At 38.7% G+C, this 72,089-nt stretch overlaps 3 protein-coding genes across 3 annotated transcripts; 1 reads left to right on the forward strand and 2 right to left on the reverse strand.

The window, feature by feature from the left end:
- Nucleotides 1-14,704: 14,704 nt before the first annotated feature.
- LOC311289321 (uncharacterized protein) lies at nucleotides 14,705-49,430 on the reverse strand. Its single transcript, XM_084407191.1, has 3 exons — nucleotides 49,364-49,430; nucleotides 21,767-21,851; nucleotides 14,705-16,810 (listed from the first exon to the last, which is right to left on the reverse strand). Exons 2-3 carry the CDS (start codon nucleotides 21,849-21,851, stop codon nucleotides 15,867-15,869), a joined length of 1,029 nt encoding a protein of 342 aa, XP_084263317.1. The 5' UTR covers nucleotides 49,364-49,430; the 3' UTR covers nucleotides 14,705-15,866.
- Nucleotides 49,431-54,880: 5,450 nt separating this feature from the next.
- Nucleotides 54,881-55,399, reverse strand: LOC311289841 (epidermal differentiation-specific protein-like; the record flags this gene model as incomplete). Its single annotated transcript, XM_084408087.1, has 1 exon — nucleotides 54,881-55,399. The coding sequence occupies one exon, from the start codon at nucleotides 55,397-55,399 to the stop codon at nucleotides 54,881-54,883; it is 519 nt and encodes a 172-aa protein (XP_084264213.1).
- Nucleotides 55,400-68,015: 12,616 nt separating this feature from the next.
- LOC311289089 (uncharacterized protein) lies at nucleotides 68,016-69,414 on the forward strand (the record flags this gene model as incomplete). Its single annotated transcript, XM_084406847.1, has 7 exons — nucleotides 68,016-68,060; nucleotides 68,116-68,250; nucleotides 68,329-68,412; nucleotides 68,491-68,579; nucleotides 68,665-68,767; nucleotides 68,845-68,981; nucleotides 69,196-69,414. The coding sequence occupies 7 exons, from the start codon at nucleotides 68,016-68,018 to the stop codon at nucleotides 69,215-69,217; spliced, it is 615 nt and encodes a 204-aa protein (XP_084262973.1). The 3' UTR covers nucleotides 69,218-69,414.
- Nucleotides 69,415-72,089: the final 2,675 nt, after the last annotated feature.

Below are 72,089 nucleotides of genomic sequence, written 5' to 3' on the forward strand. Positions count from 1 at the left end.
AATGCTAGCTTGCGGCTAGTAAGACAATAATGCTAACTAGCGGCTAATAAGATAAAAACACTAACGAATGCCAAGGCTAATACGTTCAAATGTTAGCTAGTGCTAGTAAGCTCATAACGCTAGCTAGCAGCTAATAAGTTAATGTCGCTAACGAAAGTCAGTACTAGTAAGTTCAAATGTTAGCTAGCGGCTACTAACGCTAACGAAAGCCAAGGCTATAGTAATGGCCCGTTTTAACCGCAGAAACTTTACCCAGGAACTAGGGACTTTTGGGTGGTTCAAATGCAGGGATGCAAACACATGTATGGTCAAAAAAGAGAGAGATATCCAGATACTTACATAATTGTGATGAATTTAATCCTTTGTAAGTGATCATTTTGCAGTGTAAGATTACAGTTAACAACTTTAAATATGACATAAATGTATTATTATGTATTTTTATTAAACTTAGTGAGTGTATAAATCAGCAATCAAAAGTAATTCTTGAAAAATCTGCACAGTAATCTCTGGGAACTGGGCGCGCGCTCTCAGATACACGCTGCTCTTGTAAGAATTTTCTCTGGGCTCGCTCAGAGAATATGCCTGCACTTAAAACATGTTCAGTGCAATCGCGAATCTCTCCTCTTCGCTTAAAGTAAGCGTGTATGTGCTTAGACTGTGTCCCGTGCGTTCGCGCATGCCTAAGTACTCTTCTCTTCGATTTCTTTCTCTTTGTTCTTGGCATAAACGCTGTCAAAACGGCAACAACCAATCAGAAATAGGCTTCAACGACTGACCAATGAAACCGCGATATCGTACATGGAATCTTGTTAACAATAACAGTATCAAATTAACAATAAAGTTTTTAGCAATAAATAGTACTACCTAACACTGATTATATGTTTATTTATTTATTTTCATGATATTTAGTGGTGGATTGATTGACTTGCTGATGACTCTTAAAACATATGTTTTCATTGCAGTCTTTTCCTGTAGCCACTACTGCTGGATTGTCCTCGGCAGAAGCCAGCACTAGCACTAATAAATCAAACAATTAGGTATCAAATGAACAATACTGCCAGACCACTACTACCTACCCAGCATATAGAGTTCTTTAATCATTAAAGCTGAAGTGTGTGTGGTTTTTTTTGTGTGTTTTTTTGCACCACTGTATGAACATACAGACAAACTCAAACTCATTTGTTGTGTGCAGATGGACAGGTCACTTAAAACAAATATAGCAATAATAATATTTATTTAGCAATAAAGAGACAATGTGTACAGTTAGCACAGAAATCAGCTAATGAATTTCATATTTATAGTTTCTACATATGACAATGTGAGTATATGAGTATTTTAACATAGAAAATAATATGCACTTTAGCTTAAGTGATATGTAGTTTTTTTTTTTTTTTTGTGGTAATTTGTTTTCTTGGCTGATTGCATTATTGTATTTTTAGGCTGCCTGTCCACTGTGTCTAAATAATTTTCCAATGGATTATTTAGAAATTCATGCCAGCTTTTGCGGTCTTGATTGAACTTAAGTGAACTTATTCCATGTGCGGTTCAATATCAACCAATAAGATTCCATGTACAATGTCGCGTTTTCATTGGCCAGTCGTTGAAGCCTATTTCTGATTGGTTGTTGCCGTTTTGACAGCGTTTATGCCAAGAACAAAGAGAAAGAAATCGAAGAGAAGAGTACTTAGGCATGCGCGAACACACGGGACACAGTCTAAGCACATACACGCTTACTTTAAGCGAAGAGGAGAGATTCGCGATTGCACTGAACACGTTTTAAGTGCAGGCATATTCTCTGAGCGAGCCCAGAGAAAATTCTTACAAGAGCAGCGTGTATCTGAGAGCGCGAGCAGAGAGATTCGCGCTCGGCACATTATATTCCGCGCGCTCGCAGAGAGATTCGCTCTCGCGCATTATATTAATGTACTTTCGCGCTACAATAATGCGCTCTCGACATTTGACAGGAAAATAACGCCATAATCTACTTCCTTTAACAAAATACGGAAGTTACTGCAAATGTTTTTTCACAAACGTGTCATTCGGTAAATTACCTTATATTCAATATTCCAAATGAGTAGAGATTATTCCCGCGTAGACATTTTTCCCTCGTGGAAGCTTCCGACCTCCAATTATCCTGTAAGCGTCATGATATCCAACGTCGTCATCACGACACTTCACATCACTTCAAAAGACTGTACTGTATGCTGTGTGTAGTTGTCTTGGGACTGACCCACGTGACAAACAAGCATGCCTTTCATTGGCTTATAGTGTGTGTAAGTGTGTGAGAGTGCACTACCATTAAGCGAGTTAAGGGAGCAGTACTGAGCAAAATCTTAGCACACTTAAACACATTTATTAATTTTTTTCTCATCACTTGTGGGCCAAACTCAGATTTTTGCACTAGACATATCAGCAAAGTGTTTTCTATTCATTCCAGTGATAATCCTTGTGGGGTCCAGCAAAATGGCCCCACACTCTCACTCGCATACACGCATACACTCTCTCACACACACACACACAAACACTCTCACTCACACTCACACTCACTCACACACACACACAAACACGTGGGAGCTGGAGCTGTCCTTCAGCAATCTGATGTGGACAGAATAGACCAGTGGTCTAAAAAAAAAACGTAACTTCTGTGAGTTGAGGCGGTCGCGGGCAGACGGCATACATAATATAAATTGAACTATAAAAAAGATTAATTATGGCTGATGATGCAGGTCATGCAAAAAAGAAGAAGACTTATTATTTTAACGAGGAGTGGGAGACAGAATTCCTCTTCACTAATGTTAAAGATAAAGCTGTATGCCTCATCTGTGGAGCTAGCATTGCGGTTGCCAAGAGACACAATGCGGAGAGACATTTCATCACAACCCACAAGACCTTCAATGTTCGTTATCCACCAGGTACATCACTTAGAAAAGAAAAAGTTAGTGAGATGAAAACAACATTAAGCAGGCAGCAATCATTTTTTACAAGACCCGCTAAAAAGTCACAGGCTGCAACAAAAAGCTTCATTTAAAGTTGCTAATATTTTAACGAAACACAAAAAAACTTTCTCTGATGGTGAAATTGTCAAGGGAGCAATGACTGTGATAACCAACACTCTGTTTAAAGATCACAAGAATGGAAATGAAAAAATGTCCTCAGTCTCCGATGTTCAACTCGGGGCTAACACTATTGCGAGACGAGTCTCGGCTATGTCAGCGAACGTAACGGAGCAGCTGGAGAAAGACTTGGGTTCGTGCAAATGGTTCTCCATCCAGTGTGATGAATCTGTGGATTCTAGTAGTACAGTGCAGCTCATGGTTTTCATCAGAATGGTATTCAGCGATTTGTCAGTGAAAGAGGAATTTCTAACATTACTGCCCCTCAAGACAACAACGAGGGGTGTTGATATTTATGATGCGGTGAAGAAGTGCTTCATGGAAAAGAACGTGCCATTTGAAAAGTTGGTATCGGTAACAACTGATGGAGCCCCTGCAATGACTGGCCAGCACGCAAGCTTCGTTGCGCTATGCAGAGGAGACTCAGATTGCGCCAAAGTGATGGGATTTGATCACGTCATGACTCCAGTCGTTAAAATCATTAACAGCATCCGGTCCAAAGCGAAACAGCACAGGTCATTCAAGGTACTTCTGGAGGAGCTGTCAGCTGAATATGGTGACCTATTGCTTCACACTGAAATTCGATGGCTGAGCAGAGGAAGGATTTTGCAATGTTTTTTATCACTTTTGTGTGAAATCAAAGTGTTCATGGAATCCAGAGGGGAGGACACCTCCATGCTTCAGGACACTGAGTGGCTACTGGACCTTGCCTTCCTAACTGACATTACTGTGAAACTGAATAATTTGAACTGTGAACTGCAAGGCAAAGGTAAGACATGATCAGTGCTGTAAATGCTTTCAAACCCAAGATCAGCCTTTTCTCCACGTACTTGCAGAGGAAGAAATTGCATCACTTTCCATCCATGCAGTCGATGCTAAGTAACAATGATTCTGCATCTGACGTCTTTGACAGAGCATTACACAATTACTTTGAACTCCTGAAAAGGCTTGGACAAGAATTTGAGGACAGATTCAATGACTTTCACAGTCTGGAACCATGCGTGTCACTCATTGCAAATCCTTTCATGCAAGTGGACATTTAGCACATTTCTGAAAAACTAAGTGATGCGTTTAACCTGGTTTCTAGTGAGGTTGAGATGGAGATTCTCACTCTGCAAAGTGACGTTAACCTCAAAGCCCAACAGGGGGCAACAGACTTTTGGAAACTTGTTGACCCAGAGAAATACATTAACATTTCCACAGCAGCGATGAAAGTTTGCCTGTCTTTTTGGCTCAACTTACCTGTGTGAATCTGCATTTTCAGATATGAATTTTATTAAGAACAAACACAGAACACGCCTTACTGATGGACATTTGGAGGACTCAATTAGAGTTACAGTGTCGGGTTATACTCCCGATTATAGGGCACTTGTGGACGTTATGCAATGCCAAGCTTCCCATTAAAAGGTAGGTTTTTTTTGCCCATAAAAGCAGGCTGATTTGGCCTATTTATTGTTGTAAGTGTGACAAATGACTCTTGAAATTTTGTATTAAAATTATGTTCAAATGTGTAAATGTGTTCAGTTTAATTGGATCTACAGAGAGAAAATTATAAATACGATTATAAATGTACATTTCTTTATATAAATTCCTATAAATAGGATTGATTGTTGAATAAAAATAATTTAATAATTAATAATAATTTAAAATGCTTGTGAGAAATGATTTACATTTATTAAGCCATGATGTCAATATTCATTTCATTACTTAGACATATTTTGGTGATTAAAAGTAAAGTGAAAAAAGTGCCACAGTGTTTGTTTATTTTATGACATATTTAAAAAAAAAAAAAAAAATTATTTTTATATATAAAATAATTGCATTTCTTTCTTTTTGCTCTATCGAAAACGTACCGAACCGTGTCACCACTGTATCGTATTGAACCGAACCGTGAATTTAGTTTATAACCTAATTATAAATTAAATTGTCATAATATTTAACAATATTACTGTTTGTTGTATTTTTCAAAACTTGAAACTTGTGTGTGTGTGTGTGTGTGTGTATGAGTAGCCTATATCAAACAAGTAGCCCTCTAGTCTATTTTATCCCTTCAGGGAGCCCTCACTCACAAAAGGTTGGAGACCCCTGGAATAGACCATCCAGTTTGTTTCTTTTGGAGAAAGTTGAACTCATACCAGCGTAATTGTTCTGTTGTCGAAAAGGAAGCGTTTGCCCTTATTTGGGCCTTGCAGCATTTTGTAGCAACTCCAGTGCACCTATTGTGATATACGGATCATAATCCATTAACGTGTCATTCCCTTTGGTGTTTTTGGGAGCTGTCTTTTGGTCCTGAACCTGTGTTTATCCTATGACTGTTTATTGAGTTTTGTTATGTTTTGTTACAGGGATCACTTACCCCTTTTCCACCAACAAGAACCGGGTGCTGGTTCAGAGCTAGAGCTATTGCCAGTTCGGAGTTGGTTCGACTGACGAGCTTACTAAGAACCGGTTTGCGTTTCCACCGGCCAGAGAGCCACAACAGAGCTATATATTACGTCACTGCATACGTATCATGTTGCCCAGCAACGCTAGTGCGGCAGCGCCAAACACAAACACACCAGACTTGTTCGAGATGCATCGGCTTCTCGCAGAACGACCAGCACATGAAATCAAAGCACTGCGAAAGCGATCAAAAAGCACAAGGAGTCGTATGATCTCCAAACACTCCCGAATCTCTGATCGGTCCACGCTGCTCCGATGCATCTCGAACAAGGCATCAACAATGATAGACGTTGCGTTACTATGGATGCTCATGGGTTTGCGAAAATAAATCGGCATCCAAACACGGCGAATCCAACGCGTTCGTGCAGCTCGCCGTAACTTACATAGACGGATATTATAATCGAGCTGCTATTAGCGCGACTAGCTGCTATTTAAAAATGGCGGTCACAAGTTTCCCTTCAGTCTTGTTGGCCACGGTAACCCCGCCCTCAGCCTCTGACGAAAGCGGTTCTTTCTTGGCTCTGTTCTAGACCCTGCAATGATTTGGTGCTACTTAAGAACCAGTTTTTCTGGTTCAGAGCTGGTGCTTTGGCGGTGGAAAAACAAAGAACCGATTTGAAACTAGGCTCTGGCTCCGAACCAGCACCAGCTCTGCCTTGGTGGAAAAGGGGTATTTGTGGGAGTCCCTGTCTTATGGGGAGGGGTGTGACGACCTCTGCTGTTGGTTTTGGGAATTGCTGTTCGGTACCTTTGCCCAGAAATGATCTAAATTAGCAGTAAAATGGAAACACCTGTGACTGTGCCTCAGACGCTTCTTAAAGGAGATCGCCAACTGAGCCAGAGGGAGGACTTCAGTTTTGGACTTTGCTTGTGTTGTATTTGTTACCTTCTGCTTTTACATTTCAACATTGTATTACACTTTCAACCATGCACCTTGCTTTACACACTGATGTTGCTGATGGATACAGAAACACTGTTATTTTCTTGAATTGTATTAATTGTATTATTTAGTGTTGCCTTATTTTGTTATTAAACATTACTTTTGAGCTTATAATTTGGTTTACGTGTGTCCCTTGTTTTTGCTGCTTCCCTTGAGCCAAGGGTCGTAACACACTCACTCACTCTCTCTCTCTCACACACACTCACTGGTTTTTGTGGTATAGAAGGTGGTGGTATAAGGGGACACACTTTTCTCAATGCCCTACAGTGTTTTAATCTGAAAGTGAAAGTGAAAGTGAAAGTGACACGTGACGGCCAAGTATGGTAACCCATACTTGGAATTTGACCTCTGCATTTAACCATCCAAGTTAATGCACACACATTAGGAGCAGAGTAGTGAGTAGTTAACACACACACACTGCAAACGTGGATACACACACCCAGAGCAGCGGGCAGCCTTTGTGTGGCGCCCGGGGAGCGATTAGGGGTTAGGTGCCTTGCTCAAGGGCACCTCAGTCATTTCCCACCGGTTCTGGAATCGAACCAGCAACCTTTGGGTTACCAGTCCAACTCCCTAACCACTAGTCCTTGACTGCCCCACACTGATCAAACAAGTAGCCCTCTAGTCTATTTTATCCCTTCAGGGAGCCCTCACTCACAAAAGGTTGGAGACCCCTGGAATAGACCATCCAGTTTGTTTCTTTTGGAGAAAGTTGAACTCATACCAGCGTAATTGTTCTGTTGTCGAAAAGGAAGCGTTTGCCCTTATTTGGGCCTTGCAGCATTTTGTAGCAACTCCAGTGCACCTATTGTGATATACGGATCATAATCCATTAACGTGTCATTACCTTTGGTGTTTTTGGGAGCTGTCTTTTGGTCCTGAACTTGTGTTTATCCTATGACTGTTCATTGAGTTTTGTTATGTTTTGTTACAGGGATCTTTGTGGGAGTCCCTGTCTTATGGGGAGGGGTGTGACGACCTCTGCTGTTGGTTTTGGGAATTGCTGTTCGGTACCTTTGCCCACAAATGATCTAAATTAGCACTCACTCTCACTCTCTCTCTCTCACACACACTCACTGGTTTTTGTGGTATAGGTTTTTGTTTGAGGCACTTAGTGGAGACAAAAAGACGCCATTGTTGTTATACGTGCACGAACAGATCAATGACTTACTGCTTGTTTCCTTCTCCTTCTTTGATTTTCTATGCTGACTGACTTGTTGCACGCCGGTCTGTTGTTGTGGGGACATTTCCACGCCCCGAAACGTGACGCTGAACGAAACGAACTGCAATTGGTTGTTTGACATGTCGGTCAAACGGCCTTATGGGCGGGCCTTGGCCAAAGAAAGCTGCTATGAATTCCAGACCTTCAGCCGTCAGTCTGAAGGTCTGGCTACGCGAGACTAGACGACACACAGCTCTACTTAGCCCTATCGCCTAACGACTACAGCCCCATTGACTCCCTGTGCCAATGCACTGATGAAGTCAACAGTTGGATGTGTCAAAACTTTCTTCAGTTAAACAAAGACAAAACTGAAGTCATTGCGTTTGGAAACAAAGATGAAGTTCTCAAGGTGAACGCATACCTTCATTGTGTATGAAATGTGCTATATAAATAAACTTGCCTTGCCTAACGCTTTTCACACCACAGATTGCTTCAAAACAGCTTTACAGTGATAACAGGAAAATTATTCCACAAAGTTTGTTTCGGCTGTACAGCAGCTCTAGAAGAGTATAGTGTCATTGTTCAGCTGAAGTCAGTTCAGTGTTGATTCAGTTACGTAGTAAAAATCATCAGTTATTAATTTAGATAGTTTCATCTACACAGCAGATGATCGGGAGGAAACGGTCATGTCATCGTCCAGCTCAGTTCAGTCACATACAATAATGTCAATGCAGTCAGATCAATAATAACGTTGAATATTAAGATGTTATTGTGACAAACTATTGCTTTAAAAAACAGTTCAACTTCTAGATGTATAGAGTGAGGTCTTAGTATGTACTGCTGCCATACTACATAAGTTTAGCTATAGAATGAAACTAACAAAACCAACAACCAAAACAATAATCGAACGGCATCAAAAGAGACACATGATGTAACATCACTTATTTTAGGCTTTCCTTTTCAAGCTAATTCCTCGATTTCTTACAAAATCTCTGATGTTTTTGTAACTGGTCTGTTGTCTGCATTGTGAAGAAAGGGACAGCAGTCGGCAGTTTCGCTGATCTTTTATTCCTCTCTAATAAATCTGATATAAAACAAATTTAAGCAGCCTCTTAGTGTGAGAGTCACCCTTGTTTTATCTATAAATGCACTTTCCCAAAACAGGATCCTCAGCGGTCTTACACTGCTGGCATTCAGTCAGTGTGGTCAGTTTTCCTTTGGTTATATGTGCCTTAAAATGTTTCATTACAGCTGTAACTTTAGCATTTAACCAACACACTTTTTGTCCTTTCTGTAAGGTTTTGAATTCCTGCCTCGCTGTCATTCTCTTTACAGAAGAATACATGCTTTAGTAAGCTCTAACTATATGAGAGCTCATGTACTTACAATGATGGTCATATTCTGATTTAAACCTCAGGTACCTTGAGAAACTTCAGTGGTTTTCTCAATGGGCATCTTCTGAACACCTGTAGGAAATCAGTTATAGACTGATCAGAAACTCAGATGCAACTCAAACCTGTTTCTAGAACTTAAAACTGGTTATACACCATATATATAAAAATAACATTTCAAATGACATTCAAAATATTATCAGCCTGTTAACCCTCTGGGGTCTGAGGTGATTTCTCCACCTGAAAGTCCCTCCATCTGCCCTTACGAGACCCTCCATCACTCCGCCAGCCCTTACGAGACCCTCCATCACTCCACCTGCCCTTACGAGTCCCTCCATCACTCCGCCTGCCCTTACGAGACCCTCCATCACTCCGCCTGCCCTTACGAGACCCTCCATCACTCCGCCTGCCCTTACGAGACCCTCCATCACTCCGCCTGCCCTTACGAGACCCTCCATCACTCCGCCTGCCCTTACGAGACCCTCCATCACTCCGCCTGCCCTTACGAGACCCTCCATCACTCCACCTGCCCTTACGAGTCCCTCCATCACTCCACCTGCCCTTACGAGTCCCTCCATCACTCCACCTGCCCTTACGAGTCCCTCCATCACTCCACCTGCCCTTACGAGACCCTCCATCACTCCTCCTGCCCTTACGAGACCCTCCATCACTCCGCCTGCCCTTACGAGACCCTCCATCACTCCACCTGTTCTTACGAGACCCTCCATCACTCCTCCTGCCCTCACGAGACCCTCCATCACTCCGCCTGCCCTCACGAGACCCTCCTTCACTCCGCCTGTCCTTACGAGACCCTCCATCACTCCGCCTGCCCTTACGAGACCCTCCATCACTCCTCCTGCCCTTACGAGACCCTCCATCACTCCACCTGTTCTTACGAGACCCTCCATCACTCCTCCTGCCCTTACGAGACCCTCCATCACTCCGCCTGCCCTTACGAGACCCTCCATCACTCCTCCTGCCCTTACGAGACCCTCCATCACTCCACCTGTTCTTACGAGACCCTCCATCACTCCTCCTGCCCTTACGAGACCCTCCATCACTCCACCTGTTCTTACGAGACCCTCCATCACTCCACTCGCCGAGTCACAGCAGTGCACAGATCGCGATGCGCGTCTCTCTATATGAAGTAAATGGGAGCGGGAATTCACCGCATTATGAACTCGTCACTTGAGGGAGTTAACACTGTACGCAATACCCCCAACCTCACACCAAATGTCAGGCCCTGTAGATAGGCTAGCCTATATAAAGATCAGTTAGTAAGTGGAAATGTGAAATTAGGTAATGTACCAGAGAGACAAAAGGTGTTTAATGTTAACATTAGTTTAACTTTATGCACACACACTCTCTCTCTCTCTCTCTCAACACACACACACACACACACACACACACACACACAGTCAACATACAACATACACTATTCACCTCTTGCTGTCTATCTGGTGTCCTTCTTTATTTGTTATATTACTCTCTCATCAATTGCTGTTGTTTCTCTCTCTCTCATCACTTGCTGTTGTTTCTCTCTCTCTCTCTCTCTCATCACTTGCTGTTGTCTTTCTCATCCCTTGCTGGGTATCATTAAAGGGTATTTTCTTGGTTTGAGCATTGCGAATCTGTCCATGACACTGTTATGGTCTGTGACACACACACACACACACACACACACACAATTCCCCTCTCGATGGACATCACTGATAGGTAATTGAGCCTCTGCTGACCCTTGGTTCTTCTCAACCATGTGTGTAGGCGACGCAGAGCACTGAATGATCTTTCGCAACTGCAGCTGCTGACAGGAATCGTTAGTGCTGCTTGAAAGACTGATCTCAGGCTTGGGAACATGTCAGGGGAACTATATCTGAAATGACACCTTCATCTCTTCTTTCGATCAGGAACTGTCTAGCCAACCTGCAACCTCTTCTTTACTGACCTTCATGTTATAGTGTTTAGCAATCAGCTCTAGTGATTCTTCACACAGGAAGTCATTTTCTGCTGGATGGCAAGCTTTGATGCCTTTCATCAGCTCTGCACCAACACCACAAAATCTCCCCTCCAGCTCACTCACCATTCTGTCAAGGCATGGGTAAAATATGTGATTTCTTATCTCATCCCCAGCGCTCACATAAGCCCTTGTGCCAGTGGTGGACTCTACCACATAGTCATCTAATCGCCTCTGCTTGTGTCTGTGAGAACCTCCTGAAGCTGGGGTCTCTGAGAGATGGTTGGCCTCAAGAATTTCTTTGGCCTGATTATGGAATTTCTAAAATCTTGAAGTGGGACCGCATCTTTATACCATGTAGCTTGCGCTAAGTCCACATCCTCTTTTTGAAGGTACTTGTGAAGTCCCTCTGTAGTGGACAGAAAAGCTTTGAACATTACAAGCATATAGACATTTGAAAGTCTTGTTTGGAAAGCAGTCCAATTGCTGTGGTAGTAGTAGTCATTTCTGTGAGGCACTTCAACAATGTTGGCAGATTGCAGACTTTCAGAGCTGGCAAGCTCACTCTTCTCTAATCCCAAGGCTTTTTGCATGTCAGAGAAAGACTGATAATTAACTAAAGACACACTGAAGAAACAGTACACACTCTCCAGTGTAAAATCTATGGCTTCTGGCACAGCCCTACAAGTGTGACAAAGCACCAAATTCAGTTTGTGTGCATAGCAGTGCACATACACTGCTTCTGGATGCTTCACACGGAATTGAGCCTGAACACCCCGAACAGCGCCGCTCATGACGGATGGCCCATCGTAAGCCTGAGCAACACATCGCAGGTCTTGGAGGCCTTTGGATTTGAGAACAACTTCAATGGCCTCTGTGATGGAAGGCGCATCGAAAGACTTCAGACTTGTAAGTTCCAGAAAACTTTCTTTGATAGTGTTCTCATATCCCACATAACGAACACACACAGCAAGCTGTTCCACATGACCATCTCGAGCCTCATCAGCCATCACTGCATATCATTTCATTCTGTGAGCCTGAAGAGAGATATGTGGAATGGGCGGGAGGTGTGTAGCTTTGGAGAAAGGGGTCAAATTCCTCCCAAAATTTCTCTAAGAAATGTCCCGGATTGTCAGAGGACTCTTTCTCATCATGGCCACGGAATGTGAGGCCTTGCTTTCCCAAAAAGCTGATGACAGCAATGATACGACGGAGGTATTCTCTTCTTTCAATTATCTGATCAACATTGGCCACATGCATTCTCTCAACAACACTGCCTTGTGATAAGCAAGCATTGAAGCTTTGTGTCCTGAACTAGTATCGTGCTCTCTAAAGCTGTCCAAAGCTCATTTCCAGTTTGAAAATCCAACAGAGCTGGTTATCATATCTTTGTTTACTCGAGACACTTGTTTCCCAAAGAGCCTGCATGAGAAGCAGAAGGCTGCATTTCGGCTAGCAGAGTACTCTAACCACTCAAAATGTCTCAAACCATTTTAGCTGGAAGGCCCTTCTCTGTAGTCCAAAGCTGGTGAGAGGTTTTATTCTTTGAGTTTTGCACTGGCTGGACCTGTTTCTACAGTTCCTAAATCTTCCACTATAGGACTATCCTCAACGAACTCGTCCTCTCTCCTCCCTGAATCATCTGTGATGCAAAAGAACAGATACAGCACATAACTTATTGCAAATCAGCTTCAAACAACTAATTCATCAAGTGCTGCATATTTCAAATTGTAGACCAATACCATTGAAGAAAATGTATTGGGAAGAACAGATCAGTGGGATTGCTTTAAGATCTATCATGATTCTTCAATGTTCATGTACATTACCATAAAGTCATCACAAAAGAGTTATATTATAGTGAGGTAAAAAAATATTTAATATAAATAATTTATATTTTTTGAGATAGTCAAAATGATGTATAATATCCTAAGTTAAAGCAATACATGAATGACTTTAGTCTAAGTTCATTGACACACCATGGCATCGAACTGTATATAATTCTCAGTGCTCATCAGTCAAAATCCTTTCATTAGGATCATTAGGAGCATTGGGATAAACAATGTTTCACTTTTAACTTTCTCTAAAGTAAAGTGACTGATTAATTGTTAGCAGTTTCCATGCCTGATTCTGGCACAGCTGCCGCTGCCGGCTCCTCCTCAGTCTGCAGCTCATCTTTGCTACCCTCTACAAAACCATTTAATCAAATCAAAGTGTATAAACGCTATGGAAAACCATTCTAGGTAGGGCTGTCGAGTTACTGATGTTGTGAGGTGTAGGTGTTAAGCCACTTTTGCTTGTGGGTGAAAAATTGTGGATAAAATAAAGAAATTAACAACATATTCAAGAGATGAAGATCTTGGGTTTTTGTAATAAAAATAATATCGTTTAGGATAAAACATTAGTCACATTAGTAGGGTTTAAAATATAACAACTTAAATCCACCCTAAATGTATTCACAAAATAAATCAGCAGCTGTTTCTTCAACAAGACACTAAATGAGCACATTTCTTCAATATCAAGATATTTACAGAGAGATGAGTTAAACCTGTTGCTCATATCTTTTAAGTTGTTGCGCTTGTGATAACGTCGTAGGTCACATGATAACGTCAACATGGCGGATGATGTACGGCTCGCATTCATACTAATCAAGATCAGGCTATAAAGTACCTACTCTTTTAGTGCTCGTTAAGAAAGTACTTATTGAAATGAAGTACCTACTCAGTGAGTATGCGGTTTCGAACGCTGCCCCTGCTTTCCTTTCACAAAACTAACAACTTTTCTCCTCTTACCTGGCTATATACAAGACAAGAGAAGGAATGCAACATAGAGCCCCCTAGTGCATGGTAGTGGCATTACCCTAAAAAACTCAGTTTAAAAATCTGAAAACCTGTCAGTATCTGGTGTGACCACCATTTGCCTCACACAGTGCAACACATCTCCTTCACATGCTCAACGGGTGACATGTCCGGTGACAATGCTGGCCGTGCAAAAACTGGGATGTTTTCACCTGTGCAATATGCATACTGTCCATACTCAGCATCTTGATATGCCACACCTGTGAGGCAAAGGAGAAGTGCTCACTAACACAGATTTAGACAGATTTGTGAACAATATTTGAGAGAAATAGGCCTTTTGTGTACATAGAAAAAGTCTTAGATCTTTGAGTTCAGCTCATGAAAAATGGGGGCAAAAACAAAAGTGTTGCATTTATAATTTTGGTCAGTGTAGTTATAGGACGCCTGCATTTCCCCCATAAAGTACGTTTTGTAAAGTAAAATTATTCTTATTTGAATTATTATATTCTTAAATACTGTCTTTTTATGTTTAATAATAAAATTATGTTATTATTATAGCAATAAATATTTTTTAAATGTTTTAAATATTTGAACATTTTAAATATATACCAAATATTTGAGCCAAATTGTGCAGCCCTGCAAGTAGTCACAACAAACCGGTTTTTTTTTTTTTTTGTGAATATTAAATTGTAAATGGCAATTTTAACCAGAAATATTGCAATTTTGATTGTTCCACTAAATTGAGCAGCCCTAGTTGCTCCTGATAGTCCTGCTGACTCAAACTTTCGCACAAGTCTCTTCAAACTGTTTTTCTCTGATGACATGGTAAATGACAGGTATGTTGAACAGGAACTGTTTCAGGAATGCAGACTGGAATAATAATAACCACACCATGTTTCTTCATTTAGCCAGACTTGCCTCCTGACAATTTTATTTTTTTTACATTGTGTTATTTCACAGCAAGACATAAGTTTATGTAATTAAAGTAATATTGTAATTTTGAGGTGTTAAACTGACTGAAATATAAGAGGATGCTTCTAAACAACCTTATAAATTAGAGGGTGTCTCCCACAACCGCTCAATATTTGAAACTTTAGCAAAGGAGATGGTCAGGTATGGTCACATACATGACAAAGGCAAATAAAAGCCTCAAGGCAACGTGACAGATGCAAATAAATGACATGGTGGAGTGTAGGAGCATCAACTGTTCAGATGAGTATCTGACATGGGACACATGTAGAAAGTCATGTAAACAGTCAAACCTTTCGTTTGATTGGGCTATTTTTTTAGCAGAAAATCAGATTTGACCCACAATAAGCTCAGGTGTGAACATAACCTTTATTTGACTCGCATACAGTCTTGTGCCATTTTAAATGGTCTCACATCTGCATGGTTTTTTCACTTATCTGTAAGTGTGATGGCAAATGAAATTGAATTACACTGATCCCAGTTTAAAAAACAACAACTTGCCAGTCACCGCCAAACATTTGTGAACATTTTTGATCATTTTAACAAAAGTTTCATGGCCCCCAGAATATTTTGTTGTATGAATATCTGAACATGCATGCAATATATCAAAAGGAGGAACAGAGCATGTGCTTTTAAACAAAAAATGTTTTGTTCTATGCCTTCCTTTTTTATCGACACTTCAATGTGGGCAAGTCTCATAAAAAAAAGCACAATTTTTGGCAAAAAGCTGAGAAAAATTTAGTTTTTGTCGAAGACTACATCCAGATCGGTTTCAAAACGATGACCAAAACATAGATGGAGTAGATCGAGTCCATCAACATCCACAAAGCTTCACAGTCCCATAGCTCGTCCTGGGTCGACATTTCATCCAGTAACATCATCTTGATTTATATGCTGTTTAATGTTGATAGTGTTATTTTACATAAGCACCTGCTTTCATTTACTGTCACTTGTAAATGTGTTTTGATCAGGAGATTCAGTACTTGTTCAGAAGATGTCATAGCGCCCCCTACAGTATAACAGTGAAAACACGGAAAGCTGGACATTTTCCGTCAGGAGTTAAATTGCCTTCTTCCAGAGTGGATGCACAAATGACTTTTCTAAACTTCTTGCCAGATTGAGGAACACTCAATTCCAGAATGAGTTTGCAAATGACGCTTCAGGTCCCTTTGATATGTGAAACACATTTGACACTGAAGACATGCGTAAGGCCTCTCTCCAGTGTGAACTCTTATATGCGTCTGAAGGTTTCCTTTGAACCTGAAGCTCTTTCCGCACTGAGGGCAGGTGAAAGGCTTCTCTCCGGTGTGAACTCTCATGTGAACCTCAAGGTTTGTCTTGTTTGAGAAAGTCTTTGCACAGTGATGGCACATGAAAGGCTTCTCTCCGGTGTGGGTTATGATGTGCGCCGTAAGATGATTTCTCTCCGTGAAACTCACTCCACACTGATGACATATACAACAGTCTTCTCTTGAGTGAGTCCTCAGGTGCTTTTTAAGGGTTATTTTGTGTCTGAAACTCTTTCCACACTGTTCACATGCGAACGGCTTCTCTCCAGTGTGACTGTTCATGTGATACCTTAGGTTGAGTTCTGTTGTAAAACTCTTATCACACAGTTTGCAGATGTAAGGCTTCTCTCCAGTGTGAATTCTCATGTGCCTGTTAAAGCTTCCTTTCTGAGTGAAACCGTTTCCACACTGAGGGCAGGTGAACGGCTTCTCTTTGGTGTGAACCATCATGTGGCCTTTAAGGATTCCTTTCGTGGTGAAACTCTTCCCACACTGTTGACAGGTGAACGGCTTCTCTCCAGTGTGAATGTTCATGTGGGCTTTAAAACTTCCTTTTTTAGTGAAACTCTTTCCACACTGAGGGCAGATGAAATAACGTATAGTTTCTGTCTGTTGAGCTCTTTTTTGTGAGGAAGATTTCTCAGTCTGTGAGCAACTAAACCGTTTTTCTCCAGTTGTGGGATCATGTTTCTCATATTGATCTCTCTCCTCCATTTCATTCAGTACTTCACTATCCTCTTTCAGCGGCATCAGGTCTAAGGAGAAAAGAGACAAATACAAGTTAACACCAGTTTAATGACACAAAGCAACAGACATCAAAACCTTTAGACATGCTGAATCCTACACCCACTAAGCTACTGAAAGAGTTGTTACCTGTAACCTCAGAACCTCTTGCCAATATTTCTTATTTTTTTAGGACACGTCCTAAATACTTTCAAGCTGGTAAGACCCCCTTACCAAAAACCCAGTATAATTGTCTCAAACGACAATTATGTCTAAAATAGAAAACATAATATTGGCCTCTCGGCTCAGTTTTGCAGAGAAAGGGTATTTGTGAACAATATCAGTCAGGATTTAAGCCTCATTGGTTGTTTTAAAGTTATAAACTAATGACCTGTTTTTGGCATCTAGTCATGTCTATATCTTCCTTCAAGTGCTATAAGATCTTTCTGCAACAAAGGCTAACACTTTCTTTTGGATCGCTTAATAATTATGTTGGCATTTGTGGACAAGCATTAGCATGGTTTATGGTTATGGTTTCATCTAATTGATCGCTGCTACTTTGCTTGTGTTTCGGCTTAATCGCGTCCATTGTTTTTAGCTGCTATGTCAAAAATGGCGGTCACAAGTTTCTGTTCGTCTTGTTGGTCACGGTAACCCCGCCCCTGACTCAAGCGGTTCTTACTTCTAGACCAGCACTCTATTGGTCCTACTTATGAACCACTTCTCCTGGCTCAGAGCTGGTGCTTTGGGTGTCGAGAGACAAAGAACTGATTTGAAACTAGGCTCTGGCTCTGAACCAGCACTCAAACTGCCTTGGAGGAAAAGGGGTATATTAGGTCCTCTGCTTTTCTCCTTGTTCATGCTTTCCCTGGGAGTCATTATCATTAAATTTCACTCTTATGTCATGAAAGAAAGTTTACATGTACTGTTACATTGTTTTCTACAATTAAGAACCATGGGTGTTGCGTCCTTTGATAATGACATTTCAGTAGCACTTCAGGAGACGGCAGTGTGATTTCATATACCAGTTAACATCAGCATTAAAGACACATTAAAGAAATCATTTTAGCTCAAAACTCACTTTTTCAGACAGCATGGGATCACAGTGTTTGTGATCCGATGTAGTTCCTGATCACTGTATTAGGCAGAAATTAGGGATGCACAATATATCGCCACCATATCGGTATCAGCCGATAAACGGTAATATTTATTGTTATCGTTATTGGTCCGATAAGCTTGAAATATGATTGTAATTACTTCGCAAAGGAAAATACAGTTAAGTGCAGAGTCTGCTTGTGCATTCGCAGCCTTTTGAGCCATTCTAAGTTGTAATATGTTTATTTTGTGTAAATATATATGATTAATCTCATATAGGATGCGTTTGGTTAATTAACGATGCAGCAAAGCGCTACATTGTCTTTAGCTTTAACGCGCGCAGCTCAAACAGCAATGCACAACATTAATAACTTCTGGGCCTGTCATAACATTATAATGAGAACACTATTGTAATAAAACCTTGTGAATTATCTGAGTGTAGTTGCTGTTTCAGCACGTTATTGTGGGAACAAACGCATCCACTACAGGAGTTACACTTTCCGACCAGAACAGTCAAGTTCGCTTCGGCATTCGCGTCATTTTGTGCAGAAACAAGTCGTAATATTAAGTCTATGTAAAATAAATATCTGATTGATCTTATATAGGATGCGTTTTGTAGAGTTAATTAACCTTCTAGCAAAGCGCTTCAGTTTAACGTTCATTCTCTTCAGCTTCAGCGCACAATGCTCAAACTGCAATAATGTTATTTGAAAGGGTAATGTTAAATTACCATTACTGTAATATTAAAAAATATATATTTTTAAATTCTCCAAAAAACATTGATGCATTATTATGAATAACTACCTTTATTGTTCTCGTATTCTTTTGGTTTTTTATTTATCCGTGGCACATGCATTTTGATTCTTTATATGTAGCCTAAGTAATGTTGTCCAATAACTTGTTTGCATTATTTATTTTATTTATTTATTTATTGTTAGACAATAAGGTCTCATTTGTTAATGCATTAACTAACAGAGCAATAACCTTTGTTAATGTTAGTTAATAAAATATGTGTTTTTGTTAGTTCACAGTGCATTAACTAATGTTAACAGATACAACAAATGTCTTAGAAAATGTTAAGATTAATATTAGATTAGTAAATCCTGTAGAAGTATTGTCCATTCAGTGTTAGTTCATATTAACTAACTAACAAATGAATTCAAACAAACACATTTTTCTTATTGTAAAGTGTTACCAATTTTTGTAATAAAAAAAGTCAGCCACAGGAGTGTAAAATAAATGTTAAAAGTCAAGAAATCTTACACTGGTTCAAACTAACTGTGTATGTTTGATTTATATTTAAGTTTTGAGACATGGCTTTTAATAGTGAGCCTTTTGTTTATGTAATCAGGCTCTGAAAGTATAACAAAATTTGAATTTAGATTTATCGGCCAATATATCGGTTATCAAGCTTTCAAATATAAAGAATTATTGGTTTTCGGACAAAATGTTCATATCGGTGCATCTCTAGCAGAAATATTTTATATGCGATGCAAAAGACACGCGTGCTACCCATTACCATAGTAAAAGTGGTAAATACGAACACTTGAAGAAACAAATTAAAATTAAATAGTCTATCACAATCGTGTTTTTATTTTATCTGTCAGTACGTCTCGTCTCTTTATCCATTTAGACTGTCTGATATCCATATTTAGCTCTGCATGTGTCATAAAATAAAGCAACTTTCCTCTGTTTCTCTGACTGAAAATATGACTGTATTGGGACAGTCACTGGAGAGAGTGCTAAAGCTCCTCAGGTCGTACTTTTGGTGGAAAATTTGTAGAAATTATCATTCTTTCTAAATGTGAGGTAAATATACTGTCCTGTGACGACAAATAAACATAAACAGACACGACTGAACTGTACGTTTGTCCTCTTTCTTTTGTTAAATAATGATAACACTTTATTTCTGTGTGTCTAAAGCGCAATCTTCACATAAATAAATGTATTATGGTCAATGTATCACTTATTAGTGTAAAACTGTGGTAAAAACTAGGGGTGCACCGATCCGATATTAGGATCGGATATCGGCCGCGATACTGATAAAATAGCAGGATCGGGAATCGGAAAAAAGAACAGATCCACGGGCCGATCCAGGTTTTTTTTTTTTTTTTTTTTTTTCCTTCTCTCGTCGTCGCAGCAGAACCTACGTCATTCGTCAGCTTCACGCGTGTCGCATGCTAGAAGGGTGATTCTCTGAATTGGGTGCCCTTCAAGTCCCCCAAACTTACTTCAAAGATTTTCAATTGAAGGAAATCACAAAATGCATTTTAACACCGTCAATTAATAGAACCAGGTGCCTTTGCATTATAATGCAACACAATTGCTTTTTTTATTTTTTTATTTATAGATAATGGGTTGCCTAAGTAGTAGACAACAAGCATGTTTGCATGTCCTCACTAACCATCATTACATTTTCATTGAATATCAAACAAATAAAAAGTGCAATTAATACCAAAATGTTGCTGCTAATATAATCATATGTTGGTCTACTTTAACTAAAATATACATATATATATAAAAATGCATTAATTATATGTGAAATTGCAATATTTATACACGTCCTCCAGTTTGTTTTCAACCCCGTCACGCCATACTATTTACCCCCCTATAAAAATAATGGATCAATCCCTGTGGCATCACATCCAAGAAGTGACATCACACAAGTCTCTTGAAGAACATGCTGCAAAGAAAGGCAAGTGTCAGTATCTTTTCTTACCTATATTTCATGTTTTTCGCTGTCAGATAAGGATTGTCAGGCTCAACATTTCAACTCTGTTATATAACTAAATGATAGTAAACAACGGTTTAAGAAGAATTAAATAATAGTTTTGCAAAACATTAAAATTTTATGATGTCCTAAATGCCATGTAGTGCTACTGTCTTAGCTAAGCTAACTGTCTTAGCTACTGTTAGCCAAAAACTTCAACCCCGTCACATTTTTAGTATAACAGGGTGGAATCGTTGTGACAGGGTTGAATGTTTGACACTTCTTAGTAGATTACACAATTGTAGACATGCTGTATTGTGATGTGAACTGTCAGAAATAATCGATTATGGTATTTTATGTTCAATATTTTCAGACATCCCAATGGCAAGAACAGCAGCAGAGAGGCAAAGACAGTACAGAGCAAGAAGGGATGCAGATGCAGAGAGAAGAAAATGTTTGTTTGTTTTTGCCAACTTTAATAAAATAAAATGTTATTGAATGTGATATCATTAATTTTTTACAGGTAAGAAATCCATACTATATTGAAATAATGATCATCACTTCAACCCTGTTATCATTTTCAACCCCGTTATGCTGAGTTCAACCCTGTTATTTGATAGTTTTTATTAATATTTTCGTGATAAGAAGACAAATTAGGTCAATGTTTGTTTTGCTGTGTGCAGAATTTACAGGACAGTCAGAAAAAATATGAAAGCCTAATTAAATCCTAATGTTAATGCATATTTTGTGATAAGATATGAAGACCAATGTTAGATACAGTTTTCATGACCTGATTTGGTATTCAAATGGTGAGTATTTAAAAATAAAATTCTACATGCAATAAATGATATCAAACAAGGGACATCTCATTGAAAAGCTTCTACAAAAATTTACTTGAAAATCTTTTAAAATCATATTTAAACAGGGTCCAAGTGGTCTGTGAAATGATGGGTTTGTTCCAGAGAGAGGTGTGTTTTAGTGAAGCGCTGTGGAGCTTCTGGCCGACGGTGGAAACACAGTGTGATTTGGGGATCGGTGCTGCAGGCCTGAGGCTTTTAGCCCAGACCAGCCCATTGAAAGCGCTGGCTCGCACTGGCCTGACAGTGGAAACGCAGCTATTAATTTCTGTAGACATTTTAATAAGGATCAAATGACTGAGTTCAGCTTTGAGAATGAAACTGACCTGTTTGTTCCTCAGTATCTTCATGTTTCACTCTGAACGTTTCTTCAAACTTCACGTCTTCACTCTCCTCTTTAATAAACGCCATCTTTAAGATGAGAATAAATAACAGAAAGTAAAACACTCATAACTAAATCTCTGGGTGCGTCTCAGTCAGATCTAGCTCAGTTCACTGGTGAGAGAGTCAGAGAGAGAGAGTTAATGGACTTAAATGACCTGATTAGACTAAGAGCTAACATTATAACACACAATTAATATTTAGTTCTAATTTATATTTGGTATTTAATAACTTTTAAATGACATTTCATTGATTACACTTAGTAAAAGTTGTCATTTCATCTGTTTGTGTTTGTTGTTCTCGTTGTATTTACACGGTTTGACCAGCAGGAGTCGTCAGTGTTTTGAGGTGGTTAAAACACTTTTGATTCGAGCACTTTGAAACTGAATCATTTTGCAAAACATTTGGTTTAATTGACTCGGAGTTTAGAAAATTTCTGTTTCTCTCAAAACTACTTATCAGTGATCGAACTCGTGTTTATAATGAACTGATTCACGATATAGGGACTGAAAGGAGACACATCTCTTCTGTTACTCGTGTGTGGATGCGCTTTACTCACAAAAATAACATTCATTAATGATAGACAAAGCATTACAATGTTACATTCAATAATACATAAAACATTTTTACATCGCTTGTAAAAACTAAAAAAGTGATTGAACAATTTAAACACTTTAAATGCTTAAAAACACAAACCTTTCTTCAGCCGAATCACAACATTGAAAGAGCGCGACGCAACATGATGACGTCACATCACCACACCAAAATAAAAGTCCAGTTCAAACGCTAAAATCACAGAAGTCCATAAACATTCACATACAAATTATAAAACATATATCAATGGCGTTTAAATTTTAAATCTAATGCTGAATAAAAAGTTTGAACCACATATAATATGTGAGATTCTGTCTAAATGGCAAAACATGAATCACCTTTTTTAATTTTTGTTTGATGACATTTTTTTAAAACAGCTTTTATCAAAAAACGATTATTTTGCTACTATAAAATTAAACTAAAATACTAGGGCAAAAAAAAAAAATGCAACAATCAATAACATTGATTGTGTATTATATATTTTGTTATACATGCACAGGTGATTTTCCAGCACTTTTGGCACTGTGAGCTTATGGAAAATTCACTCTCTTAAAACACACTTAAAACAATCTTCCTGGCTTCATTCATTTGTCTTCTAACACAATATGACAGTGGGCAGGTTTAGAATTACATGGAATATTATTATTTTTAACAGTTTTTCTGAAGAGCGCTTTCAAAGATGTCATATCCACCACTTTTCAATTTATGTATTTTATTACAATATTGTAAAACTGCAAAATCTGCTAATAAACAGCCTCGCAAAAGCATTTTTAAAAGGAAACGGGCAAGATTTGGTGGTTACTAGGATGTTGGAGCATGAACTTCATAATGACAATTTATTTGTGCATTTGTTTGTTTATTTATTTACAAAAAAAGGCCAAGGACACAACAGTGCCTGTAGTTGGAGAATCACCCACACACTCATATAGTATATTCATGTATACATGTTGTATTCAGAAAATATACAAGCAGTTTATCAATGTGTCTCGGTTTCAACACTGTCAGTTCTTACTGGTCTATTCCAGACATCCCACCTCTCCCTTAAATTCAGGAATTCTCACTATTCCTTGATCCCTCCCTATTCTAGCTTGAACGATGGCTGAAACTCTGTATTAATAGCACTTCTCCTGTTTATTGCCTCTTTAGATGACTTACTTCATTTGAAATCCTCAATTGTAAGTCGCTTTGGATAAAAGCATCTGCTAAATGAAGAATATAAAAGTAGAAAAAAGAGAATTGAAACAAGGAGCATTACGATCTTTCAGAGTCTTTATTTTCTGAGTTGACAGGGTAAAACAGCATTTGTTGTCTCTTTCTCAGCATAATATAAATCCAAAATCCCTTTCAATATTTCACTCTCATCAAACAGGGGAAATACATTCAAATACAATATGATCTATAGTAGAAACTGTTCCAAAACTGTATTTCATTGCATATGTTTACTGATACTGATCACTACTGATGTAAAGCCAAACAACCAGCAGCTTAAAACTTTTTCTTATAAAATTCATCATTATTATATAAACTTTTGCCAAATTAACATGTACAGTATGTCTTTACACAGATATCATCAGATGATAAGGTTGAGTCCAATTGCATGAAGTTTCTTCAGACTTGTTGGAGTCACAGTCATCGTTTCTGGTCAAGATCAGTCTTTCCCCACCACCTGCCTCGTTCTTTCCAAAGGGATCCGGTTCATATTCAGCTGCAGAAAGCGTTCTTTGAATGATGCTGTCTATGGCCTCGGCTGCAAGGGACGCACACAGCTGGCCACATCGTTGAAGGAGAGCGGCACATAGCTGGCCACTTCTTCACCAGGGTAAGAAATAAGCTGGGAACCCTGACGATTGATGTGCTCATACAGCACCCAGACTCCACCTTTCACTTTGTGGGAAGAAGCTATGTCACTGAAAGCAATGTCGTGGAGATTGGTTTCTTTGCGTAGGGTCACGCTTCTTCCTCTATAGTTCACGTGCTCAAACAGCTGGATTTCAGGGTTGTCCAGGTCATCTGAGACCATCTTCAGGGAAGAAAACTGTCCTTTGTCATCACGGGTGGCGTACTCTCCTTCCTCAAACACCCGCTGCTTTCCAGCAAAATTCTTGTCATAATACGCCACCCATGGTTCGCCAATGACTTTAATGGAGGCGATGGCGTCATTGAAGCCCTTCTCTCTTAAGTCGCTGACATCATGGTTGAATTCAGCTGATCTGCCCTCGAAGGCTTCTCTGCTATAAACAATGATCTTGCCCATTTTGAATGATGAATCGAGGAGAGAGAGGCTGGAGAAGGCAAGTGTTTCTGAAGCAGCTTCCAGTGGTTCTGCTGGGAACAGTGACTTACTTGGTGTTCAGAGCTGCCTTTTAAAGCACAAGTAGACCAAAGTGGGCGTTGACAAGGTCATGACAGGGCATGTAGGTGTGGAAGCTGAGAAACATGCCCAGTCTCAAACTTCTAATACAAGGTCCAAAACTCTCTACGAGCCATATGTTACGTATGCTCCTGACTGGGGAAAACAAAAAAACATTGTGTTGTGTTCACTTTGACGGCTGCTTAGCTCTCATGTACAAGTTGATACTGATAATGGCCAAATCCCAAATACTGTAAATTGAGCCACTTCACTAATTTCGTTAAATTATAACATGCATCTTAACTGAGTTGCAGAAATATCACAGAATTTAATGGCAATGGCATTTCATGATGAAAGTGACGATAAGCTTCTTCAGGTGGCGATTTGTGAATGTGATCAGTTTCGGGTTTGTTCCGTAAAGCAATCGTTTGGTTGGAAGACTTGAAATATTTGATATTTTTGAATACATTATTGTGACCATACTTTTATCTGCCTGTTATGTGTTTCATATTGAGAAATGGTTAGGGGTCGGGGTCGGGTTAAGTGCTCAAAAAATCATCTATAAAATAGTCATACCCCAGAATATCATGTCATGGCGACACAATTATGCCCCAATATATAAGTTCATGATGATAAAATGTCTGTGTATTGACAGCAAAGGTTTCTCAATGAAAGCAATGAGCTTCCGGCCGCAGCACAATAAAGAGGCTAAAGGGCGCTTTTGGCGTCTGTGTAGAGTCACGCACATTTGTGTCAGGTGTTATTTCTCAAGAATATTCCTTATCCTTATCAGTTCTCCACAAAAAACCTAATGCCACCCTCTTCCAGGGAACTGACAAAAAAAATTGCATCAGAATTTGATCAGAATTAGCAGAATGTTTTCTTATTAGTGGGCTGGTGTTTTGAAATATATGACTGACTTATTCAGTACCGCTATTTACACGATTTATGTTCAAGCATGTTAATATTTTGCTTGTAAACTAAGTGACTTTTATGAGGCTCTGATTATTGTTAGCTTCCATGTTCATAACACACAAAATATTTTTAAAAGAACTGAATTCACTGATGACTCTCATACAGCCACTCAAAGGTCTCAGAAGGTCGGTCATCGCATTGCAAACAACACGGTTGTCTCTCGCCTTCATTACATGAGTCTTCACAAGGTTGTATGAATCGTTGCTTCTCCATCTCACAGATGTTATGAAGTACACAACATGCTGCCACAACTGTAGGCATGAAAGAGTGGTGAATGTCTGACCATTTTGCCAGGATGCGCCATCTTCCTTTCAGGTGTCCGAATGTGTGCTCCACCTTAACTCTCGATCCATTCAAGTGACAGTTGAATGCTCCCTGTTCTTCTGACAAATTGGGTCCAGAATAACCTTTTATGAGCCAAGCCAGTAGTGGATAGGCTGGGTCTCCTGCCACTGGCAGAGGCACCTGGACTCCCTCCACAACAGTTGTAGCCTGGGGGTGTCTCTCGGGGTGTCTGAGTAATACAAATATAGCAGAGCTCATTTACTGTGCAGGTCAAAAGATTTGACACACCTCACGTATTTTCATTATTTAATTTTTTTTAAGTAAATTGCAAATATTTCAAATTCTTCATTTAATACCCCCAATACATTTTCTTTTGTATAAATGATGTTAGTAGTGATAGTGATGTTAGATAACATAGTGATGTTAAATAATATTTTTGACTAAAGAAACCTGTTAATATAGATGTTACCATTTTCTTAAGTGCAGCATATAGTTCATATAGTTGTAAGACACATAACAACAATTGTTAGCTTGTTTTAATCATGACAGCACTTTAACAAATTATCTTCATGTTTTATCACAGTTTTCTTTTGTCAAATAAAATTAGATTAACTAATATTTTTTACAGTGCACAACTTTGAAAGACATTTCATTGTGTGTAAAGCTATTTTCGGCCTGGTAAAGGATGTTGAATGGTTAGGCTTACCTGTACAGATCTGAGGCTGCAAACACAGCTGCGTCATGGGCACTTCCAGGAGTGCCAACACACTTTCACGCTTTCGTGTCGGAACCGGTGGTCGGTGGCAACCTGGGATGGGCGCAACATCAGGACCAATGAATCCACACAGCATCTCAAACGTCGGCCGTGTCATTCTAAAATGTTGCAGCCAGAGACTTTCTGTAAAGTGTCTCTCCACAACTTCCTCCCAGAACGCCTTATTGCGTGGTCTCCCCCAGACCCTTGGACTTCGTCGCGTAAGGGTAGTTACTTCGAGCCCTATCAGATGAGAAACTGCTTCATTCTGCCGTCGTCTTCTGATATTTCGGATACTTGCAATTATTTGTGAAATTGAAATGAAATTAAGCTGGCAAATTTCAATAAACTGCCTGAATACTCTCTCCATTTTATTTTTATTTTTTGGTCTGTTTGTTTGGTGTTGGGGGGTGTGCTGACTTGTGGAACCCCAAAAGGTAGATTTTGCGATATTTAAAACAAAATGTGTATGGAAACGGCTCAAGGGCAGATTTTTTTTGCAATACACCAAAACATATGCCACAAAACGCTTTCGTCATTCGTGACGTCATCACGCACACCATCTTATCGGTAAAAGGCCAATTGAATGGAAACAGGCTGGAGACGGCAAATTTCGTAATGTTTTCTTTTTTTCGCTTATTCACTTTGTCGATAACAAAACAGTGCAAAAAGTGGATGTAAACTTGGCTATTGAGAGCCATTGAGTGATGGTTGCAGATAAATTCAAGTGAAACATTGTAGTTAAACGAATTCATAATCACAATACTGAAATTACAGTAGGCCTACAAATTTAGAACTGAAACAAATGTAGGCTTCTACTGTTGCTTCAAATTGAAGCAACGTAGGCTAAATGTTAACATTGTGTGTCCAAATTTTCAATTATTTAGAAAGGCTATGCATGTCAATAGGTTATGTGTCTTATACTTCGTGTTACTTTAATTTGTCAGTAGATTTATTAACTGAGACATAACAGTGAAATGAAACGTAAAATTAAAACATTGATCAGGACTTGCTAACCGATGTTAGTCGTCTGCATTTGTGTTTTAGCATTCTTTATTAAGAATTAAATAGGCGTACAGTAGGTTTTTATGTTTTAATTAGGTAGGTTTTATGCATAATTTCCTTTAATAAATAATGAAAACGTGTCAACATAAAACATTGCACTAGAAAAATATTAAGCTACATCGAAGAGGCTTTGCATGAGCATAAGACATTAAGCTCATTCTCTATACAGCATTCAGACAATAGCTTTGTGGTCAACGCAACAACATGCGAATCTCAGCTCTACCATATTCATAATTTTGTCTCTCGTTAAATATTTGTCAAAAATAAAAACTTTTGAAATGTTCATTTTTTTATTCGAAACACTTTTCGGAGATTTGTTGTGTTTGATTTGATTTGTTGTGTTTTCCTGTCATTTTTATTAATAGCCGTTTAGACAATATAACATTAACCGATGTTGGCCGACAGCGTTTATGTTTTACCGTTCTTGATGCTTAAATGTCAATCAAGCGTTTTGTTTAATTATCAATGGCACATTACAACATAAATTTGCTACATTCCAGGACAGATTGTCAGCCGACCGTACCAGAAAATGAAGATGATGAATCTTGTTAGATCTGCTAAATTATTGTTTTGTGAATCATTCACGAAATTGAGATGACTGACAGTGATACCCGGCCATAGCAACGAAATATTTTTTTTCAAAACTGATCCATACACTGAATAAATCAGAAAAAAGACTGATTTTGTTGACTTGGCTACATAAAATAACAGACTAACTAAATAGTATTGCTTTTAATATAAAAACCAATGTAAATGTAAATTTTCTTGCTGACATTTATAATCATTTACTATTTTAAGTTGCCTTTCATTTAGTTTCAATAAAAGTGACCAATAATCACAATGATATAGAATTAAAGTTGAGAATGTAAAATGTTGTGCTTAAGTTTTTGCCTATTTTTTTCTATAAAGCGAAGAAACAAATATATTTTCACATATCAAAGAACCAAAAAACTCTTGCTTTGTAAAAATATAACTTCATCATAGCGATTTTTTTTTTTTTTACGTTACTGTATGTGTCACTATAATAGATTTCCCCTGTATCTGGATATTTTTTTATATATGATTGACAGATTTTTACACTGTTGTGCAGTAGTTTTGGCGCTACATTTGTCTTTAAACAGTTTGACATTAAATATCTCCTACCCTTTTTCCAGTTAACCAGATGCAATCTCTCAAGAATATACATTCCTTAGCAATCCTCGTTATAAAACCTAATGCCACCCTATTCCAGGTAACATGTAAGAACTGATTTTCCTGCTAAAACAAAACTCACCCTGCAATAAAGCCATAAAATGCACCCTGGACAGGAGATAGCAAAGACAGAGCACAGGACATTGCCCTTCCCAAACTTATCTCCTTGTCTCCTTGTTTGACTTCAACAAATCCCCCCTCTCCCTCCTCAAGTCACTGAAAGTGCATTAAGAATGTCTATATAACACATATGGTGTATCTTGTGAATATATTGTTTTTCCTTTTCATGTTTGGTATCATTTTAAGTGTCTCAGTGCGATTGGTAAAATGGTCTTAATTTCATTGCAGTCATTGGTTTAATGAGAAAGATTGAGAACTTAGGAGAAACCTGTTCTCCTCTCTGGGTGATGTCTCTTAAAGATATCTCCCGAAACCAGGTGCTTCCCCCTGGGGTACATCTAAACAATATTTGTATAACCCTTCTGTTCTGGTCTGGGTATTTAAGGCTAGGTGACAGACCAGTCTTTGGGACCCTTTACCAGGATCCCCCATACAGTGCTGTTCCAGTGTTTTCCTGTTGGAAAGCCCTGACACACCACTCTGTGTCTCTGTCAGGAAAACATTACTTACTTTTAGAGTCATCTTTGAGTAAATTATGTCTTGTATTTTTCTGAATTGGCTTTTAATCATTTAATTGTGTAATTGGCATGATACATTTTTACCTGACAAATAAATGTTACATCTTGATTTATGCTGAAGTTTTCTGAAATCATTATTTTAGTAGACTATGAGGAGGCTGGTGCTACCGCAGCTCTGTGTCCAGGATAGGTCAAACTAAAGGCGCATATGAACGGAGCAGTAGGCACGTCATCTGAAGACCTTTTGATTTCTGTCTATCACCGACTTGGCAAGTTGTACGGAAGTGGCTAAATAAACGACACTTTTTTGTATGCGTGAGCAGTAGGCAACCGACTTGAGAGGTATTAGCAAACCCTGCACCCTCTGACCAAGATCAGACTGGCGAGGCTGTGTCCGTGAGATCCACGATGTTTTTGATGTCATTTTGTTTTTTCATACACTGTAATAAAAATTCTAGTAGGTTCAACTAATTATTTTTTAGTAAATACTTTCACAGATCTTTTTACATTCACTCAATTTCCCTCTTCAAAGTGTTGTAGTTAGTTTTTTAGTTTTTTTTACACAAATTTGAATCCAACTTTAAAAAGTAGAAAACTAGTTTTATAGTTAATTCATCTAAAATGTATTAATCAGGATTTAATATTTGGGAACCATAACTAGAAATTGATGTTGAATTAAATATATTTATTAATAATTTTATAATGAGGTTAACAAATGAACCCCCTCCTTGAACTGCCACCTTACCGTGGTGGAGGAGTTTGAGTACCCGAATGACCCTAGGAGCTATGTTGTCTGGGGCTATATGCCCCTGGTAGGGTCTCCCAAGGCAAACAGGTCCTAGGTGACAGGTCAGACTAAGAGCGATGATGCCGACAAATGCAAGGGCCGTGACGTCGCCTGGCATGGCGCAGCAGGGGCCCCACCCTGGAGCCAGGCCCGGGGTTGGGGCTCGTATGCGAGCGCCTGGTGGCCGGGCCTCCCCCCATGGGGTCTGGCCAGGCTCAGCCCGAAGGAGCAACATGGGGCCACCCTCCCGCGGGCTCACCACCTACAGGAGGGACCGTAAGGGGCCGGTGCATAGTGGATCGGGCGGCAGTCGAAGGCGAGGGCCTCGACAACCCGATCCCTGGACACGGAAACTAGGAACTAGAGATAGTCGGGATCACCTCCGCGCACGGCATGGGCTGTGGAACCACACTCCTTGAGAGAGGATGGACTCTTTACCACTCTGGAGTTGCCCATGGTGAGAGGTGGCAAGCTGGTGTGGGTTTGCTTACAGCCCCCCAGCTCAGCCACCATGTGTTGGAGTTTACCCCGGTGAACGAGAGGCTTCCCTGCGCCTTTGGGTCGGGGATAGGTCTCTCACTGTCGTGTGCGCCTATGGGCCAAACGGCAGTGTAGAGTACCCGGCCTTCTTGGGGTCTCTGGGAGGGGTGCTGGAAAGTGCTCAGACTGGGGACTCCGTCGTTCTACTGGGGGACTTCAATGCCTACGTGGGCAGCAACAGTGACACCTGGAGGGGCGTGATTGGGAGGAACGGCCCCCCTGATCTGAACCCGAGTGGTGTTCAGTTATTGGACTTCTGTGCTAGTTACAGCTTGTCCATAACGAACACCATGTTCAAGCATAAGGGTGTCCATCAGTGCACATGGCACCAGGACACCCTAGGCCGGAGATCAGTGATTGACTTTGTGGTCGTTTCATCTGACCTCCGGCCGTATGTCTTGGACATTCGGGTGAAGAGAGGGGTGGAGCTGTCAACTGATCACCACCTGGTGGTGAGTTGGATTCGATGGCGGGGGAGGAAGCTGGACAGACTCGGCAGACCCAAACGTACTGTGAGGGTCAGTCGGAACGTTTGGCCGAATGCCCTGTCAGAGAGATCTTCAACTTCCACCTCCGGCAGAGCTTTGACCGGATCCCGAGGGAGTCTGGAGATATTGAGTCCAAGTGGACCATGTTCTCCATCTCCATTGTCGAGGCGGCCACTCGGAGCTGTGGCCGTAAGGTCTCCGGTGCCTGTCGAGGCGCCAATCCCCGAACCCGGTGGTGGACACCGGAAGTAAAGGATGCCGTAAAGCTGAAGACGGAGTCCTATTGGGCCTGGCTGGCTTGTGGGACTCCTGAGGCAGCTGATGGGTACCGGCAGGCCAAGCGGACTGCAGCCCGGGTGGTTGTGGAGGCAATAAATCGGGCTTGGGAGGAGTTCCGTGAGGCCATGGAGAAAGACTACCGGTTGGCCTCGAAGAGATTCTGGCAAAGGAGGGAGAGGGAAGCAGTGCCCTACCAACACTGTTTACAGTGGCGGTGGGCAGCTGTTGACTCGACTGGGGATGTCATCGGACGGTGGAAGGAATACTTCGAGGATCTCCTCAATCCCACCGACACGTCTTCCATTGAGGAAGCAGAGGCTGAGGGCTCGGAGGTGGACTCGTCCATCACCCAAGCTGAAGTCACCGAGGTAGTCAAGAAACTCGGCAAGGCACCGGGGGTGGATGAGATCCGCCCCGAGTACCTTAAGTCTCTGGATGTTGTGGGGCTGTCTTGGCTGACACGCCTCTGCAGCATCGCGTGGCAGTCAGGAACAGTGCCTTTGGACTGGCACCCGGGGTGGTGGTCCCTCTTTTTAAGAACGGGGACCGGAGGGTGTGCTCCAACTATAGGGGGATCTCACTTCTCAGCCTCCCCGGGAAAGTCTATGCCAGGGTACTGGAGAGGAGAATACGGCCGATAGTAGAACCCCGGATTCAGGTGGAACAGTGCGGTTTTCATCCTGGTCGTGGAACACTGGACCAGCTCTATACCCTCTCCAGGGTGCTGGAGGGTTCATGGGAGTTTGCCCAACCAATCCACATGTGCTTTGTGGATTTGGAGAAGGCATTCGACTGTGTCCCTCGCGGCATCCTGTGGAGGGTGCTCTGGGAGTTTGGAGTCCGGGGCCCTTTGCTAAGGGCTATCCGGTCCCTGTACGACCGGAGCAGGAGCTTGGTTCGCATTGCCGGCAGTAAGTCAGACTTGTTCCCGGTGCATGTTGGACTCCGGCAGGGCTGCCCTTTGTCGCCGGTTCTGTTCATAATTTTTATGGACAGAGTTTCTGGAGGGTGTCAGGTTTGGGGACCACATGTTCATTTTCTTGTATTTGAGGCGTGGTTTACGAATGCCCAGAGCCGTTTATTGGGCGCTATGAATGTCTATCAAATGCGCCTGTACGTAGCTCATAGCCAATCGCTTCAATTATACCAGATGACGTATGTAGAGTGACAGAAATTCGACGAGGAAGAAGAAGTTGGGTCAGAGATTTTTTTGTACACGATGGCGTTCAGCGAATATTGCCGTTTGTGCAAGATAAACATGAGGGTAGAAGGTAACTTCGCGTCTGATGCCATGTTGAATCCATAGATATAAACAAACTGCTTCGGTGTCGTCATCGTCTTGCTACTCCCTCCCCGTTCTGTGATTGGTTCCCTTTTTCAGGGGAAAATCTGGTCCATGGTGTCCAGGCTGCCTACCAGCGTGAATAAAATCGCGCTACGAACAAGGCAGCATGGGGAAACCCAGGCTATTACCAAACAATAAATCACCAGGTTTAGGCGGCTTCCCACCAGAATTCTACAAACATTTTTGGTCAACTATTTCACCACAGTTTTTAGTTATGTCAGCAGAAATTAAAAATAGCTTGTCTATCCCACAGCATATGAACACAGCATTAATCTCCGTCTTACTCAAACCAAATAAAGACCCAGCATTATGCACAAGTTATAGACCCATATCCCTTATCAATACTGACATGAAAATAATTAGTAAAACCTTAGCCTCATGGTTAGAAACAGTCATTTCAAGTCTTATTCACCCAGATCAAACGGGTTTCATTCAGAGCCGGCTTCAGACTGCGCTCAGCAGGGGGGCATTTATTTTCAATGGGTGGGCACTAGGTATGGGGACTTTTTTTCGGATATCAGATATCCTATATTTATTATTGCTACTGCCTTTTCTGTTAGCTATTACCATGAAGTGATGCAAGTTGCAACCCATACAATAAACACATAAACCATTACACATTGTTGCAAGATGTGCAACTCTTAAGAAATTTGATTAAATAAGGGTTAAATAGGCCTATACAAAAAAATTACAAGACCGACTCTGACCACAGCTTTATTATAAACAAAGCTAACGAACATGCTCACAGTCTCTCACTGACAGGTCAGGATAGTAGTTTAACTGCTATCTCACTGGCGGAAGAGAGAAAAAAAGCTACACATCTTTATTCTGCTTTGCTCTAACATAAGCGTTCACAGTAGCCTACTATTAAAAAAGCATCATGTAACGTTAGTTACCTTCATCAAAACAAATTAAAAACACCCACAACATACACAACATACACAACATACACAGAGATTATTCTACAATTTCCATTTACAAGAAAATATAGGCTAAAACAGCTGTTTCTCCACGGCGGGAGTGACATTTCAGGACAATGGACAGCGCAAAACTGAACTAAATAGGCCTACTAAACTATTATTAGTCTCATCATCACAACATAACGTGACAACACAATATAGTGAACTTTGACAGTACATAATGCCAGTTAGATAAATACACTAACAACCGGCCAGCATGAAACTTTAAATTTAACTTGCAGTTAGAAAAGCTGAAGACGCCGCTTGTTAGCTGATTGGAACTTCCTGAGAACAGCGTCCTTCCATTCACCACAACACTTTTTTGTTAAGTCCTTCTCGAATGCAAGTTGAACTAGTCTGGCCTTTCTTGTGTGAAGCATGCTCCTTCTGTGTTCTGAAAACACATTTTTGAGCGTGGAGAACGAATTTTCGCAGGTCGCGGTAGAAGCACCAAATACCAAAGCCAGTTGGAGTGCCGTCAACGCAGTGGGCATCGCCTTAAGCGTTTTGTAATGTTTGGACAACAGTCTCTGAACTGTCCATTTCTCCTCTGAGTCGTCTTCCATTTGGGACTGGAGAAATCGACGTGCGACGCAGAACTCCGACTCCACTATCTCCATTCCTGCTAAATCCATAATGTGTTTGAGTTTTTTCACATCCAGAAAAGTTATATTTTCTGGGTCAAGAGCTTCCAATGCACTTATCAGCTTCCCATTGCGCTTGCTGAAACGCACATCCATTTCTCCAAGTACGGCATCAATCGCACTGAAAAAAAGTCTCTTCAGCTCTGACTTGTCGTCGTTATTTGTGTCGTTTTGTCCCACACTCTCCTCAAGAACGTACTCCTCCAGGTTCCTGTTCATAACACGTCTCCTTTTGCTGGGTTGTATGGGCTCGTTGTTGTTGGTAGCAGTACTCCAGAGCTCGGTAAATGCATCGTCGCATCTCAGATCACGAACACAGTCTATCGCGCTGTGCACGAGTTTCACTGCATTCAGTAGGTCCATTTCCTTCGCCTGTAGCTGTTTGTTAGGCGAGTCCAGAAGCAGTAATATCTTGTGCACACTATGTCCAATGAACACAAAGCTGCGCTCCTTTATCTGGTGTAAAAGGCCAGTTGCCAGCACTCTCACTTCTGATCCAAAGGCCCGAGAGCTGCTCGTCTATGACAGTACCGCAATGATATCCTCCAAGTTTTTAAGGATCACAGAGACCGTTGCTAGATGGCCTGTCCAGCGTTGGTCAAGGAGGCGCTTCAGGGTATCACCTTTATAGTGAGTGGAAACGGTGGGCTTTCTCAGGAAATTATAAAGCATGCCACACACATTAAAGAAGTCACCAATTGCTTCTTCAGCCGACAGAGCATGAACGACCACAAGGTGCAGCTGGTGGTTAAAGCAGTGGATGTAAGGGATTTCTCTGCCAAGTCTATCCTGTAGCAGTTTTTGGACTCCTCCGTGTTTCCCAGACATGAGGGATGCACCGTCATAGCACTGACTCAATATCTTTGCACTGCTGAGCCCCGCTTTTTGAAGTTCTTGTAATATGGTGTCAGTGAGTGTCCCTGCGTCCCCAGCTTCTGCAGTGGCCATGGTAAGCAGACGTTCTGTCACCTTACAACTGTCCTCTGATATGAACCGGATGACTATTGAAATGTTCTCACACCCAGTGGAGTCACGAGTCCCGTCAACTTTGATCGTGAACCACTGCGAGCCTATGTCACGTACAATAGCATCCGTTATGACACTGCTCATTGCCTCAAGTAGTTCGTTTTGTATTTCGTGACTTGTGTATGTTGCGTTGCGAGGTATTGTTTTCACGACTTTAACCAGCTGCTGGTCTTTTCGGAGGGTGTATTCAAATAGAGAAAGGAACAGTCCACTCCCCCCCTCTGACATACTATCAAAGGCATCTAGCTTACCTCTCAAAGGTAGTTGATTTGTTGCCAGAAACTTCAAAATGTCAATAATGGCAGACATGTAGTATCGGTTCCTTGAAAGCTGCTCTGTGTTAATCAATTTGGAAATCTCTGTGTCCGTCTCTGTGCGTTTCCCTCGTTCCCTCCAAGCGGCAACGCATGTCAGGTGCTCTTTGGAAGTGGCATGTTTATGGAAGCCTTTGTTGGATTCGTTTGCATGCTTCCAGTTGCAATATCCCTTTGTGATAAAAACTGAATCAACATTGGTATATGCTGTCGCTGACCGAAATTTCCTACAAGGAAAACAAAAAGCGCTGTCTGTGTTCACAGAGTATTCCAGCCAGTCTCTTCCATGGTACCATGTACTCACAAATGAGCGTTTTTTCCCATTATAAAGGCGGCTTGGATACTTGTCCAGTTTCACCTGGTTGGGCTTTTCGTCACCGAGATCCTCAGGTGGACCTTGAGGTGTAGGAAGGTCTGGTCCAAATGTAGTGGAGCTGGAGCTACAGGTGCTAGCTTGGGAAGCTGCGATGTTAGCGGCCACGCCGCCGCCGCCGGCCACGGAGTCACAAATGTTAGCCGGGCTGTTGTCGTTGTCTTGTTGTATGGGGTCAGCAGAATCGTTAATCGACGTGGAAGGAGAAACTGTGGTTTTTAACCATTTTCTAATGTCCATTTTTGGACAGTTTTCATCTGTTTGCTTTGTTTTGAATGCAGCCAGGAATTGCGCCAACTGAAAGTCATTTCATTCATGTATTAACGTGCAAGTGTTTGGGGGGGGCGGCAGGGGGGTTTCCTCACTGTGGTTTTATGTTGGCTAAGCTTTATTATATTTTCAGCTAATGAGCAGTTTGTAGACATATTTGTATTATTTCTCACTAAAATGTAAATTAAACTGATATTATTTTGTAAATTATATCATAATTCAATTTGGGGGGGCATAAAAGACATTTAGGGGGGGGCATTGCCCCCTAATGCCCCCCCATACCGCCGGCGCTGGTTTCATTAAAGGATGTCACTCATCAGACAACATGCGTCACTTATTTAACATCATGAATATTAGCAAACCACAAAAAATACTACAATTATTGTATCACTAGACGCGGAAAAAGCATTCGATAAAGTCAATTGGAATTTTCTTTTTGCAACATAAGAAAAATTTGGTTTTGGAGAATCATTCATTCATTGGATTAGAACATTGTAGAGTACACCCAAGGCCTCAGTTATCACTAACGACATCATTTCAATTGCAACGAGGGACCAAACAAGGATGTCCACTCTCTCCACTCCTATTTGCAATATTCATAGAACCCTTAGCAGCCACAATTAGACAAAATGATAATATCACAGTTTTTTCAACAAATAAAAGCACTCATAAAATCTCACTATATGCAGATGATATTTTACTGTACCTACAAAAACCAGAAAAGTCACTCATAGAAACTGTCAATATCATCAATAATTTTTCTGAAATATTATATATAATAATAATATATAATTCTACCAATAAATAAAATTACAATGTATAGAAAATCAGAATATCTCATTTAATATAGGCAATATCACATATCTGGGAATACACATCTCTCCCAACCTATCAGATTTATTTAATCTTAATTTCATTCCATTACTTAAATGTATAGAAGATGACTTAAAACGTTGGATGAATCTGCCATTATCGCTTATAGGAAGAATCTCAACAATAAAAATGGTCATATTACCAAAAATTAACTACCTATTTACAATGATGCCATTCCAACCTTCTAAGAAGTGGTTAGATACATTAAATAGCAAGATAAATTAATTCTACTGAAAAAAACAACAAAAAAAACAAGAATAAGCATTACCACATTACAGAAAAACAAAGATATGAGAGGATTGGGGCACCCAGCTTCCAGTATTATTATCTAGCTGCACAATTACTCTCTACAAATGTATCTACAAATGGATAAACGGCAATCATATCCATAGCTCATGGTTAGACTTAGAACAGGCAGACTGTAAAAAAATGTCATTATCAGACCTACCATACATTACTGATGTGATTAAGGCTCATAATTTATACAACAATACGACAATTCGTACAACATTAGCATGGTGGAAACTCATAATCCAATAACGCCACACTCTTTCTCTCCTATATGGCATAACCCAGATTTTTACCATTAATAAATCTTCACTTATTAATGAAAAATGGAAAATTGCTGGCATCACACATTTACATTGTACATTCTTGGATAATAATTTCATTCATTTTACAGAATTGAAAGAAAAATATAATTAAGGCAAAGATCAGTATTTTTATTACAGACAAATTACCTATGCTATTAAAACTAAGATTGGCAACCTTCTTCCTAAAACTCCACCTCTTATTGAAAAAATGTAAAAAATCAGCAACACAAAAAAAACGACTATCCAAATTATACACTATATTAACAAATACAGAGACAACATGTTCAATACCTATTACACAATGGGAAAATGACCTTAACATAAAAACAGATGTTAATTTATGGAAACAAGTCTGCTTAAATACATTTAGTTTAAGCAGAAATACTAATGTTCAACTAATCCAATTTAAAGTAATACACAGAACACATTTAACCTGACATAAACTGTTTAAAATGGGATTATCAGAATCAAATAAATGCGAACACTGCAATCTCAAAACACAAGATGATTACTTTCATGCCATCTGGTCCTGTCCCCCAGTTGCCAAATTTTGGAAAGAAATTATAGGAAAATTATCCATTTACCTTAAATGTAATATCCCGGCAAACCCGACATTATATTATGTATTCTAGGAGACACATTACAAATAAACCCTCCACTGGAACATACAACACCCTTACTTCTGTCTCTAGCTATCACCAAGAAAATAATTTTGATCAATTGGAAAAACAAAAATAAAATCAATATTACACAATGGCAACAGCTATTAATGGCTATTACTTAACCATAGTATCAAAGAAAAACAGACGGCCATCCTCAAACACAAAATAATTAAATTTAAACAAATATTTGGCACCATTACAGAATCCCTAAACATTAGTGTGCATTGATAGGTGAGTTAATGCCTCTCCAATTACCTATATTATGAAAAACAGGCAGATCATGCATGCATCAACGTTATTGAATACCCTCAGAATAACCTGTAATACTATATCAGGAAATGTAAAGGATAAAGACGTCAGATATATTTGTGGTATTGTTTTGCATTTTACTAGTTAATATATTATGTATGTGTAGGGCGTGTACGTATATACCTAAGACATTTTATTATTATTGTTATTAATATTTCTACTATCAGGTATATAACTATATGAAGGTGTATATGTAGGTATGTCTATGTGAGTGGGTATATGGGTATGTATGTTTGTTGGTATATATGTAAATGTATGTATGTATTCTACTTATGTATTTATTTATTTTTTATCGCTTTTTCTTTCATCCTTCCTGGTTCTCCTGTCCCCCCTTTGCTACAATATAGCAAGAAATCGATTCAACCAGGCAGTAGCCATCTTAACTTCCCATCCCCCCCATTTTCACTTCCATCTCTTCTTTTCTACTTTTCTCTTCTATCTGTCACCATCTATATCCCTTCTTCTCTGCATATGCCCCTTTTTCCTTTTTTTTCCTTTCTTTATTTCTACTTTATATGTATATGTGTATGTATGTGGGTGTATTTATATGTATGTATATGTATGTGTATGTATATGTGTGTGTGTGTGTGTGTGTATGTATATGTATATATATGTATATATGTGTGTGTGTGTGTGTATATGTGTATTATTATTTTTTTTTACAATAAATAATAAATGATAGCAATAACATCACACAAGCACTACTTTACAAAAACACACATTCTGGAAGGAGAGACGTGCAAGGTGTCTATGTATATATATGTATGTAGATGTGTATGTGTGTATGTATGCATGTATGTACACTCACCTAAAGGATTATTAGGAACACCATACTAATACTGTGTTTGACCCCCTTTCGCCTTCAGAACTGCCTTAATTCTACGTGGCATTGATTCAACAAGGTGCTGAAAGCATTCTTTAGAAATGTTGGCCCATATTGATAGGATAGCATCTTGCAGTTGATGGAGATTTGTGGGATGCACATCCAGGGCACGAAGCTCCCGTTCCAACACATCCCAAAGATGCTCTATTGGGTTGAGATCTGGTGACTGTGGGGGCCATTTTAGTACAGTGAACTCATTGTCATGTTCAAGAAACCAATTTGAAATGATTCGAGCTTTGTGACATGGTGCATTATCCTGCTGGAAGTAGCCATCAGGATGGGTACATGGTGGTCATAAAGGGATGGACATGGTCAGAAACAATGCTCAGGTAGGCCGTGGCATTTAAACGATGCCCAATTGGCACTAAGGGGCCTAAAGTGTGCCAAGAAAACATCCCCCACACCATTACACCACCACCACCAGCCTGCACAGTGGTAACAAGGCATGATGGATCCATGTTCTCATTCTGTTCACGCCAAATTCTGACTCTACCATCTGAATGTCTCAACAGAAATCGAGACTCATCAGACCAGGCAACATTTTTCCAGTCTTCAACTGTCCAATTTTGGTGAGCTCGTGCAAATTGTAGCCTCTTTTTCCTATTTGTAGTGGAGATGAGTGGTACCCGGTGGGGTCTTCTGCTGTTGTAGCCCATCCGCCTCAAGGTTGTGCGTGTTGTGGCTTCACAAATGCTTTGCTGCATACCTCGGTTGTAACGAGTGGTTATTTCAGTCAAAGTTGCTCTTCTATCAGCTTGAATCAGTCGGCCCATTCTCATCTGACCTCTAGCATCAACAAGGCATTTTCGCCCACAGGACTGCCGCATACTGGATGTTTTTCCCTTTTCACACCATTCTTTGTAAACCCTAGAAATGGTTGTGCATGAAAGTCCCAGTAACTGAGCAGATTGTGAAATACTCAGACCGGCCCGTCTGGCACCAACAACCATGCCACACTCAAAATTGCTTAAATCACCTTTCTTTCCCATTCTGACATTCAGTTTGGAGTTCAGGAGATTGTCTTGACCAGGACCACACCCCTAAATGCATTGAAGCAACTGCCATGTGATTGGTTGATTAGATAATTGCATTAATGAGAAATTGAACAGGTGTTCCTAATAATCCTTTAGGTGAGTGTATATGTGTATATATGTGTGTATGTGGAGATATGTATGTTCATCCATATTGCTTTATGTATTAGGTTGTTTTTGTACGTTTGTTTATTTGTTTACCCATTGGTTTCCTTCCCAACAGGGGTTCTCAACTCAAGTTTTATTTATGTACCCCAACTTTTCCCTTCAAACTTCAAAATCGTCCGACATTTTTGTTTTAATTTATTATTATTTGTATTTTTTTCGTGACCTTTCCAACGTGATAACGTAATACATGGCGCATCTCAGAGATGGTACAAGACGGGCATTTGTGGTTAAAAAGTATATATATATATTTTTTTTTTAAATGACCGATTGAGGATCCATGGAGGGGTATATAAAAGATAACTGATGGATAACAAGATTAATTTGGAAGCGAGGGTTTATAGATCACAATGCAAATGAGAGAAGCCTCATGTTACGGTCGTCACGATCGCAGATGAAAAACATCCAGGATCAACACTGTTCAGGTACTGCAGTGTAATTTTAATTAATTTACATTTAACCAGTTTATATGGAGAGGTACATAAATCATAAATACACATGCCCCAAAGATTGACGGCCCTGTAGTGGCTCAGATCCAGACTGAAGACATGGACCACACATGGGCCAACACTAGCCCAAGTCTCAGCCATTTAATAACCATAACAGGGCCAGAACTGGTTTTAATAGTGGTGCCGATTCTCAGCCATTAATAAACCATATCAACACCAGCTTTTAACCAGACCCTCATCCATTTAAAGGGTTACTTCACCCAAAAATGAAAATTCTGTCAGTAATTACTCACCCTCATATTGTTCACCCCGTAAGATGTTCGTTCATCTTCGGAACACAATATATTTTTTATTAAATCTGAGAGCTGGCTTCATAGAGGCTTCTATGGGATCGATATCAGAAGTTAGTAAAGACATTGTTAAAATAGTGCAAGTGACTACAGTGGCTCAACCTTAAGTCTATCAAGTGACGAGAATACTTTTTGTACTTTTGTCATTATAAAATGATATATTGTGGTATAATTTGATGATATTGATGACCCATGATATTCTGGGTTATGACAGTTGTGTAGATGTTTTTGAGCACCTAATCCGTCCCCGACCCCTAAACCTAACCATTTCTCAATATAAAACACGTAACGGGCAGAAAAGTACAGTCAAGATAATCAATTTTTTTAAAAATCAAAAATTTTGAGTCTTCCAAGGCCAAACGATTGCGTTGTTTATGTAACAGACCCTAAATTGATCACCGTCTCCATCCACTGCAACGCTCCAATCTTGCACACATTTAAGTATCGCCAGCTGAAGAAGCGTTACGTCAGTTTCATCATGAAATACCATTGGCTCTTGTGGCCGATTGTCACATGCTAATATTCAGATTCATCTTTGAGTTTGGTGAGGCCGTGTTCACGGAGCAGAAATGTTTTCACTCTGTTCCTCACACAATGTTATCGTATGGCTTCAGAAGAAATGCAGCACGAGTCATTTGTAGTACTTGGATACTGCTCTGATGGTCTTTTGTCCCCCCACATAAAACATGCAACAGGCAGATAAAGTATGACTTACAGTATCTATTGGTGAGACGTTGTTAGATTTAGGGTAGGGGTGGGGGTTAGGTGCCAGATAGGCCTACATAGAAACAATAAAATACGAGGTCAGAATACAAAATGTAAGACTGAAAATCCAGATAAGACTGAACACAAGAGCTCTCACAAAATCAGATTCCATGTAATAAAACAATAAATCTTTTCTGAAGAAAAGATGATGAAGCAAGGACACAGAAATCTTCTCTCCTTACCCATCCTAAACCCTCCTCTGCCCGCTCCTTTTCCTTTCACCCTGGCTGAAAGTTCACTAAAAATGGCCAATAGACCACATATGTATCTTGTCAAGTCATCTTTATTTATATAGCGCTTTTTACAATACAGATTGTTTCTGCTGTACAGCAGATCTAGAAGAAAATAGTCCAGCTTTAGTGAGTTCAGTGATGGTTCATTTTTGTTGTAAAAAAGTTATTTAGTTGATTTCTCAGCTTCCACACCTACATGTACTGTCATAGCCTAGTCATTACCCACTTTGGTGTAGTTGTGCTTTAAAAGGCAGCTCTGCACTACTTGGTGTAAGTCACTGTTCCCAGCAGAACCACTGGAAGCTGCTTCAGAAACACTTGCCTTCTCCAGCCTCTCTCTCCTCGAGTCATTATTCAAAATGAGCAAGATCATTGTTTATAGCCAAAAGGGCTTCGAGGGTGGAACAGCTGAATTCAAGTGGTGTATTATGAGAAGAATTTTTCTGGAAAGCAGCGAGTGTTTGAATATGAACCGGATCCCTTTGGAAAGAACGAGGCAGGTGGTGGGGAAAGACTGATCTTGACCAGAAACGATGACTGTGACTCCAACAAGTCTGAAGAAACTTCATGCAATTGGACTCAACCTTATCATTTGATGATATCTGTGTAAAGACATAAACTGTACATGTTAATTTGGCGAATGTTATATAATTAGAATTTTATTAGAAAAAGTTTTAAGCTGCTGGTTGTTTGGCTTTTCATCAGTAGTGATCAGTATCAGTAAACATATGCAATGAAATACAGTTTTGGAACAGTTTCTACTACAGATCATATTGTATTTGAATGTATTTCCCCTGTTTGATGAGAGTGAAATATTGAAAGGGATTTTGGATTTATATTATGCTGAGAAAGAGACAACAAATGCTACAGTTTTACCCTGTCAACTCAGAAAATAAAGACTCTGAAAGATCGTAATGCTCCTTGTTTCAATTCTCTTTTTTCTACTTTTATATTTTTCATTTAGCAGATGCTTTTATCCAAAGCGACTTACAATTGAGGATTTCAAAGGAAGGAATTCATCTAAAAAGAGGCAATAAACAGGAGAAGTGCTATTAATACAGAGTTTCAGCCATCGTTCAAGCTAGAATAGGGAGGGATTAAGGAATAGTGAGAATCCCTGAATTTAAGGGAGAGGTGGGATGTCTGGAATAGACCAGTAAGAACTGACAGTGTTGAAACCGAGACACATTGCTTGTATATTTTCTGAATAGAAGATGTGTACATGAACATATATATGTGTGTGTGTGTGTGTGTGTGTGTGTGTGTGTGTGTGTGTGTGTGTGTGTGTGTGTGTCTGTGTTTGTGTGTGTATAACAATAATTGTACATGAGCATATATGTGTGTGTGTGTGTGTGTGTGTGTGTGTGTGTGTGTGTGTGTGTGTGTGTGTGTGTGTGTGTGTGTGTGTGAATATAACAATAATAACAATATATACATAGAACACAATGTAATTGACTGTTGCAATTTTGAGTGTTTGGGGGACGTGCAGAGAGTTCCTCAGGGGCAGGGGCTCAAATGTAAAAAGGGGGCATTATATATGAAGAGTTCAGATGCAAAAGCCTCTAAGTGCCATCTGAAATTTTCTTCTAGAATGCTATTATATACTATTATGTATATACTATTCCTGCATAATTCTCAAAAATGTTAAAATAATATAGTCCTTTCACATCATCATTTTGCGTGTTGTTGTCAGCCTACACTTCACACAATAGGCCTGTAGGTGGAGCCTGGGCTTCATTTAACAACTATGATAGTTTGATCAAATGGTAAACGGTATATCAATACACATAGGCTATATACAAGTGACTTGAATACTACTTACCATTAATGCTACTTTTGGTGCTGGTTTTGTGCAGTGCTTTGTAGTCAATTAACATCCATTCTTTCAACGACTCAGATTTAGATCGCTTCACAAATGTAAAAATTGTCTGTGTAACAGGACTGTAAGTCTCGCCTCGTAGGGGAAAATTAAAACATTACCCTGGAAGACTTAAAAGTGAAAGGATCTTAGTCCAGTGCTTTTGAGCCTCAATATGCACGTTATGTGCATATGTTTTACCTTACACTATTTTATGATACTACAGGAATAGGTAGTGTAGGCTTCAGGTATGTCGATACGGTGGCTTCCTGAAGTGCATGTGATGAAAAAAACTCAAATTCACATCCCCACCCACCTAATCCCAATAGTCGCCCCTACCCCAAGGTAAGTTCAAAAATAACTGTCAAATGTCTTAATTTTAACAATTAGTCATTTATTTTTATTCCCTTAGGAAATTATATTTCTCCTGGAAGGATTTTATTTCAATAGAATAAAATAACAAAAAGTAACAAAAATAAAATAGTTATTCAGGATTTCTTGTAAAACCTTCAAATGGTTAACACTTCAAAAAAACTCTTTTAACACCTCAGAAATGTTTCCTGAAAATTAATTTCAGTATTAGGGCACAAACTGATTTACAAACAACACTGGATGTTGATGTGTCTTATAGTTTAATCCAAATAATTTACTTCAAATAACTCATTCCATCCAAATGACTCACTTCAAATACGTAGATAACCTTGAAATCACGTAAACGATTCTTATGAATCAATTTTATGATTCAGTTTCCAATCGACTCAGTTATCACAAACACAATTCAAATTGACAGTTGAAACCCTCAGTTCATTCAAACACTCAGGCCCCATCCACACTACTGCGTTTTAGTTTAGAAACGGAGAATTAAAATGAATATGATAGAATTGATCTCCGTCCACATTAAAACGACTGAAAATGCGGATCACGTGACCATTCACCAACACTGGGCATGCGCGTGCCGGTGTAAACCTAGAGACTTTCAAACATAGACTGTAAAAAAATGCTTTCAAACATCAAAATGTCATTTATTAATATGTATTTGTGTCAAAATGACATATAAACATCTTTTCCTATTCTATTTTGCCTGGAAACGCTTCCAACACACTTGCGTGTCACATGAAAAATAGGCGTCGGTTCTATTTCTATCATGCACGCGTTTACCGCGCGAGTCGCGCTGGAGACGCGGCAGTTTCTTACTGTAAGAAACTGTTCCAGCGGGTGGAGTTTACTGGTACTGAATATTACCTGTGTATACTCCATGACTGATGACACCCAATCATAGAGCCGAGCGTGAGCCTCTGCGTCATCGTTTCTAAAGTCCTCCGTTTTGACCCGTCTTCACTAAAACGCCCTCCGGAGATTCAAAATGCAAAACGGGGTCGGCAGCGTTTCTAAACTTCTCCGTTTTAGGTCTTTGTTTTTGCCGTTTTAGTCTGGACGGGAGGTGCAAACGTAGCAAAAGGTCTCCGTTTCTAAACGAAAATGCAGTAGTGTGGATGGGGCCTCAGTTCGGTTCACTCTATATCAGTGAAGTGTTCGTGTGTGTGTGTGTGTGTATCAGAGGTGTCAAGTAACGAAGTACAAATACTTCGTTACCTTACTTAAGTAGAAATTTGGGGTATCTATACTTTATTGGAGTAATTATTTTTCTGACGACTTTTTACTTCTACTCCTTACATTTTCACGCAATTATCTGTACTTTCTACTCCTTACATTTTAAAAATAGCCTCGTTACTCCTATTTAATTTCGGCTTGTTTTCATTACGGCTTGTCGTCGTTAAAAAAAAAAAATTGGCCAATTACACAAACGGTTTAGATCTGAGTCCCGCCTCCTGAATACACATCGCCAAACTGATTGGCGTTGTGTTTTCTTTCTAACTTGTGAGAGGCTGTAGTCACATTTGGTTGTGCGCAGCGCCAAAACTCCTCCGAAGGAAACCTAGATGTGGTAAGCGAGGGAGAAATCGGGGCAAATCGCGTCAAATATTGATTTAGAGAGAGAGAGAGAGAGAGAGAGAGAGAATTAATTGCATTTTCTTTCCTTACATTACTTTTACTTTTATACTTTAAGTAGTTTTGAAACAAGTACTTTTATACTTTAACTTGAGTAAAAAGCTTGAGTTGATACTTCAACTTCTACAGAAGTCTTTTTAAACCCTAGTATCTATACTTCTACCTGAGTAATGAATGTGAATACTTTTGACACCTCTGGTGTGTGTGTATTAGGGCTTGCATAGACTAGTCGAGTATGCTGTCTCCTTCTTTCCACAAGTGCTTGCGCTCCCATGGCGTCTAATCAATCATTAATAATTAATCATACTGGTTATGAGCCATATTACTTACACATTTTAAATCGCCCAAAAAGGGAATACATAGCCCGTATATTTGTATCTCTATATATAGATAATTAACCACAACGAATTACAATCAATTATGAATATACAGATGGGCTATAGATCAAATTTGTGAATGCCTACTAAAATTATGTCACATCGAATAATTTGTTCGTCCACCAAACGAATTATGCAAGTTTCTTATCGACTCTCAAGGAGGATTATTCTACTTATAAACTCTCAAGAAAGGCTATTCCTCTGGCCATGAAGAATAACTTTCTTGTTTTATAAGATTACTAAGTTGTAGTCTTAATCAACAATATAAAGCTTGTAGCTAAGATCACACATTTAAGAGGCTTTGTTCTATGAGCAGCATACAGAGACAATCAAGCGAATAATGGGTTTTTAATAAATTAAACTATAAACATACAACTACATTTAACAAAGAATACATATATGAATAGTATAATGAAAGTAAAGAAAGAAAGAAAGAAAGAGCAGATCACAGAATGGCAAACTTATCACAAACAATGAACCTTTGAGAACCAGCAAAGAATCAAAATCACTTTAAGCAGGGGCAGATAATCTTAACGCATTTAAATCTTGCTAAAAAGAATACTTGCATTGATCTTTGTCGCTGAGCAGGAATGCGTGTCTGTGAGTGTCCGTTCTCGGTGTGCCCGTTAGTTGGGCGCGTTCTTCCGGTTCTTCCGGAGCTTGTGCAGTTTGCGGGAAGTTCAAATGGTTTACTTGTAAGAGTTGCCAGAAACGTAGTTTAAAGTCCGTTTCACTCGTAGGTAGAGATGAGTGAACACGAGACTAAAACAAGGCAAGAAGTCGGAGATACGACTAATACAAAAAGCAAAGAAGCAAAAGTAAAACACAAAACAAAACGGAGAGCGGAAAAACTTGAAGAGAAGACAAAGCAAAGACAAGACAAGACCAAACAAAAACACTAAGAACCAAGAACCCCGTTCTCGGTGTGTGCATCCTTCTTTAAGGAGTTCGAAGGTCGTCCCCTTCCTGGGTGTTTCAACCAATCGGATTAAGAAATTTTGAGCGGGATAACGTTTTCTTTGTCTCCGCTTGACGGCCTAATTTGCATGGTTTATGATGGTGTTAGGATTTGTCATTTCTACTCCAAATGATGGTAAAGACAGTATAATACATTTTATCATAACCTACTACATATATTTAGCTTAGGCACACCGAGAGGTTTAATTAGATACCAAGATTGGTATATCTGGAAGATACAAACATAGAGATACATTCTTATTCTTTAAAATAAGCACTTAGAGTTCAACTAACACAACTAGGAAAGTCACAACTAGGCTAATAAAAGGGATTAATCATACATGCATACAGGAATACATCATATACACTTTTGAATCACTTATATTCTGAGTTAAATGTAAAGAATGTTTGTGTGTGTGTATTTGGCATCTCAGAGGGCTTTTTCTGGCCACCTGGACTTCTTGCTTGCAGAGAGAGGGGGTTTGAATGGATTACGATCTGTTTGAAGCTCACAGAGGAGCTTGGAGGTGTTTCTGTTAAACTTCCACCGGCCACAAACGTGTCAAAGGGGCAATTTGATTCAGACTCATTGGCGCTAAGCTGTGATTTACCTTTATTTGTACCATGGTCTGGGTGAATACTAGATTCTGATTGGCTGCAGGGTGTCCATTAAAAAGTGATAGAGGACACCTAGTAAAGGAGTTCTGGTGAAACTGACTGTTTACTGTTCGAAATGAATAAATAAATGCGCTGGCTACATCAGCTGTGAGTAACCATAGCAACAGGCAGTCAAAGTATCTATGCTGTCACGTGGTGAAGTGACGGGATAAACTCCCGCTTGGAGTCATTCATTTAAAATGGAGGAAAAATTTATTTTAGCAGTGAGCAGTTACCCAGAGCTCTACGATAGTAGTTCCTATTTTTACCAAGACAGGAATAAAAAGGACCTCGCTTGGAATAGGGGCAGGGAGGAGATTGGGCAAACTGGTGAGTTGTAAATATGTTACACATTTCACTTTTAATTCACGTTATTGACCTGCTAATCAGCTACTAAGCTGCCTTTCCGCTATTTTCCCGCTAATATACAGCTACTTTTCGCTAAACAAGATAATGTGTATATTTAGAGGAAGTTTGCCTCAGGGACACGTACCTGAAGGAGAAGAGGAAGGAGATGGAGAAGAGGAGTGGGTCGGCAGCAGGGTCTGCGAAGAGGTGGAAATTCTCTCAGGTCTTGGGATTCCTCGAGTATATATAAAGTGTATATTATTCCTCCAGTAACATGGAGGGGGTCGAGGCCCAGATCGGAGAGGACAACCACCTCGAGGACCAGGGACAGCCTGAAGAGATATCAGGGGAGACAGTGACAGGTTTGTTTCCAGTGAAGCCACATTACAAGGCATTTATGCTGTCATGTTTACAGATGAAGAAATGTAATCACTCTATGACTATTGTTACCAACGTGTTTAACATTTAACAATAACATTTAATATTGTCTTGACGGAGGCAAATTATCAGAGAGGGGATCTGTCAAGATCCCCTGCCTCTTCTCCTGTCTCCCCAGTCCCTGGTCCCTCAGCCCCTGCTGCTGAACCCACAGGTGTGTGAAGGCAATAGTACAAACAATATTTCAACCTAGGAGGAGAGCCCGCCAGCGGCCCCATGAGCGGTCCCAGGATGATCCGTCATGATGATCCGACCTCCAGCCCCACCGCCACAGTCCGCCGATGAGCACTTCCTCCTCAGCCTTCTGCCTTTTCTACAGAGCATGCCGCCTCATATCAAAGAAAATTTTTTATTTCAAATATACAAATTGGCGATGGAAAACAGCACCGTTGTGCTAAATTTGGAGCAATTTAAATGACATTTAATAGATTACACGAAGTAAAAGAAACCTGTTTGTGTTTGTTGTTCTCGTTGTATTTACACGGTTTGACCAGCAGGAGTCGTCAGTGTTTGAGGTGGTTAAAACACTTTTGATTCAAGCACTTTGAAACTGAATCATTTTGCAAAACATTTGGTTTAATTGACTCGGAGTTTAGAAAATCTCCATTTCTCTCAAAACTACTTATCAGTGATCGAACTCGTGTTTATAATGAACCAATTCACGATATAGGGACTGAAATGAGACACATCTCTTCTGTTACTCGTGTGTGGATGCGCTTTACTCACAAAAATAACGTTCATTAATGATAGATAAAGCATTACAATGTTACATTCAATAATACATAAAACATTTTTACATCGCTTGTAAAAACTAAAAAAGTGATTGAACCATTTAAACTCTTTAAATGCTTAAAAACACAAACCTTTCTTCAGGCGAATCACAACATTGAAAGGGCGCGACGCAACATGATGACGTCACATCACCACACCAAAATAAAAGTCCAGTTCAAACGCTTCTTCTTCTTCTTTAAATTTATTGGCGGTTGGCATGCCAATTTGGTGCATTACCGCCACCAACTGTTTGGGGTGTGGAGCTTCAATGCGGATTTATAAGCTAACATATATATACACTCACCTAAAGGATTATTAGGAACACCATACTAATACTGTGTTTGACCCCCTTTCGCCTTCAGAACTGCCTTAATTCTACGTGGCATTGATTCAACAAGGTGCTGAAAGCATTCTTTAGAAATGTTGGCCCATATTGATAGGATAGCATCTTGCAGTTGATGGAGATTTGTGGGATGCAGATCCAGGGCACGAAGCTCCCGTTCCACCACATCCCAAAGATGCTCTATTGGGTTGAGATCTAGTGACTGTGGGGGCCATTTTAGTACAGTGAACTCATTGTCATGTTCAAGAAACCAATTTGAAATGATTCGAGCTTTGTGACATGGTGCATTATCCTGCTGGAAGTAGCCATCAGATGATGGGTACATGGTGGTCATAAAGGGATGGACATGGTCAGAAACAATGCTCAGGTAGGCCGTGGCATTTAAACGATGCCCAATTGGCACTAAGGGGCCTAAAGTGTGCCAAGAAAACATCCCCCACACCATTACACCACCACCACCAGCCTGCACAGTGGTAACAAGGCATGATGGATCCATGTTCTCATTCTATTTACGCCAAATTCTGACTCTACCATCTGAATGTCTCAACAGAAATCGAGACTCATCAGACCAGGCAACATTTTTCCAGTCTTCAACTGTCCAATTTTGGTGAGCTCGTGCAAATTGTAGCCTCTTTTTCCTATTTGTAGTGGAGATGAGTGGTACCCGGTGGGGTCTTCTGCTGTTGTAGCCCATCCGCCTCAAGGTTGTGCGTGTTGTGGCTTCACAAATGCTTTGCTGCATACCTCGGCTGTAACGAGTGGTTATTTCAGTCAAAGTTGCTCTTCTATCAGCTTGAATCAGTCGGCCCATTCTCCTCTGACCTCTAGCATCAACAAGGCATTTTCGCCCACAGGACTGCCGCATACTGGACGTTTTTCCCTTTTCACACCATTCTTTGTAAACCCTAGAAATGGTTGTGCGTGAAAATCCCAGTAACTGAGCAGATTGTGAAATACTCAGACCGGCCCGTCTGGCACCAACAACCATGCCACGCTCAAAATTGCTTAAATCACCTTTCTTTCCCATTCTGACATTCAGTTTGGAGTTCAGGAGATTGTCTTGACCAGGACCACACCCCTAAATGCATTGAAGCAACTGCCATGTGATTGGTTGATTAGATAATTGCATTAATGAGAAATTGAACAGGTGTTCCTAATAATCCTTTAGGTGAGTGTATATATAAAAATTTTTTTTTTATATATTCTTGGTTGTTCTTAAATTCGATTAAATAAACCTGTTTCTTTTAAGTATGAGAGCTGGCCATGCTGATGGTTTTGATGTAGAAAAAGAAAGTAAACCCTCTACTGATAATTGTGTATAACCTAATTCTTTGACTTGTTCTAACAGTATGATTCTCTCTGTTCTGTATGCTTCACACTCTAATAATACATGATCTACAGTTTCTCTCTTGTCACAGTTTATGCATAGTCCTCTTTCGTGTTTCCCTAAATGACTGAAATTATGATTGAGACCTGTATGTCCAATTCTTAGCCTTGTGATCACCGTTTCTCCCCTTCGCTTCCAACCACCCTGCCTCCTTGTTGTCACTTGTTTCTGTACTTTATATAAAAAACGACCTTTGGTCTCCTTTTCCCATTGTCCTTGCCATAACCTATTGATTCCTGTTTTAATGACACTTTTCATTTCCATTTTACTCAATGGATCTGTCCATTGCAGGTCTGACTTAAGAGTCTTTTTAGCCAAACGGTCAGCTGCTTCATTACCCTCTATTTCAACGTGAGATGGGACCCACATAAAACACACTGTAATATTAAGATTTTGTAATCTATATAGACTATGAAAGATTTCATAAATCAAGTCAGGCCTACAAACAGATTTGCAATTTGCAATACTTATTAATGATGCCATTGAATCTGAACAGATGATATATTGATTAGGCCCAACCTCCTCTATCCATGTGAGTGCTAGTAAAATAGCTAAAAGTTCCACAGTGTAAACCGCTAAATGATCTGAAGTTCTTTTTAGTATTGATTTCTGAAAATGTGGTATATATACTGCTGCTCCCGTCTTTCCTGTACTTGGGTCTTTTGAGCCGTCTGTAAATATTTGAATACTATTATTATACTTGAGACCTAGATATTGTTTTACCAGATCGTTCATCCCACCATATTCCTTGCATTGTTTTAATATCTTTGCGATTTCAAGATCCACAGCTGGTAATGGAAATATCCAAGGAGGAATAGCAGGTAACACCACTGTACAGCTGGTAGTTAATTTAACTAGTCCCAGTTTCTCAGCTTGACTGTTTCCCACCCATCCAAAACTGTTAAATTGCTTCCTTCCATGTTCCCAACATGCATTCAACACTGGTTTGGTTGGATGACCCTGCTTATGCCCCTGCAAAATTTACCCAATATACCATGGCAAGCTGAAGACGTCTCAGAGATAAAGGCATCTCCCCAATCTCCACCTGGAGAGCTGGGATTGAAGAAGTTTTGAATGCACCACTACATAGGCGGAGGGCTTGTGTTTGGACCAAGTCAAGCTTTTGCAAATGAGATTTTGCAGCTGAACTAAACGCAATGCACAGTTCAAACGCTAAAATCACAGAAGTCCATAAACATTCACATACAAATTATAAAACATATCAATGGCGTTTAAATTTGAAATCTAATGCTGAATAAAAAGTTTGAACCACATATAATATGTGAGATTCTGTCTAAATGGCAAACCATGAATCACCTTTTTTAATTTTTGTTTGATGACGTTTTTTTAAAACAGCTTTTATCAAAAAACTATTATTTTGCTACTATAAAATTAAACTAAAATACAATACAAAAAAAAAAAAATGCAACAATCAATAACATTGATTGTGTATTATATATTTTGTTATACATGCACAGGTGATTCTCCAGCACTTTTGGCACTGTGAGCTTATGGAAAATTCACTCTCTTAAAACACACTTAAAACAATCTTCCTGGCTTCATTCATTTGTCTTCTAACACAATATGACAGTGGGCAGGTTTAGAATTACATGGAATATTATTATTTTTAACAGTTTTTCTGAAGAGCGCTTTCAAAGATGTCATTTCCACCACTTTTCAATTTATGTATTTTATTACAATATTGTAAAACTGCAAAATCTGCTAATAAACAGCCTCGCAAAAGCATTTTAAAAGGAAACAGGGGCAAGATTTGGTGGTTACTAGGATGTTGGAGCATGAACTTCATAATGACAATTTATTTGTGCATTTGTTTGTTTATTCATTTACAAAAAAAGGCCAAGGACACAAAAGTGCCTGTAGTTGGAGAATCACCCACACACTCATATAGTATATTCATGTATACATGTTGTATTCAGAAAATATACAAGCAATTTATCAATGTGTCTCGGTTTCAACACTGTCAGTTCTTACTGGTCTATTCCAGACATCCCACCTCTCCCTTAAATTCAGGGATTCTCACTATTCCTTAATCCCTCTCTATTCTAGCTTGAACGATGGCTGAAACTCTGTATTAATAGCACTTCTCCTGTTTATTGCCTCTTTAGATAACTTCCTTCCTTTGAAATCCTCAATTGTAAGTCGCTTTGGATAAAAGCATCTGCTAAATGAAAAATATAAAAGTAGAAAAAAGAGAATTGAAACAAGGAGCATTACGATCTTTCAGAGTCTTTATTTTCTGAGTTGACAGGGTAAAACAGCATTTGTTGTCTCTTTCTCAGCATAATATAAATCCAAAATCCCTTTCAATATTTCACTCTCATCAAACAGGGGAAATACATTCAAATACAATATGATCTGTAGTAGAAACTGTTCCAAAACTGTATTTCATTACATATGTTTACTGATACTGATCACTACTGATGAAAAGCCGAACAACCAGCAGTTTAAAACTTTTTCTTATAAAATTCATCATTATTATATAAACTTTTGCCAAATTAACATGTACAGTTAATGTCTTTACACAGATGATCTTTCATCAAATGATAAGGTTGAGTCCAATTGCATGAAGTTTCTTCAGGTTTATTGGAGTCACAGTCATCGTTTCTGGTCAAGATCAGTCTTTCCCCACCACCTGCCTCATTCTTTCCGAAAGGGATCCGGTTCATTATCAGCTGCAGAAAGCGTTCTTTGAATGATGCTGTCTATGGCTTCGGCTGCAAGGGACGCACACAGCTAGCCTTATCGTTGAAGGAGAGCGGCACATAGCTGGCCACTTCTTCGCCAGGGAAAGAAATAAGCTGGGAACCCTGACGATTGATGTGCTCGTACAGCACCCAGACTCCACCTTTCACTTTGTGGGAAGAAGCTATGTCACTGAAATCAATGTCGTGGAGATTGGTTTCTTTGCGTAGGGTCACGCTTCTTCCTCTATAGTTCACGTGCTCAAACAGCTGGATTTCAGGGTTGTCCAGGTCATCTGAGACCATCTTCAGGGAAGAAAACTGTCCTTTGTCATCACGGGTGGCGTACTCTCCTTCCTCAAACACCCGCTGCTTTCCAGCAAAATTCTTGTCATAATACGCCACCCATGGTTCGCCAATGACTTTAATGGAGGCGATGGCGTCGTCGAAGCCCTTCTCTCTTAAGTCGTGGACATCATGGTTGAATTCAGCTGATCTGCCCTCGAAGGCTTCTCTGCTATAAACAATGATCTTGCCCATTTTGAATGATGAATCGAGGAGAGAGAGGCTGGAGAAGGCAAGTGTTTCTGAAGCAGCTTCCAGTGGTTCTGCTGGGAACAGTGACTTACTTGGTGTTCAGAGCTGCCTTTTAAAGCACAAGTAGACCAAAGTGGGCGTTGACAAGGTCATGACAGGGCATGTAGGTGTGGAAGCTGAGAAACATGCCCAGTCTCAAACTTCTAATACAAGGTCCAAAACTCTCTACGAGCCATATGTTACGTATGCTCCTGACTGGGGAAAACAAAAAAACATTGTGTTGTGTTCACTTTGACGGCTGCTTAGCTCTCATGTACAAGTTGATACTGATAATGGCCAAATCCCAAATACTGTAAATTGAGCCACTTCACTAATTTCGTTAAATTATAACATGCATCTTAACTGAGTTGCAGAAATATCACAGAATTTAATGGCAATGGCATTTCAGGATGAAAGTGACGATAAGCTTCTTCAGGTGGCGATTTGTGAATGTGATCAGTTTCGGGTTTGTTCCGTAAAGCAATCGTTTGGCCGGAAGACTTGAAATATTTGATATTTTTGAATAAATTATTGTGACCATACTTTTATCTGCCTGTTATGTGTTTCATATTGAGAAATGGTTAGGGGTCGGGGTCGGGTTAGGTACTCAAAAAATCATCTATAAAATAGTCATACCCCAGAATATCATGTCATGGCGACACAATTATGCCTCAATATATAAGTTCATGATGATAAAATGTCTGTGTATTGACAGCAAAGGTTTCTCAATGAAAGCAATGAGCTTCCGGCCGCAGCACAATAAAGAGGCTAAAGGGCGCTTTTGGCGTCTGTGTAGAGTCACGCACATTTGTGTCAGGTGTTATTTCTCAAGAATATTCCTTATCCTTATCAGTTCTCCACAAAAAACCTAATGCCACCCTTTTCCAGGGAACTAACAAAAAAAATTGCATCAGAATTTGATCAGAATTAGCAGAATGTTTTCTTATTAGTGGGCTGGTGTTTTGAAATATATGACTGACTTATTCAGTACCGCTATTTACACGATTTATGTTCAAGCATGTTAATATTTTGCTTGTAAACTAAGTGACTTTTATGAGGCTCTGATTATTGTTAGCTTCCATGTTCATAACACACAAAATATTTTTAAAAGAACTGAATTCACTGATGACTCTCATACAGCCACTCAAATGCCTTTCAATCTTATTTTCTTTAAAAAGTAAATAGCTGTAATTTTGTAACATGTCACAATAACAAAAGCCCAAGTCGGATCTTCTCAGGTTGAAGCAGCATTAGTATTTTTCTGGTCATGAGAGTTTAATGGGTTTGAAACCGAATGTCTAACGAATGTCAAACGTTAAAATACAAAGTTCAGGCATGAAATTCTAACTAATGCCAATTGGTTCTTTCAGCACGAGCCAATCAGAAGTACTTCCAAATGCACGTAATCACATATATATATATATATATATCCTGACAATATCCTGTCCAAAAGTCTGTCTTTAGCAGAATTTTATGTATTTGGTGTATACAGGGGATACTCTATGAGAACATTTCCCAGATAGAAGAGCTGAGCTAGATACTGTACATACCCTTACGAAAAAAAGTATACTTCAAGTTCATTTTATGAAGTATACTTGAGTAATGTTCAAGTATATTTTTAAGTATACTTTATGTAGTAAGTATACTAATGTCAATATGTACTAGTAGTAAACTTGTAAGTGTACTATTTTAATACCGCTTGGGACTAAATTGGCCCACTTGAAGTATATCAAAGTATATGTTTAAGTGTACTATAAGTGTAACAGTAGTAAACTTTAAGTGCACAACTAGTTCATAATTATGTTTCTCATTTGTACTGCAAGTGAACTTATGAGTATACTAGTAGTTTACTATTTTAATACTTGTAGCAACTTTGAAGTATACTCTCAGTAAACTACTAGTTTAGTAGTTATATACTACAAGCTTTCTTTTAATGTACTCTCAGTAAACTACTAGTTTAGTAGTTTTATACTACAAGTTTTCTTTAAGTGAACTTAACATCATGCTTATAGTTTACCATTTATATATTATTTTTACTTTTAGTGTACTCTCAGTAAACTACTAGTTTAGTAGTTTTATACTACAAGTTTACTGAGAGTACACTAAAAGAGTAAAACTAATATAAAAATGGTAAACTATAAGTATGATGTTAAGTTCACTTAAAGAAAACTTGTAGTATAAAACTACTAAACTAGTAGTTTACTAAAAGTACACTAAAAGAGTAAAAATAATATATAAATGGTAAACTATAAGCATGATGTTAAGTTCACTTAAAGAAAACTTGTAGTTTAAAACTACTAAACTAGTGGTTTTCTTTAAGTGAACTTACCATCATACTTATAGTTTACCATTTATATATTATTTTTACTCTTTTAGTGTACTCTTAGTAAACTACTAGTTTAGTAGTTTTATTCTACAAGTTTTCTTTAAGTGAACTTAACATTATACTTATAGTTGACTATTTATATACAATTTTTGCAGTTGCAGTAGGCCTACAGTACACTACTATGTTCAAATGTTATTTTTTATACTTGAAAAATACCTTTAACTCTACTTTAATTTTAAAAACATTTTATTAGCTTCATCCTTTTTTATCAACACTTGAATGTCAGTAAGTTTCATAAAGAAAGGCAACATTTTGTTAAAATGTTGAGAAAATAGTTGAGAAAATCACATTTTTGTCAAAGACTACGCCTTGATCAGATCCAGAACGATGATCAAAACACAGGTGGAGCAGATCGAGTCCAACACCCCCAAAGCTTCACAGTCGTTTTCTCTTAATGGGTTAGGCCTACGCTTCATTTCATTTGGAAACATTAAGCAGTTTTGATTTACAAGCTGTTTAATGTTTGATGATCACATTATTTTACATTTGAGTGAGCAATCTTCTATCACATGGTTCAGCTTCTTCTTCTCCTGTGTTTTGATCCAGAGATTCTGTACTAGAACTGTCATAGCGCCCCCTATCGTATACCAGTGAAAACATGGATAGCTGGAAAATTCAGTCAATGGTGGGGAAAAGTTTAATTAAAGTAAATATGTACACTACCAGTGAACTAGGCCTACACAAAAATTCAGATACGCAGAATTAGAAACATATCTGTTTTATATCAACATTTTAATCAATATTTTCAAACAAAGTTTCATAAGACTGTATATGAAAAACAATGTAAAAAAGTATATTTAATAGGCTACTCGATCAAAAGAGTTAACACAACTACAAGCCAAGTATACTTTGAATAATTACAATTTTAAGTATATCTCGATCAAAAGATTGAGTACAAGTATAGGCCAAATATACTTGGACTTTTCTCTCAGTATAAGTCAAGTACACTTAAGTGTAATTAAGTATATTTTTGAGAAGTATATAAAATGTAGACTGAAAGTATGCTTTCTTCTTTTTAGTTGAAAAGAAGTATACTAATAGAACACTTGAATAAACTTATTTTCCATGCTTATTTTATTTACTCTATAAGCTATTCCACCCGAAAGTTTGTTACTATATAAAGCTGAACATGTTAGTTTATAAGACGTTATGTAATATTATGTTTTTAAAAAAGTATTTAATAAGCTACTCGATCAAAATAGTAAACACAAGTACAAGCCAAGAATACTTAGAATACTTAATTATACATTTAAGTATATATCGATCAACAAGTATAGGCCAAATATACTTAGACGTTTCTGTCAGTATAAGTCAAGTATACTTAAGTGCAATTTGAAGTATATTTCTGAGAAGTACATAAAGTATATTTCTGAGAAGTATATAAAAAGTAGACTGAAAGTATACTTTCTTATTTTTAGTTTAAAAGAAGTATACTAATAGAACACTTGAATAAACTTCTTTTTCGTAAGGGTATCTTGCCATTGTTTCAGATCTTGCGCTCAACTACAGCGGCTCACTCTTCTACAAATACCACAAATCTTTCTCAGCAAAAGCAGCTATGTACAGTATCTCACAAAAGTGAGTACACCCCTCACATTTCAGCAAACATTTTAGTATATCTTCTCAAGGGACAATACTATAGGGGGATATTCTGGGGATATTTAATTTGATTTTATCAATCAATAATAAATTCCACTAGAAACAAACCTTGTTGTATTATTTTAATTTAATACTGTGAAGCTGCTTTGATACAATCTGTATTGTGAAAAGCGCTATACAAATATACTTGACTTGACTTGACTATAGAAATGACACTTGGATATATTTTAGAGTAGTCAATGTGCTGCTTGTATAGCAGTATAGATTTACTGTCCTCTGAAAATAACTCAACATTCAGCCATTATTGTCAAAATAGCTGGCAACAAAAGTGAGTACTGAAATGTGAGGAGTGTACTCACTTTTGTGAGATACTGCATATGTCACGGTTTAACCCAAAACTGGACTGGTTTGTCTTAGACCTCCAACTTATTAGCCGGTACTTTACCAGCCACAGAGCAATTTCTTGTTCAGTTTGCGGTTCATTCTCTCACTCTGAAAGTCTTTGTCCCAGGACGGCATACCTTCAAACTCAAAGCAGCTTCAGCTACCTCGCCAAAAATGTCATGGTGAAATTGACGTAACGCTTCTTCAGGTGGTCGATACTTGAATGTGTGCAAGATTGGAGCGTTATGGTGGATTGAGACTGTGATCCATTTAGGGTCGGTTACATAAACAACGCAATCGTTTGGCCTCGGAAGACTCTTAATTTATTTTTTTAATAAATTATTGTGACTGTACTTTTATCTGCTTGTTATGAGTGTTATATTGAGAAAAGTTAGGTTCAGGGGTCAGGGTTGGATTAGGTGTTCAAAAACATCTACACAACTGTCAAAACCCAGAATATCATGTCATGACGACAAAATTATACCACAATATATAATTTCATGTCAATAACATTCCCATGCCCATTGTGTCTGTGTATTGATGCCAAAGGTTTCTAAATGAGAGCAATGGGCTACAGGCCGCGACACAATAAAGGGTGTTTTTGGGTGCATTTGTCTTGGACACGTGGCAATATCAGACACCTTGGGAATGAGAAGCCGTTGTCTTCAACCCTTTTTCCAGTTAACCAGGTGCAATCTCTCAAGAATATACATTCCTTAGCAATCCTCGTCAAAAAACCTGATGCAGCATTTCGTCACCCAAGATCAATCATTTACTTTTTTCTGGCTTTATCTGGTATTGAAAAAGTTCAGAGTAAATCTATCAATTCAATATGACTAATGTACAAGACCCAGAGATGCCTCAGTTATTGCCCCTCGAGTTTCATGTGATCCTTGATTCGGCTCAAAAACTCAATTCAAGCTCTCAATGGAAGTCACTGATGTTTTTGATGTCATTTAGTTTTTTCATACACTGAAAAAAATGATTTGTTGAATTTAATCAATTTTTTTATCGTAAGTGGTTGCACTCAATGTATTTGTTTAAATGTAGGTAAAATCAATTAAGTTGAACTTAATTTTATTTAGGTACGTTAGTATATAAAAAAAGAGCAATTCCACCCCTATTTAATTATGTTACTTCTACTTAACACATTTAGTTGAACTTAATTTTATTCAGTTTCATTAGTATAAAACATTTTATAATTCCACCCCTATTTAATTGTCACTTATACTTAAATGATTGATTTCTTATTTATTTATTTTGAGTGTTCAAAATTATCCAGCTTAATCTACTAGTTAAACATATAACCTACAGCAGAATTTAATTGACAGTATGAGAGGTTGTTAAACGTCTTTCAAATACGCACACTTGCTCAGTTTATGGCCAGCAATATTGTTATGTTTAAGGAGATTATGGAATTAAGATAATGTCTGTACTACATTATGATTGTACTGATTGCACGATAGGCCTATCACAACAGACTGAGCTGTCTGGCCAATCAGAGCAGAGTAGCTCACGGAAAGGCGGGAGAGATTTAGAGAGATTGAAATTCATTGAAAATGTGATGATGTGCAAATGTATATTATGAGGAAATTAAACAGTTTTTTTTTACCTTTGATGCATGTAAACATGTTGTAGGAGACGCCACAACATTCAGTCCCTCCAGGATTTCACGATTTTTTAATGTGATTTTTGCGATCAAAATGACTGATTTTGTGGTGGTAATTTCCAGAAATTTGTGAAAAAACTTGCGATTTTTATATTTTATAATTAGGACATCACATTTACCATATTGTATTATGTCAGATGCACAATAGTCATTCATGACACAAATCACAAACAAAATGCATAAAGCTTGTTTATTTTGGTCTAATCAAATTATCGTCAAATTAACTTTTAAAACAATGGGCAATTGAAGTTTGCTATTATTACAGTGCATGGAAAAACAGAATGACACCAAAAACATCAATGGCAAAAGTTGATTTGAACATTAGTCACATTGAATTGAATTGATAGATTTACTCAGAACCTTTTCAATGCCAAATTAAGCCAGAAAAAAGTAAATGATTGATCTTGGGTGACGAAATGCTGATGCCTTTATTCTTTGTCAGTTCCCTGGAAAAGGGTGGCATTAGGTTTTTTGACGAGGATTGATAAGGAATGTATATTCTTGAGAGATTGCACTTGGTTAACTGGAAAAAGGGTTGAAGAAACGACGTGCAGAGAGTTCCTCAGGCGCTCAAATGTAAAATATATATATATATATATATATATATATATATATGTACATACTGTGTGCAGAATCATTAGACACGTTGATTTTCTGTTCATATTTTTTTCCAGGCACATTTTGCCAATTCCAAACCACATTAATCTTCATAACTACTATTACTTTTGTATTTAATCATTTGTAAGTGATATATAATTGTTCATGAAGGCTGGAAATTAAAAACGCCTTATATTCAGATGTGCAGAATTATAAGCAGTGTATATGCTCATCAAGGTTGCATTTATTTGATCAAAAATACGGAAAACACTGTAATATTGTGAAATATTACTACAATTTAACATAATGGTTTTCTATTTTAATATACTTATGTGATGGCCCTGATGCCGCCACACATCAGTGAGCAGTAATGTTGCGCACGCACATGCATACAAACACTCATTAGTCATATGTTCTTGTATGTATCCTGCACATTCTTTAGTATTTCGTTTTATGCTCTCAATAGTTTCTGTTCATATATTTATTTGGCAATAAGACTCAAACACGGTTTATTTCTCATTAAGATATTTATTTGAGTTGCAGTACATCACTGACTGATTGAAGTGCACACAATCTAGTTGGTGTTGTGCAGTACACGCATCTATTATTATTACTTTCTTTGAGTTTAAGTTACCGTTGTGTTGCTGAGGAGTGGATGACTGGAACTTCGGATGGTTCGGCTAGTTCCATAGACAGTATATAAACTGGACACAGCGACCCCATAGGTTTCAACGGAGAAAAGTGAAGCAAATTAGAAGCACTCATTTCCTGATGGCTGAGCGAACTGCGCAGACTCAAACTGAGCTTGACGACGTGGATGTGACGTGAGCAACCTGTCTGACAGTTGTAAGTCTTCTAGTAGCTGTGCCAAGAGAAATCTGAATCATTCCCTTCCGAAACTTGCAGAGACAGAGAGCGTGAGTAGGAGCTGTCCATGAGCTAGGAGCAGGAGCAACTTTATGACTCTCTATGGGCTTCTCCCTTGACTTTATCGGACTTTATGCCCCCACGTCCCCCCGATTGACTGCGAGCTTCTCCTCCTGTCTCTACGGTAATTTCCAGAGAGTCGCGTGGTTATAATCGTTAGCCTGTTTTTACAAAAACTGCTTCTACGGGGCCATAACATGAGATACAAGGTAATGGAGCATTTTATACATTGTCGTGTTTCTTTAGAAATAAATAATGGGCAAATGGAGCCTTTAAACGGCTCAGATTTAAAGTTATTCGCTGTCAAAGTGACGCCAAAATGAATGGGAGTCAATGGGATGCTAACAGCAGGTGAAGGCTTGATAGCCAATGGCGGCTTCGGGGGGTGGTACGTTAATCGAGAGCTCGATTACCCCCCTGGCAGAGAATGTCTAATATGGCGAGAAGTTTCACTCTCACTACACTTCCGGCTTCTGAACTGGTTGCAGTTCCACTCTGATTCCATATGAGGGCGCTCACAGGACGAGTGCAGAATGAATGGAGGTCAATGGCGGTATACCCCTCAAAATCCACTTTTCTCAGGATACAATTTTTTGTCTAGTAATTTGAATGTTGTATTCGAAAGGAGATGCAAAGAAATTACACATTGCTGGGTGTTAGATTTTTTAGAGTCACTTATTTGCTTTAAAAAGTCTTTGAAAATGTCAATGACGTCAGAATGCTGACGTCATTAGCAGAATGCTAGCGTGTTATGGGCAACAACAACTCAACCTGTAAGAATTCGAAAGGACATAAGTACTCGTTCATTCAACTTTCGACCTAAAACCCATGTTGAACTTGCAAAATCTACAATCAGATCTGAGATTTCTCAACGGCAATCGGGTGAAAGAGACAAATTTAGCCGTCTAGCCCCATTGACTCCCATTCATTTTGCACTCATGGCGATCGCCCCCAGTGGAACTCTGGTGGTACTACAACCAAAATTCGGTACAATAGGGCTTAATAGGGAGTGGGCAGGCTCTCCGTAGACTGGCTCTGCCCCTGGCTAGTTCCGGTTGTGGTCCGCATGAATTAAGGGCCGGTGTGGTGAATAATACGGTTACTCGGTGTGAATCATCTGGGCCTAGGACCCCATTAGTATGCCAGTAGTATGCCTGATCTAAATCTGTTCTCGCGATAACTTGTAGCTAACGTGAGCTGTTTTAGTGTTATTATGTGGTAGCTTCATGTAGAATGCTAAATCCCGCTGCTATATGCAAGGTAAGATTAAATTAAATGTTATATTGTATATGTAAATTGTGTATATTCTATAGCTAATATTTAAAACCTCAAGTTGTGTCAATAGCAGGAGAAAGACCGCGAAATTTAAAAATACTACTGTTAATGTGTCACAAAATGTAGTTTTAAGAGTTTTTCAGTCGATAATGTAGTTGTTTCAATCTCAAATATGTTGTTTGTTTATACAGATAGTGCCTATTTAAAAATTTTATCTGACGTTTTCGGAGATGTGAGATCCAAGGGATCACCCGGTGCTCAGCGCTCATGTATCCCGCCTGGAACAGCCTTACCTCGGCTAGGTCTTCTGACGTCTGCTTAATGAATTACTAACGTAATGATAGCAGTAGCACCAAAACGTAGCCTACTTTGCAAGATTAAGCGCTGTTTTATATGGATTAACCCTTTCATGCATAGTGGTCACTACAGTGGACAGCTATTAAAAAAGCATTTTCTTAAATGTACATGGGTTTTGATGGCATCATTATTAGCCTCTTCATTGGACCCTGGTGCATCATCCTATACATTGCAACCAAGTGGCAAGCCGTTGTGTTTCGATTTTTTTCCCCTCCAAACCAAGATGGTCAATGGTCAGTCAGAAATGCCAAGTTGCTCCGGAATATCCAACCATTCCTTCTTTCCTATTAGACTCTTGTAGATAAAAAAATATTGCAGCATCAAGCAATATCTAATGAGTCATATCACAGTTACATTTTCAAGTTTTGATTTTAGATTGGGAGAAAAATCTGATTAATCATCTGTCCACTGTAGTGGACCTCATGCATCAATGGCTATATTTCAGCTACAGTTCATACTTATACTGTGAATATTGTTTTTGAAAATACTTAATCTGCAGTAACATTTATGTAAATAAATGTATTTGTATTATTAGAATGTAATGTGCTTACATAATGTATGTGACTTGTATTGCATTCATTTTATTTTTCAAATAACAATGGGAACAGAGAAAATTACTCACTGGTCCTAACTAAAGAACTTTTGTAGCTTTAATAAGGATTCATTTATATCTAATTTATAAATTATGCAATGCAGAGTGTTTTACGCTTTATTCAATTTATTTTTATTTCCCATATTTATCAATACATCAGTAGCTGTATTAGTATCAGTGATACTGGCCTTCATAAAAAAATATGTCATTAAACAAGTATTTAAAAATATAATGTCTTTATTTAGTTATTTTATGTTTTTCTACATTAATCTGGAGATTAAATGTGAAATGATTAAATGATAAAATATAGTAAAACCGTATAGAGACTTGGGTAACACTTCATAATAACGTTCAGTTGTAGGCCATTAATAAGTGGTTAGTTAATGATGAACTAATCATTTACATAACATGCATAAACATGCAAAATAACATTTTATGTATGTTTTGTAAATTCCGGTACAAGTGATTAGTAAATGATTAACTAATTATTTATGAAACATGACTATGCATTCATAAATGATTAATAAGTGATATACTAACATTTTATGTATGTTTTGTACATTTTTTCGTTACAAGTCATTTACAATTGATTAGTTAATGATTAACTAATCATATACAAAATATGACTATGCGTCTCATAAATGTTCATTATGTTAATTTTTTTTGTATGTTTTGCTCACATCAGGTGCAGTGGTTAAAGATTCATGTGTTTCAGAGAAGACAGCTGTCTATACCCTCACCAGTCAGCACTTACACTGCAGTGCACACTACACTACACACGACACTACACACTACAGTGTTCAACACCTGTTATAGATGTGTAAACGCATGAATAAATCATTTACAACACTTTTTGCATCCCCTAATCTAAAGTGTAAACTATTTATTACTTGTAAATGTGTTACACTTACCTGTTACAAATGATCTGTATGTGTATTCAAGGCATTTACAACACTTTCTGCACCCTCTAATTGCTACGTATATACAAAAAAATAACATTATTTATTAAACATGTATGAAACGCATATTCATGTTTTATAAAAGATTAGTTAATCATTTACTAATCACTTGTAAATGACGTGTAACAGAATTTACAAAACATAGGCTACATAAAATGTTAGTATATCATTTGCTAATCATTTATGAATGTTCTGTAAATGATTAGTTCATCATTAACTAACCACTTATAAATGACTTACAACTGAACGTTATTATACAGTGTTACTGAAACTTGAGTGTTTATGATTGCGATCAATCGCAATTAATCAGAACAAAAGTGTAATTAATCTAGTTAATTTTTTAGATCGATTGACTGCACAATTAATACGTTTAATCAACCTAATATCATTACTTTTGTTTTGCATTAAAGTTATGTTACAGTTTGCGCTGCATGCTGAGGTGAAGGAGTACCTGGAGCGTGGAGTTTACCAAGGGAACGGCGACACCGGACGCAAGAGAATTGTCAGGCGTTCTGCTAAGAAGTTCATTGTGCAGGGGAAGTGGAAAAAATATCATTGCCTTTTAATGTGTTATGTATTATGTGATTTACAGTATCCGCTACGTTTGCTTATGATAAAACAACTAATTTTACATAATATTTTCTTCAATAAATAACATGATTTATATACTGTCTGTTGCATTCCCTCACATTACCTCTTTATGTCTCTAACACAGGTGGACATGTTTATTACAAAACTGCAGACGGATCGAACCGTCTAGTTGTCATGGATGAGAAACAGAAGGAACAAGTCCTTCGGGACTGCCATGACAGCCCAGCTACAGGTGGGCATCAGGGGAGAACAAGGACATGCAATAAGATTGCAAGCGCATACTATCGACAAGGCATCTTTCCGGACGTCACGAAGTGGGTAAGATAATTGTAGACTCAAATTCCCGAACCACAAGATAGTTTCATACAGCCACTCAAGTTTAAATAATTAACTTATTGGTATGTTATGTAGAGGCCACGACATATTATATTGAGGCCACAAGATCATATTATAATAAATACTTAATGGTGTTAAGTCGTGTCCTCAAGATCCTATGTTGAGTTTGAGACCCCTCATGTAGTTGTACAAAGTAATGTGTTTCTGTTGTTTGTAATGTTACAAACACCTACAAATTTCTTTTTAGATTGCCCAATGTCCACAGTGTCAGCGTACTGATACTATTAAAACAGTGGCCCCAGTGTTGCACCCTATCAAGAGCCGCTTTCCAACCAGAGGAACCTTTTCACAGTTCCTAGAACTATTCGCTAAAGTACCCGGATGTCGGCGTGTTCGCACCGCAGGAACTAGGAACGATTTTAGTTCTAGGAACTCCATTTGTAGGAACTAATTTAGGTCCTACTTCAGAGTAGGGTCTAAACCAGCACTATAGGAACTATCTGTGACGTTAGTGTACGCTGATTGACCGAACGCACGCGGAACACCAGCACCCGCCATTTTTAAAACAGCTATATGTAAACACACAGATTATAGAATAAATGCTTTGTGGAATCTCCATATCTCAGCTCTGGAAGGCTCTAGAGCCTCCAATCATGCACTCCTGTCTGCGCCTCAGCACCCTCTATCCGAATCCAGAGTTTCAAGAAGATCAGATAAACTTTATTTTTCGACCCAAAAATATCTATAAGTGTTATACATCTATAAACCTTATAGTTTTTTGGGGTCGAAAAATAAAGTTTCTCGGATATTCTCGAAACTGCGGATTCTGTTAGAGGGTGCTGAGACATAGACATGAATGCATGATTGGAGAAATTTTGGGACTCAAGCGAGCCCTCCATATGCGTCCAATGGCAGCTTATTTGTATGGTCGTTTGTACACGAACCTCCTATATGTATACTTCTTATATTATTCAACAACATTTTATTGAAATCTACTATTTCTTTTAGATTCTTGACACAAGGATTGCACAGCTCTGTAAAGCACATGGTGGAACTGCTTTACAGGTGCACACGTTCGTGCTCTGGTGGCGATCCTTCACTATCAAGAAACATGTGGATGACAGTCACATTTATTGTCTGAAGGTAAATCAAAATCTATTAATTAAATTTCAGTGGCAGGGGACACATTTACTTACTTATTTACTTATAAATATTTTAAAGGACCTTGATGAGAATGACACAGTCCTTATTCCAAGAATTGTTGGTGGACAGAGCCCCGAAAAGGGAAATCACTTCATTTTGTGGGTATGTGTGGATTAAAAAATACATTTTTACTCAACAGTTGTTACTCTGGTTAAAGCGGTTTCTGTTTATGTTGTAAAGGTCTTGGATGGTTTGCTGAATCGTATTCGAGTTTACGACCCCAGTGGCAACTACAAGTCAATTTCTGCGATGGACCTGGCTATACTTTGGTATTATGTGCTTTGTAAATGTTAAAATTGTGATCTTTATTTATTTATGTACATTTATTAATTTCTTTTTTCTTTTGTACAAAAGCAATGCCTTCCGAAATACTTGGGACTTGGGAAAATGGACTGTTGAGTACCCAGAACAGTGGAGGCTGGCTGACTCTAACAACTGTGGGGTTTTGGTTTGTACAGTAAGTTAAATAAATGCTTTTATTTATTTATTTTATTTTTATCTACATTACTTTGACAACTGTATTTATTGCATTAGATGGCAGAAATGGAGGTGAGGGACAAATGGACCTCTATGAAAAACGAGGTGATACAGGTAGACGATCTGTGGCATCTGAGAAGATATCACGCATCATCAATGGCAGCATATGCTGTTCAGCATATGACGTATAAAAGGTATGTGTAAAATGTGTGTCCTCATTCATATAAATCAACGTAAAAGTTTAATAAATCAAGTAGATCGATGATTTTGAAAATATAGGACAGTCGAGGAGGTGGAAAAAAAAGGAATTTGTTCTCTTGTCAGTGATACTGAAATTCAGGTACATATAAGACTTTACAAAATTTAAAATGGCTAGATATTGTTTGCTATACTAAATATTTTTTTCAGGAGTTGTTTCAAGGAATTGTGAAAGGCTCACTGAAACCCACGTGGAACAAATGGTGGCAAATGAAGACTGGGAAAATGGCAAAACCTAAGAGCTTTCATCCAGCCTTGTCAGCACATGTTGAGGAACTTCTAGGACACATCGACAACATTGTGTTTGAGCAAAAGAAGGACAAAAAGCTTGAACATATCGACCTTGTAATGTGTGAACTGATTCCTGAGGTAAGCATTGATGAGAAACTGATGGCTGATTTTTAAATGTTTTGGTGAACTAACTCATTAAGTAATTATTTTTTTTTTTTATCTTTTGTTGTACAGATCAGCCTTATACTGAGACGAACGGAAGGTTTCAGTCACTTTTGGGCTGATTTATCTTATCTTGTGGAGTGTGTCATTAAAATAGCCTTTTAATGTCACAACATCCCTGGTTCAACGAGCTAACTACGTTCTGCTGCGTTGCACCTTTGGGCTTGCATATCAAAGTAAAAAATTCTGATGTTCCATAGCACTAAAGACTTTGCAAGTGTACAGTTGCACATGACGTATTGCAGCATGTTTGTGTGTTTTTGCAGAGTTCCCTCAAGCCAGTCCATCCATGACCCCCAGGTTCAACGAGCTAACTACGTTCTGCTGCGTTGCACCTTTGGGCTTGCATATCAAAGTAAAAACAGTGAGTGATGTTCCATAGCACTAAAGACTTTGCAAGTGTACAGTTGCACATGACATGTTGCAGTATGTTTGTGTGTTTTTGCAGAGTTCCCTCAAGTCAGTCCATGACACCTAGTCCAGCCTCCTCGCCTACCAGGTCACAACCCAACCATCTAAAGGGGAACTTGACTGACTGCATCATCTAGGCCTTAGGATGGTTCCACAAATAATTGACTGCACATACAACATGAATTTACTTCGTTCAAACCAAAGATTTGACTTTTCATACAGCAAAAGACACTGCATCAATTTGTGTCTCATTAGCTCTCAAAAAACTTTAACCTTACAGTTCATTAAATATTTTACACAGCTAACTCAACATTAATTGTTTTTAAATCTTCACAATGTATAGCCAGAGGACTATCACAAAAGTATTTAGAAAAGTAAAGACATAGCATGTCTGTTTAAAGCTGCTTTGTATTGTTGTGTATTTTAAAATGCTCTATAAATGTCCTAAAACAATGTGCATTTTGCTTGTAGTTTTGTGTTAATAAAAATGTAATATATTACATCTAATAATTCAGTTGAATTCATTATGTATTGCATTGTGTAATTTAATTAAATTTTTATATAAGTTTTGGTTCTCTAATTTTATTACATTAAATGTTATTGTGTTGTATGATGTTCTGTATTAAGAATTAATTATGACATAAATCATATGCATTAGTACACAAATTACATGCTTGTAATAAAAAAAGCATATTATGCCTATTGCTTAATAACAAATAACTGCGTCACAAAACATACTTATAAATGTTATTTCTTCAAAATAAAAGATCATTATATGAATTAAGGGGTTTGATTAATTACATTAAGATTGTGATTCCATAATTGTATTACAGTGTTCTTTAGTCAAGGCTAGACAACCAATTAATATTTATACCCACAAAACATAGCTAGCATTTTGTGATTTATTTAAATGTCTAAACTGTTAATAAGAAAAACAGTAATATACACAAATAAACATCTTATGGCTCTTTTAATAAATAAAAGTGTACCTGTAACATATTGCGCTGATTATTGCGATAAAAAAATAATGACATAATTATAATTGCATTACGAATGGCTGTGAATACAGTTAGGCAGTATCAGTGCAGTATAAGCTCACAGCACGATCATCGGATAACGTTAGCTGTATGCTATGCTACTATCTAGCTAACTAAAAAAACACACTAACAACGAGAAATGTTTAATTTCACAATCTAAAGCTTCGGTTAAATACTAGTATATGAAACGTATAATTTAAAATACATTAATGACTCGTTATAACGTAGTACAAACGTCTTCTATAATAAAATGATTTTGTATGATTTGTAACCAGGCACTAGAGCGATTACCCATAAACGGGCTTTGCGCCAATCAGATTGCTTGGGTCCTACGCCCGGACTATTCACACCGGAGTAACCGTAATATTCACCACACCGGCATCGATGCCAGGGTGGAGACCTAGTAACATTACCGTGTTCAGTCCTGGAACGCGCGCTGTGTGAACAAAAGCCGTAATAATGCCGTGTCGCAGTGATGACGCTGAAGCGCGGGATCGTTCGCCAGCTGTGAAACGGTACGTAATGCGCAAGTTTATGATCGAATGATTTGAATCAGAGAAAAAAAATGCAGAAGTGTTGTTTAGCTCATAAGCAAACTTAAAGGGATAGTTCACTTAAAATTCTGTCATTATATACTACTCACCCTCATGTTGTTTCAAACCTGTATGAATTTCTTTCTTCTGCTGAACTCAAAGGAAGATATTTAGAAGAATGTCAGTAACCAGACAGTTTCTGATCCCATTGACTTCCATAATAGGAAAAAAAATACTGACGAACAACGATGCCGTCTTCATCTGTTAAAATAAGCACTCTTGACAGTTTTTGAATGGATCACCTTGCAAATAAATTTTGTTGTGGGATGTAGTTTTTAGTCGGTTTTAAAAACATTTTCTTCGAGGAGTCCTCATACGCCAGGTCAGTAATGTCGCAAGTGTGGTGATGTCGTTATGAATTTAGGTAAGGCAAATTAATTGTAGTTCCTAATTAATTTAATAACAATACTAGCTTCATAATAATAATAATAATAATAATAATAATGATTTAATACATTAATGGGAAAACGAGCCAATTATCGTATTGATATCGTCAAAGGCTGCCAGCAGCGATATCTCTGACTTTGGTCGATACACGATACTATCGTCT

This window comes from Rutilus rutilus (genome assembly GCF_951802725.1).
Source record: "Rutilus rutilus genome assembly, chromosome: 4".
Lineage (NCBI taxonomy): Eukaryota > Metazoa > Chordata > Actinopteri > Cypriniformes > Leuciscidae > Rutilus > Rutilus rutilus.

What these genes read in the sequence shown, in the direction of transcription:
- LOC311289321 (XM_084407191.1), bottom strand. Translation starts at nt 21,851, where the DNA reads ATGGCGTTTATTAAAGAGGAGAGTGAAGACGTGAAGTTTGAAGAAACG. An exon ending in AGATACTGAGGAACAAACAG is followed by an intron (nt 16,811 to 21,766) that starts GTCAGTTTCATT and finishes TTTTCTCCTTAG; the next exon opens with ACCTGATGCCGCTGAAAGAG.